At 45.1% G+C, this 72,089-nt stretch overlaps 1 protein-coding gene across 1 annotated transcript; it reads left to right on the top strand.

The window, feature by feature from the left end:
• The first annotated feature begins 24,555 nt into the window (after positions 1-24,555).
• On the top strand, positions 24,556-66,425 carry LOC135899329 (nose resistant to fluoxetine protein 6-like). The gene is made up of 15 exons (XM_065428563.2): positions 24,556-24,928; positions 33,218-33,426; positions 35,122-35,233; positions 38,732-38,816; positions 39,454-39,548; positions 42,163-42,342; positions 45,057-45,150; positions 47,147-47,233; positions 55,257-55,422; positions 57,001-57,083; positions 58,756-58,878; positions 59,117-59,237; positions 61,489-61,678; positions 62,402-62,544; positions 65,067-66,425. The coding sequence occupies exons 1-15, from the start codon at positions 24,556-24,558 to the stop codon at positions 65,310-65,312; spliced, it is 2,307 nt and encodes a 768-aa protein (XP_065284635.2). The 3' UTR covers positions 65,313-66,425.
• Positions 66,426-72,089: the final 5,664 nt, after the last annotated feature.

Genomic DNA, 72,089 nt, shown 5'->3' with positions numbered 1-72,089 from the left:
ATTATCGACCGCACTTTCAACTGAATGCTACACATTCAACTGCCCCGTTCCACAGATGGGGACAAATGCCCTTATTAATATCGACTTGTCAAGCTTTACAAGCGTAACGCTCTCGCCTGCTTCTGAGAGCCGGCCTCCGCTACAGTGCCGCTTCTATAGCTATATATGATCGCTGGGTGTAAGATAACAAATACCACAAAACACCCCTTGAATACGTACACAAGACCGGCCATTCGTTAAAAAATAACAATTATCGCACAATATGACATATGGCAAGCCTCCGCCGAAAAAAGATCAAAACAACTCAAAGGACGGTTACGAGTGTGTAAACCTAATAATTTAGCGTTAGCTGCGGTGCGGGTTGGCGTTTTCACTACCTATTTATCAACTCGCCGACTCGCTTGAGGGTCTGAAGGTCCTGCTTTCTGCGTGACATTTCAGTGTAAACGAAGAGTGTTCTCCTTTCAACTATTGCGCTCGTCTCGAATGTTCATTGTGCTGCTCCACTTTCTAAGCATACACTATAGCGTAGCCGGGCGTGCAGCAATACCTGTGCTCCCGACGCCGTGATGTGAACCATCATGTGGTTAACGCAAGCTGGCAGTGCGAGGCTGCGCCACCACAAACTCACGAAGGGAAATGTGAGGAGCAACCGCGGCGCTTCAGAATTTCCACGATACTCTGAGCCCATATGGCGGGTTTCGCCGTCCGCGATGAGCGACGCGGCGCCAAACGCCCGCTCCGCCTCACCTACGATGACCGTGAGCAAGTTTTCGAATAGCCAAAGCGCATATTACATGAGGAGTGTCCTGCAGCGTGGGCTCCCCTCTCGCGTTTAACTTTGGACACGCTGCGCCATCTAACGGCACTGTCGCGAACTGCGCGCTTACCTCGCGGCACATACGCGGTGACCCAAGTTGGCGCCAAAGAGTTTTATTGAAGGGCGGCACGTGCCCAGTTCCACATACTTAGTTGCACATGTATACCCAGTGTCACATATCCAGTGGCCCCAATTGTACATACCCGGTGGCAAATTCCCAAGTTGGCATCAAAGAAGTGCCTTAAAGAGCGGCGCCTACCAAGTGGCACGCACGCAACGGCGCTTACCCACGAGATCTGTAGACATCACTATCTTCCTGATTGACCCACCACTGTGGACGGCGCCAACCGTGCTATGCAGAGCCGGCGAACAAAGAAGAGCTAATGCTTTCACAACCTTCGCGCTCCGCGTCGAAACTGCGCAACCGTACATTAGGCAGCAGCGTATTGAGCTATGTAAAAATGTAGGGATATATCTTACCAATCTCGTAATTACATGGGCGCGTAAGACAGCGTATGGAGTCGGTACATCTCACAGGTACATCTCACAGGGCAGGTAGTGACTGCGGATCCGGATCATGAGACAGAAATAATCAGAAGAATAAGAATGGGCTGGGGTGCGTTTGGCAGGCATTATCAGATCATGAACAGCAGGTTGCCATTATCCCTCAAAAGAAAAGTGTATAATAGCTGTGTCTTACCAGTACTCACCTACGGGGCAGAAACCTGGAGGCTTACGAAAAGGGTTCTACTCAAATTGAGGACGACGCAACGAGCTATGGAAAGAAGAATGATAGATGTAACGTTAAGGGATAAGAAAAGAGCAGATTGGGTGAGGGAACAAACGCGAGTTAATGACATCTTAGTTGAAATCAAGAAAAAGAAATAGGCATGGGCAGGACCTGTAATGAGGAGGGAAGATAACCGATGGTCATTAAGGGTTACGGACTGGATCCCAAGGGAAGGGAAGCGTAGCAGGGGACGGCAGAAAGTTAGGTGGGCGGATGAGATTAAGAAATTTGCAGGGATGGCATGGCCACAATTAGTACATGACCGGGGTTGTTGGAGAAATATGGGAGAGGCCTTTGCCCTGCAGTGGGCGTAACCAGGCTCATGATGATGGTGATGATGATGATGATGATGACGATGATGATGATGATGGTGATGATGATGACATCTCACACAAGTGCTGCCGTATTTCTTAAAGGTGGTGATTGTACGCTGTGTTGCGGTCGCTATCGATGATCAAACAGGATGATGACAGTTCTGAGTCACTCACGTTCGAAAGCTGGTCGCCTTGTATACTGAGAAGCAGGCCTCTCATTTTCTTAGAGAAAGTGAGTCGAGTTGAGGTTTGTTCACAAAATTACACAGAAGCTTTAATCTTGGCCGCAGGCATAATCACCTACTTGCGGTACACCTTATTCAAACGCGATGAAGCAACATTCACCCCCACTGCATGCCTGTTCGTGCCCGCGTGTGTTGTAGGTGTATAAGGCCTCCCGTCAATGTACCTTCAACAAATTTCCGGCATTTGTTGACGCCGTTACGCTGACGACATATCCGGACACACCTACCCCATCTTGAAACATTCCGAGGGGAGCAAATGCCTCGTTTTTCCCGTTTTTATACTGGATACTCATGTTACCTTATAAAATTGTCAACAAGTGAAAGCTGACAGAATGCCCCCTCCGGTGGGTTGGCAAAACGCCTGAGCAGATGCCATTATATTTTAGGCTACTTTAATCCGGCAGGCAGTAAACTACCGTAAGCGTAGGATATAACCATTCTAAGTCACTGAGTCGCATGACTTCCATGTCTTTCTGTGGTGCGCCTAGTTTTGAAATGGCGCGCATTGATGGCAGTTTCAAAAACAGGCATTTGAAAGCGAAAGACTTGGCCACTTTCCAAAATACAGTGCTGTTATTCATTGTGAATGAATTCTCAGTAGTTTTTAATGGAATCATATGCTTAAGCATTGCCTCATTTTTTTTAATTATCAATAAATTATCAGTGTTGTCGATTAGTGGCGATAAAAACGACAACCTACGACAAATGGATATTGTTATGGTGAATTACAGCATGAAATATAGCTCACTGAAGTATAAGTCGTTTAAAATCTTATATGCCTTTTAAGAAGCCTCCTTGTAAAGCGGGAAGCCTTTCTTATTAAGATAAGTTATATCAACATGGCGACTGTAGCATGAAAGAGACAAATTACAAGGGAACAGTACAAAAAAGAAGAAACGGCACAGCACGAACATACTTAATAACAGGAACGACGAATAACAAAGGACTATTTCACAACGTCACCCACGAAGACACTGCACTTAGGCAAAGGAATATGAATTAGGTCATGACCCGCCGCGGTAACAAACTGCTATGGCGTTGCGCTGCTGAGTTCAAGGTCGCGGGTTCGGTCCCGGCCGCTTTCCGATGGGGGCGGACTGCGAAAACGCTCGTGTACCCTGCCCATTAGTTTAGTGAGGAAGGAGTCTTAAGTTTGGCTGTTCATTCATTACAGTAAAGAACTGTGGACGAGTGACGTAAGAGACGTTCTTCCGTGTTAGCAACTCCCCTTGTAGGTGACTTCATATTTGAATTCAAATACATTTGAGGATAGAATACATTGCTCACTGTTCCTTACTCCTGATTGTAGCGAAGCAACGGTGCCGCCGCAAAGCAAACATTGCGGCTGCGAGTATTAACCTTTCAAACAACGAACGCTTCCTCTCCGTGAATGCATACCTATGCTCACACTGAAGTTGCCATAGGTAACTCTCCCAAGAGTACGTGCAACTACACATTCGCCCAGAGCATGTCCTTGTGTTTTTGAGAACCGACAATTAGGGCAACGTGACGAGAGCACGACACTCATGGTAGCCTCTCTTAATTCAGTAGCATGGGCGACCTCCACTTCCACTCAAAATTAATTACCTCGCATGGTAACCGACGTCGTACTAAGCTCTGCCACTTTTCTGGTTGTTCAGCTTAAGGAAATACATATTCTCACTGATACGAGCAACCGGGGTTGCTGACATGTCTAAGCCATAGAACTGCTGTGTCGCGAAAAGCTTCAAAGGGTCTGTCACTTTGTAATATGCTGATGCACGCTCAGCAAGTAGGCCTATGTTGCGATGTGGTAAAAGAACAGAGCAGGCTATACCAATCCAATATACCGAAAGAGATGTTCCACAGTATGCCTGATTTGATACTAGCGATACAATTATTTTTCACGAAAAACAACGAGTACACAACTATCTCGATGGTGCATAAGCTCAAGCCTGTGAGCTCATAAATTAAGCAGAGAACGCTAGAAACAAGCGATGGTTCTCCGTCCCAGAAAAATTTTCTTGTTAAAAAGGCCCATTTAACCACAAATTTTGTAGACACGGCAACAATTCGCACGACCTAAAATTCATAAGCTACCGAACATGTTTTAGCCATACGCTTTGGTACTTAGGTTTAGTTCTATTCCGCTATTGCCGAAATGCTCTTTTTGGCACGTGAAATGTCCTCATTCCACGCTTTATGTGATATGCCAGTTGATGGGTTTAAATATAATACTCAGACATTTTATTCTGTCAACAAATGGAACATCACTTGAAATTGTATTACGGAAAGCTGCAAACTGCAAAGCTAAACTCTTTAATGGATTGATGGACAGCACGTGAGATAGCTCCATAGTCAGGAAGATCCAAAAAAATCACAGCCCAAGCACTCCGTAAACATGGTTAACCAGCGAAGCTGAAACGTGTGGCCCCGGTGTTTATCACTGAGTTAACCCTGACGGTTCAATAAACGACGGCTTTGTAGGCTAGCGGACCCTCACTACGCAGTTGCTGCTTGCGCTCGGCTGCACGAGCCTGTTCTTGTGCCTGAGCTGCAGCTGCGTAGACGAGCTCGTTCCCGATACTGCTCGTGGCGCTGCTGATTGAAAGCTGCGGGCTCCTAAGGAGTACCTATGACGCGTGGTCTACCCATTTCGAAGCCAGAGAGAAACGGCTGAGCGCGCACTCAGCTGCGACGGAGAGCAACGGCATCACTACTGGCGCAGCTAATCCCAAAGGGTGTACATTTTCTTAAGAGGGTAGGTAGCACAAGGCCTTTTCTATGCGCCATATTACCTGACCCGACTGCCATAGAATCTTATGGGGGTACTCTTGAGTAGGCAACAGTGATTTCGACGCCACCGCTTTCATCACGCCAGCCATGTCAATGGAAATTTTGGGCCAGGTAGCATGACGTCATGGATCGGAGTAAACAGACCTTGTGCTGTCTAGGTGTTGTTGGCTCTCTTTCTTTTTTTCGCGCACGTGCATGGGGTTCCGTCGGAGGAGTTTTCGGCGTACAGGTGACCGAAAGACGGACATATGGACGAATCGGCCAGATATAAACAGCTTCACTGTAAAGCTGTACGAAACTCTTAAAGTCACGCAGGAATGAGAATGTCTTCTGTATTGGGAAAAATGTTAATGATGTATCGTGCAGTTGGAAGAAAACCTCTTATGTTGCAACACGAGCGACCCCCCACGTAGAAGAGGGTGTTATGACAACATAAATGGGGTAGAGAAGAAGGATATCCCTGTCACACACTAAGGGTGACGTGCAATTCACATGAACTTTCAGTTTTGAAAAGCACTTCATTGTTCACTTCCTAATAAGAAAGTTTATCCCAATAATGAATTCAGCTTGGGGGCCAAGGCATTGAAAAGCAGAAAAAAAAAGTAGTCATGCTGAACACGTTCAAAAGCCTTGGATTAATTGACCGATACAAAGAGGCCATATTTAAGCACTTCACGAGAGTATAGCCAAACATATCTCGAGAGAGGGAGAGGGATGTAAATGTCATGTAAATGAAGGCATCAATGTTACCGGATTCGAGACCCTCGTATGTAATGAACAAGGGTCCACTCTCATTGCCATTAATTTATCATTTCTTTAATTCAATTAGTAAGTACACGTAATTTCCCCTACGTTGTCCTTGGTGTTTTTGTTTGCTTCTCATGATATGATTAATAAAAATCGGGTCTCTCGGTTAGCCCCCTTTTTTCTCCTTCTCTTTCGGTAGAGCCACGTTTAACGTAAGCACCAAAGGCATACAGCGCCACAGTAGGTGGCGCTGTATGGGGTGGTCGCGCAGGCTTGGAAGAAAAGCTTTATCCGCAAATGTATACCGGAATCGGTGCAGAAGCTTGAAGACGATTAGTTGGATAGCTGGAGTTCTGTATGCCCGCCTTGGTGGTTGGTTGAAAGAATGAGAGTAGGAAGTGAGGAATGGAGGCAAGCATATGGCCTTAGATCTCTTATCAAACGCCACTTCTATAAATGAGCCGGGGCAGAAGTGGAGGGGGTGATGGTGGCAGGCCGATAGCAGTCAGCCAGGACGCCTGTGTCAGATGGTGAGTTGTCAATGTCAAAGGACAGCTCTGGTAGATCGTGTCCGCTACTGAGCTGCTAAACTCAAGATATTCTTTGTTACTTCAGCTGGAGAGAACTGCACGAATAAATGTCCGCACACGCTCTAGTAGGTTTTTTGGACAAATCGGCACGATGCAAAAAATAATAAAAAGATGAAATCACATTACGTCATGCTTTCATATGGTAACAAAGATCATTATAGGGAGACAAAAACCACAGGAAAACACTATTTGGTACCGAAACGACAACTTAAATAAAGGAAAAAACAAAAGCAGGCGTAAATCGTAGATCTATGAGTAGACTGTAAAATCGACAGGGGTTACTTACGCAAAAGTCAATGAATACAGAAAAGACCACCCACTATTATCGGCAACAGCATCGGAAACCTTCGCGTATCGCTTCTATAAATAGAATTCTTGCAATCGAGCTGTCGCCTCTTCCCTTTCACGGTCGTTTTTCAGAATTAGTGGCCAGAAGTTCTTTTTTGGCTCGAACAGCTGTATGGCGTCATGAATGTAAACACTAACCGTAAGGCGGAAATGAACAAAAATAAAAAATGCCTCCCTACCTCATCATTTAATTTTAGCCATGCTGCGTGCCAAGCAAGCGTACTAATGCGAAATTACGCCAGCGGCTCAAATGATCTGCAGAAAAAAAGCATAGACGATGACATTGCCTGTGTCGTGTGAGTCCCGTTGGTGTGCTTAATGCGAAACACGTAAACACAGCAAAGCAAGACGTCATCCGGGCACTTCCCCTGCTTTCCGCACCAGTCGTTGCTTATAGATATGAATGAGGAGGGGGGGGGGGGGGCTATATAACTGCAGTCCTAAAATATCCATGGGCTTCTGCCCCTTCCCCATGACCTAAGTCTTACCATGTGTAGTAGGCAATTGAACCCCAATAAATCAAACTGGGAGGGACAAACGTTCCAGTCGTTAGGGCTGCAGCTGCAGCTGTGAATCTAGAAGCATTACGAAGGCTTACTGTTTTATATATTTGTACACCTGCAACGCACTACGATGAGGGTGAAGCGGCTGCACCGGGGCACCGGACGTGAAACCTTGTATCAGAGTTGAGATAACGCCTGGAATGGTGTTAAGGCTAAAATCCGGCGGCTTGCCGACGCGGTCTCTGGAACAACACCCGCCTTCACAGTGGCTTCATGGAAATTATTTCTCAGGTGAATGTGCCTTCAATTCTAGGCGAGTCGCATCTGCGTTAATGGATCTCAGCGAAATTTTAAAATCCGGGGAACGTAGCTTGCCGGAGTTATTGCTCTACTAGGCTCCATTATTCATGAGAAACATTACTTTATTGCATCCTTCTGCGACATAACTAAGCTGGCTCTCGTTAGATATAGAATCCTAAAATACCACGGAATGTTGTTCATGGCACCTTCTTCTTTCGTGGTACATTTCCTCGGCTACCTAACGAGTTATAACTAGGAATAAATTACTAAATCATTTTTGCGAAGAAAATATAATAAATACTATACTGAGTAAACTTTTTTTGCATAACTGATTCCAAATTTCTTTTAACGTTACCATCAAAGTGCCTGCAGCTTTGTATCGGCAAATTATTCCGCATGCCCCTATGAGATGAATACTCGCCATGGATTCGCTCGCGCGTGTAAGGCAGAAACATTGCGGGGAGCAAATCTACAATCATGTTTCACTATCATATAAACACCTTATAGGTTGCTCTGGTTGACTGGACTTGTAGCGGCTAATGCGCCACGTACTCCAGAGGTAGAAACATTTGTGTAACGGATGAAATACACCAGAGAGGAAAGACGCTGAACCTTTACCTGAGATTTGATGAAGCAAATCTGTTGCAAGTATGAAAGAAGGCAGAAGCAAAATCATTTTAAAAGACAACTAAAAAATTTGGCGAAGACATTTAATGCCGCTTACGTGTGGGAATGCGAAAGCAGTATACCATTTGTAGACCTCGGGACGCCATGAACGCGCTCATGTTATGCACTCATGATGTGGCACCACCTCCTCCCCATTGGCTACGCCATCACGTGCCCAATGACGCACGTACTACGCCACACTTTTAGTCAGTCACAACTGTGAAGCCGCCTTGCCGTCGGCAAAGCTTGCTCGCCTCGCACTCCGCAGGCCCGCTTTCGATTCCTATCAAGACCAAAATTTACCAAATTTTCCTTTCAAGGCCGTTAATTTACTTTGTTTACCCGCACCTCCCTGAGAACTTGGACGTCCATCGGAGCCTTTTTGACGTATTGTTACTCCGTCTTGTTTTACCTCGGCGGCCATTTTTGGTACCATCTTTCGGTCACGCCGCTTACTACGACTGATTTTCGCGTAATGGAGCAAATAATGCTTTTGCATTATTATACCGTGCATAAATGTGAAACCAAACTGGGGTAGAGGCAATCGGCTTCTGTCTTCAAGAAACGAATCAACGTAATATGGATGCAATTACCCCTTCCACTTGTATATGCAGAAAACGTCCTCTAAGACACCCAAATGAAGGCTATGAAACGGAAAACTGAAACCTGCTTAAACATACGGCTTTTCCTATTTCTCTTGAGCTCTAAACTAGCTGAGGACGCGTGGCGCTGTGCTTTCGCAAACTATAGTTTAGCTTGAAACATTATGCGATCTTCGATTGCTTTTTTACGAGTCTCATATCCAGCTTTTCTGGACACGTACCAACTAGCACCCGAATTGGCCCCGGCTCGAAGCTTGTGCGTTTTCAGTGGAAAGAGTGGATTTTTCACGAATAACTGAAGCTACAGGTCGATTATTGAAAAAGGCAGGTGACAAACATGTTCTGGAAGACAATACACACGAGCCAAATGCAGTGATCACGCTGTGGCAAAAAAAAAAGAATTTTGTTTCCAGAGCGATTAAACATTCAGCAATGGAAGCATATGGAAGCGACGAAAATTTGTACTCGACTTTTCAGACCGAAATGGTAGCTCTGATAAAACTACGACGTCTATCGTAATAGCCGCTGTAGCTTATGTAGTCCGGAGATTCAGCTTTCGATTAATGCATATCTCGATTCTCTACACATGGCGTAACACTGTTCCCAAAAGCGATTTTTCAATCACAGTCATGCAAGTTCACGTGGTATCTATAAAAACCCGAGCGTATTACTTGTAGGCGCGTTGGAAGCCGTGGCCGAGTCAACTAATCACCCGCACCAATCGTTCTGCGTCATGCTGGCAGCGGTTCCATGCCGTGCTGCGTGACTATTTTCAATGCCACACAAGACTGAGTTCTACAGTCTCCCACGAGATGGCCGGAACACAAAACTCAAGATTAAGTTTTTTCAGGAGGGCTCATCAAATATCATACTTTCTATTTTTACTTCCTAAAACGTAGCAATGGGTTGCCTATTTGTCAAGTCATTGCTTTTATTAACAGATTTTATTCCTTAGGCAATATAACAACAAGCATGCGCATGTCTCTGCGGTACGTTAAAAAAAATACGATCGTGCCTTATAGCACGGAGGTACTCAGGAATTCTGAACATTGCACCTTCACCCTCCTGTGGAACTAAACGGCGATGCACATGCGCAACTGAATAGGCAAAAATTTAAACAATATTATTTCTATATAATAGCCGGGTATGAACATGGTAGCATGCCGTTGGGCGTATTTGGTAAATACAGCTATAGACACACACTATGCGGAAATAAACAGACGAAAGGGTTCCAGTGAGCTGGACGAACTTTTCGAGCTCTGGCATAGTTTGAACAATGAATGCGGCGAAGTATGACACACGAACTAGTATATGCCAACCCAAACGAATCAGCGTGGTCATACTTGCGCGACACGCAGTGATGGCCTGCCACCAGGACATCACGAAGTTGCGGCGATGACAGTTTACATTGGGTTCTTGAGTATCAAAACGAGCACATCAGAGACATCCGAGGGACGTTTCTACGGTAAAAGAGCACATCCCCCTTCCCCAAAAAAAGAAAAACACACACACGCACAAAAATAAGCTTGCGAATAGGGGCATCATAAGATCGAGTACTACGGCACTTGTTGATTTTGTTCGGGATGACGTCAGCATTTCATTCAGCGTTTATTTCTGAGAAAATGAGTTCAAGTTACATGGTAGTGTGTATAAGTGCGACTGGACGAGGACGAAGAAAGAAACAGATACACAGACACATATGTGTATCTGTTTCTTTCTTCGTCCTCGTCCAGTCGCGTTTATAGACACTACCATGGATTCTAACCAACTAGCCAACGTGTTAAAACCAACGTGTTTTAATTCAAGTAACATTTATTTGCATCACAATGGCGGGCGTTCTCAGGCAAAAACCGAAAGCGTTTCATTAGAGGGTGCCTGAGTACGCTGTGTGGATTCCGCACAACAATGTTAGCAAAAATAGAACATTATTAGAGAATATAATTCAAAAACAAGTTCACTTATCAATGCAATGTAGTAAAAAGGAAGTACCTCTACTGTATAGCTGTGGAGAGCGCAAATAATGAAAAGGCTAAAAAAACAGTCTTGTAGGTCTGTAGTAAAATGGATAGACCGTTCGTGTCTTGGCAGCAAGATAAGGTTGCTCCGTAAGGCGGAAAGTCAAGAGGGCAATTAAGTCAGCCAGTTGGCTCTGACCGCTTAGAAATCCCGCAAAGGACGCGTTGACGCCATGACGACATGCTGCCGTACGCCAACAAATAAATACAACCTTTTTTTTTTTTTAAAGTGAAGCTTTCTTTGGTTCTTCATTTGCCTTTTCCACTGGTGCTGTTGCTGCCTTGCAGGCCGTGTCGGAGAGGTGATCAGAGCATGCGTATGCATGGAAGTAGCGTGGAAAAAAGGAATGACGGCGCATGAAACGCGTTTGGAGCTTTCCATCACGTCACATGTGCATAGTGCCCTCGGGAGATCCCTGGACGTCGTCACATTAACCTCTTGACATCTGTAATTATCCGCGACCACCATCACTCCGTTTCCCCATCCACTTTCTTGGGCATACCCAAAAACGTGGATGGCGAAACGGCGCCGCGGTTGTTCAATAGGTAGGGCATCTCACGTGTAATGCGAAGATGTGGGATCGAAGTGGTTTTTTATCCACTTTCATTTCCATTGATTTATAAATTGTGTAAATCATTTAGTAAGTACAAAAATAATTTCTCTTATATTGTCCTTGGTGTCAATGTTTGTTGCCTTCTTATGATAATTCCTGAAGAGAGGTAGATGGAATGGTAGAGAGGGGGCAGGGAGAAGAGGCGGAGAATGGGTAAAGCCGGGGTATTCGCGAAACGAGTGAAAAACACCTTGCCATTCTTCGCTCGCAGTTCTCATATAGGGGGGAAGGACAAGATAGCGAAAAGACGGCGTGAGAAGATAACGAAACTGTGCTACTATAGAAACGACAGCGGTTGCGGGCCAACTGAAGGCATGGTATTATACGTTTCTGCTATTTCGAAAAAATAAACACCATACAAATTTGTCAAGTGGGCAACTGACGCAGGGCGTGCAGACGCAAAGACGCAATTAATCACCGTTGGGTATACGTGACACTACTGAAGTGGTCGCACGTCAAATCAACACTTACAGGCCCGTCGCGGTAGTTTTACGGCTATGGCATTGCTCCAGGTCGCAAGTTCGATCCCCGCCACGGAAGCCGGATTTATGCGGGAGCAAAATGCAAAAATGGTCGGGCACTTTGGTTTCTGAGCATGTTAAAGAACATCAGGGTATCAAAGTTAACTCGGAGCACGCCACTACGGCGTGCCTCATAATCCGATAGTGTTTTCGCACGTGGAGCACCATAATTATGCCATGTGCCATGTGAATCAATGACAATGCTCAACCCTCTCACAGGTTACAAACAATGTCGCACAACGAATCCACACGAATCCTGTGTGACTCATGGATTTACACGTGAACGAGCGACGCTTTTATACCGCATCAGGACCGACTCCGCGTACACCCCAGCTTGGTTATTCAAGACTGGGCTTCGCGCTTCCCCACTCTGTGTTTTCTGTGGTGACATTGGCGACATCGAACATTTCATTTGGCTGTGCCCTCAGTTTGACACGGAACGAAAAGTAATGGTCGACAACCTACAAAAAAGCGGTCTCACGCACAGGACCTTTGAAGATGTTGTTTTCCCCGGAGGGCCCGCGGCATTGAGAAAGAGAGCGCAACGACTTCTGATAGCCTTCCTGCGAGACACGGGGCTCATCGACACCTGGTGACACACCACTGATTTGAACTCGAAGGAGGATCAGGCGGAACAATTGCCGGCTATGTATGCCAGGCTAACCCCGCCTGCTTCAACATCACCACCACCACCACCACCACCAACGCGTCAAGCAAACACAGCTCGCTGTATGTTGTGTACTACGCAAAGAGCAGTAGTGCATGCAAGGTAACATTTGCCATCAACTTACTGCTCTCGTATTACACTATACGCTGAAGAAATCGTACATTCGCAGTCAGCATTAGCGCTAATTAACGTCACTCAAAACAACACAGAAAGCTTCGCCTACATCGATTCGCTCATGGCGTGGGATCCGCATGACTTTCTAGACTGTTAATTTATGTGCTTAAAATGGCGCTCATTAATGCAATATTTTCATTCGCAGTGAGCCAAAGCAGCTGTCGTGTCCACGGTTGAATTGACTTAAAGGGTTCCAATTCCATGGCCATTGCACCATTACGCCATTGCCTACTTATATGGGATGGCAGTCGTCGAAATTGGATACAAGTGACAGGGAAATTAGGAGGTTGATCAACGGCAAGAAGATAGCAGCTTGCACAAGACCTCAAGAAAATAAAATCACTTTTTGAGCAGCATGGTCACGGGGCCATACTATGGTTTCAACGTCTATTAAACATCCCCCAGAATATGAACAGAGGCCGACAAATATGCGGGCATTTTGGGAAAGGTAAAAGCGCTGGAAATTTCAGGACAGCTTTAGCTTAAATATAAAGGATGACCTAAAATAGAAGAAAACATAACATTGACAGGGTGGTCATATTTTGGCACAAATATATTTGCTGTTGAAGTAGTTCAGCTGAAATGTGATGGTGCGAAATAAGGCGAGAAGTGTTGAAGAAAGGTTAAGTACGTTGGTCTTGTGGCCGACACCAGCGCCCGGCAGCTGTCGAGCGACTGCACGCATAAGCGAGATGCCTGGTCGTCAGTCGTTACAGGGTGATTCGGATCTGAAGTTTTGGACGCGGACTCCATCATATTAAATACAGTGCACTGTATGGTGTCATTTTTGGACAGATGGTACCGATTCTCCGATAATGAGGATGGGAGCAAATTGTTTCACGTGCCGAGTGTAACCTTCCTCGAACTGCCAACATTTCTTACCCGCCGTAGTTGCTTAGTTTTCATTGAGTTAGGCTGCTAATCACGAGGTCGCGGGATCGAATCTCAGCCACGGCAGCTGTATTTCGATGGGTGTGAAATGCGAAAACATTCGTGTACTTAAACTTAGGTGCATGTTAGAGAACCCCAAGTGGTCCAAAGTATTCCGAAATACCCCACTAGGGCTTTCCTGATGTTGAAATTGGCGTTTTGGCACGTAAAATGTGATAATTTATTATGTAACATTCGTTAAAGATGTCCTTGGCAGTCGCACAACGCTTGAATACAAGTAAATGTCAGGAGTTGTGCCCGAGGTCTTTGAGCATGTGGGTAGCATTTATGGCGTTCGATACCTGCTGGTCTACATTGCGGCTATACTATAAAGGCGGAATGGCAACACGGTAGACAGTATGGAGAACCGACAAATCCCGCTTACATTACTGCACAATAATTTTAAATAGCGGTCTTCCTTCACGCACGTGGATAACCGTGATAGGAGATTACTTTGGGAACTAGCTGCAAGTACTCTATATGTCACACCTAAAGGTGCACCTGGCCTGTTGGGCAATAAATGTGACGTAATATCACGAGCAGCTTCGGTCATAGCATGCTAACGGATGGTGACATAGGCAGTTTGCTCAATTCTTGCGTCGCGACTTTTGCCTCAAGGTGCAGAACCAACACATCCATGTATATATCTTAATACTTAAGCATATCTCTGTTTGCAGCTACTGCGGTAGCCCGTGAGTGCGAATGCGGATAGCAAAGTCGCTAGGAAAGTCATTGGGGGCACCTCAACAAAATCGATAGGTCAAAAGCAAAAACCGCCCATGACGGCGTCTCTCGTAGACGCTGTGCGATGTTCGGATGTTAAGAAAGTGTGCCGACTGAAGCCGCCACGGAGTGCTTCTGAAAGTTACCCTAGCTTGTTTACTTCGTAGCACCAAAAAGAGAGAGACAAATGAAAAAGGAACTGTATCAAAAGCCCCGAATCAATCATCACTCGTCGCGACTAAACGCTCTTAGGATGATAAGTCATTTTCAGGTGACGAGCGGCTACGCTTTATCAAGAACACTGATAACGCTGGTGGGACAAGCATGTTGTCGATGTTCCATGCGCAGGAATAGCTTATAATTATTTCATTTTATTTAGTGACGTCATCACCACGTCACCGCGAGTAGTTTGAAAGTTTAAGGTCAGTATGCCACGTGGTGGCACTCACGCGAACTAAACCCTCGTGTACAGAAAAGCTGGATACGATCTTTGCGATCACGCAAGAATTCACGTCTTCTCTTTGGTTTCTCATAAATTATTTATTCCTTCAAACTACTGGATAAACTGTAATAGGGAACTAACGACCGTATTAGGTGCGTCATATTATCTTTTTGATTAATGCTTTTATCGTCAAGACAAGAAAAAGGAAAAGAAAATGGAAGACAACTTGCCGCCTTAGGAAACGGCACCTACAACCTTTGCATGACGCCTGCGATACCCTGCCAATTGTGCTGTCGAGGCGTCTGTCCCCCGTTGTGCAAGGGTGCTGCCTGCTTCTGTCTGGCAAATCGTTTTCGTGGTTATGAGTCATCTTTTAGGCCACAATAACCCCAATAGTGGTGTCGCGCGAGAGGCTGCTATAAGGAGCTGCTATGAGAGGCTGCTATCGTTACATTAAATGAGTGCAATGCCGAAGAAATCACGCAAGTCTGGTGATTTTTTTCTCTCCTTTAGCAGTGTGTTGGGATGGCATGAGCGGTGGGAGGGGGTGTGCTAAATCAACGGGGGTTAAATATGTCCGACATAACAATACAGGATTGTTATATCTCAGAAGGTTGCAGCAGCGCTACCTAATAAGCACACCGTAACACATTTCATATGCTTTGCGAGCCGTGAAAGTACATGAAGCTGGACCAACAGGTAAAGAAACATTCAACTGAAAGCTGTTTTTAGCGCAGCCCTGCTTGATGGTCGGACACTACTGTTGCTTTTTATTTTACGCTTTACTAACCAGACCGAAATTCCCTTACAGGATGTATACTATCATCTACGTCTTTCTTTTGCGGAACCTTCCCGTCTTTAGAGAACGATTTTGCGATTATTGGGCTTCCAATGGTAATTAAGCTAAAGCACCTTGGTCGTGCTCGCCTACACTCGAAAAAAAGTTCAAACGCTTTGGGGCTTATCTTGTCCCCAAACAATTATCGTCATGTGCCTCGCTTGCGTTTCCTCTCTTAAAAACTCGGCGCTCACTCCTTCCTTGTCGAGAATCCACAAAGCTTTTCGTTCGTAAGCGCTCTTTTGCCACTGGCTGACTGCCTTGACTAATGGTATGCCAAGCATCAGTCTTGGCTGTAATTTGCTCTTACGAACGCTACCATGCGTACATGCTTTCTGTGAATACGGGCCTAGAAAAGCCTGTTTAGTTCCGCTCAAACAGCTGAGTCCAATAGGTCAAAACTAGATTGAACTACTTCAGACACAGGCATACAGACATCTTTATTACGCTAATCACATTACGTATTTCTTACATTGCTTTACTCGCAGGAACACAGTTATGATGACAAGTTGCTTTGCATCTTAATGTACTGTACGTATTTCCTACATTGCTTTAGTCGCAGGAACACAGTTATGTTGAGAGGTTGCTTTGCATCTTAATGTACTGGAGTTCTGTCGGCGTCGTCATTCATGCGTGCTGTGTCCCTACATTTGTTTATTTTCTTGTAGTATACTTCCATGAAAACTCATTCGACACTAGTTGCTTCATGTTGCTTCCTGCTGTGTGCTTGTCTCTTGTTGAGCTGTTAATGCGTGACAAGCAACCCCAATTAGAAATGCGGTCGAAAGCGCACCTGATTAGTTTGCAGCTTTCTATTTACACCATCATAACCATGCCTTTATGAAATCATCACATACGTCGCTCAGAAGTACACATATTGTACTTTGACAACAGCTACAAGCTCTCAACTTGGTTTGCTGCGTCCGAACGTCCGTCGTTTCCGCTACGCGGCTGACGACGGTTGTCGCACAGTGGTCATTGTTTACTCGTCATCTTTATTGTATCGTCATCAGGCCATCTCCTCGTTCTCAACTTAAACCCGAAAAAGAACATTACATATAAGTTGTTCTTCAGAAAAGATTTGCTGGTGTTCAGTCAATGCTCTGTGAAGGAGCACTCAGTATGTCTCACAATCATGCTTGCGCACCTTCATACAGCAGTGACCATGCAGCACGTGATGGAAGAAAGAAGCGGCAGTTACACGTGGAGAAGGTATATTCTACAAAGTAAAAAAAAACGGAAGTTACCACTCATCCCAATGCCACCCACTAATGATCAGCAGTTAACGTATGCGATATCTCATTGTATCTTTTTTATGTGGTATACGCAAGAATATATAACATTAGGATAGCCTTACTTGCGTTAAAAAGCGCGCAAGGAGCGCCAATCCTCAGCAAGTGAATGTGGCATCTAGGTGAACTTATTATTATTATTATTATTATTATTATTATTATTATTATTATTATTAGTAGTAGTAGTAGTAGTAGTAGTAGTAGTAGTAGTAGTAGTAGTAGTAGTAGTAGTAGTAGTAGTAGTAGTAGTAGTATTTGTTCTGGTAACGTATATACATCTGACAGGAAAGTGGAAGCGAAGGTCTAAGAACTATGAAAAGCACGCACGTAATCTGTTCGTATGCTAGTATGCGCTCAACGTATGCAATATGGCACGCCTTGCGCATTCACAACGCGAAGCACGCAGCGCTGTTGCACCTTTGAAAAGTACTATCAACGCATTTTTTATCCTGTCTTATGGAAAGGGGCATATATAACCGATGGTGAAATTCAGGTGATGGACCCATAACAAAAAAAAAAACGGTTGATATATCTATAGCAGAAAGATATTTCATTTGTCAAGAAACTTCTTTTAGTATGCCAATGATCTCCTTCTTGTAGAATATCTAGTTCAAACTTGCCACGTCCTCATTTCTGCCGGTAAAGAGCTTGAAAAATATGAGTGTCCAAGAAGGAAGACAGACACTCTTGGCGAATGGGAAACATCGGTGCGTTGAAATACTGCAAGGTGACTAATCTACTGTTTGATACCTCCAATTACGAGCCTCATCAGTGATCACGGGACCATGCGAGCCGTCACACATGCCTGCAGTGTTTGTGTGTGATAAGACTTGAACACTACTAGAAGTACCACTACAAATTGCGGCATGCGCCGCAGGTGAACATTTATCCCTGAATCAGGGTGGCAATGACGCGAGAGCTAGTTGCGACTCGAAAGTTTTCAGCACCTCCACTGAATGTATAACTAGTCAGTCGGTCCGCATGCAAGGTCACCAAACACGCCCTCGTGAAGTGTCACCAGCGCCGTGCGTGTAAGAGGCGTAGACTATGTAGCTCGCAATTAACGCATCGTTGCAGTTGATCGGCAACGCGCCTGAAACTAAACGACTACATAATGTTTTCGCGCCACTAGAAAGGGTCATTCATATAGCCGAAATTGACAGCCCATAATTCCTCTGATCTAGACGTAAGTGCTCGTTCCAGCGGTAACTTGTTTATTAAGGGAAAATTGAGTAGGAAAACTACCTTAATTGACACCACATCCATCTAGTTGGCTGAGTTACTGAGATTGCCTGTTTCGTGCATATTGCGGCGGCTTCATTTGGCACGGAAGCAGCGGCCACATGGCGTTGATGACTAAATGCAGAAACCTCAGCGTTCTCAGGTTTCTGTATTCGTTCAAGAACTATTACAAGGTCACGAACAATTCGTATCACGTTGGACACTTCTCGACAGCATTAAATAATAGCTCACGTTTAGCTCTGCGGCACTAAAAAAAAAGAAAAGAAGAAAGATCGATCAGTTTAGCAGAAACGGCAAAATCAGTTGGCACTCGTAAGGGTCCTTCCACGTGTCTGTAAATTACGCTTTTACGCCGAACAAGACGGATGTTGTGTGCGTTCGAGGGACATTACTGACAGACGTACTACAATTGTGGGACTATCAAATATTTGGAGCTGTTTAACAAAGCTGCCCACTTCTTACAAGCATGGCATGTAGCCTTGAAATGGGTGGTTACACTTACGGACAAAAGCTTGCCAATTTATCTCAGAATAAGTCTGAGTAAAGAATTCACCGACCATTACGACACTCCCTAACGAGAAATTGGAGCACAACTCTATACGCCTTTTAATTTCGCGATGTATTGGCCGGCATGGACAATCTGTCTTGTGCGGCACGTTGCGAATGGAGCGAAGCGTGGCGGGACTGCCTCGCAAATCTACACATCGCGAGAGGCAGCGCGTGGGTGACGCGCGGGCGCAATCGACAGCAGTGGCTGCACACAGACCTCTCAGACGACGTGCGCTAGTCTGGCGCCATCTCGTAGCTATAGTCGCCGCACTTCGCTTTTAGTCTCACGCATTCCCCATATCCCCCTCCACCGCTTCACTCTTCGCGCCTTTTGTCCGCCGCTATACACTCCGCGTTCGCTCTTTCATCCTTCACTGTGCTCCTTTGCTCGACCACGCCGACAACGATGCTCGCCGCGGGGACGGGTGCCTAAGACCTGCGCCCCAAAATGCGGGCATGAATAAGGGTTAGTCTCCGAAAATAACCATCCAAGATAGCCGCAGCTAAACCAACATTCTCTGTCGACAGGCGAACAAGACGCGTCTGTTGAATGGGACAAGGCAACGTCAAGACAAAGCAATAAATTTATACAAAACCTATGAGACATACTTTGCTTTCCGAACATCGGTCATCGGTACATGATTGCCACTGTAATGGTATCACACGTCTCATCATGCTTATTACAAACAACAGCAGCAACAAAAGGAAATTGACACAAGGTTAAGATGACGGTGACTTCGAGAGCGCCGCGAGACGTTGCAGGAATCGTCATTATAATAGTGTAAGTATACTCTAATCAGAACGGTGAGCTTCTGTTTCATACAGGTAAATGGGCGATCATAAGCATCCATTTTTGAAGTTTATTGTGTATCTTTACCTACGTAGGCATAAGCTCCAAATAACTGCTAATTAATCACTAGAGAAACTAAAAAACTGGTGTAATTCATGGTACAAGATTGTAATTAGCTGTCCTTGCACTACCACGAAAAAACAAAAACACCACTAGCTACACAGCTTGCCAGGGGTAAGTACACATCCTTGAACAATTTAAGGAAGTTGTAAAGGTTTACACTTTTAAAGAATTTACATCCTTAGAAATGAAAAAGGGTGTAAGGGTAGGAGTTATAGACACATTTACATTCTTTTTTTTATTTTAAAGGTTTAAATTATTTTACAGTGTATCAAGCATGCCAGAACTGTACTCGTGTTAGAGCTTACCCTAAAGGAAGGCCAAAAGAGAACTTTACTGAAATAAGAAGAAATGTAATTACACAAAAACATGCATGCACCTCTGGGCTATATCCTTTAACATGGTAATGGGGTAAAAACAGCGCCTAAAACGACTGCGACAGAATAAAAGAGAAGACACACCACGAAGCGCCGACTAACAAGTTAGAGGGTTTGTAGCAAATAATCACTAGTAGTAACAAATAGTAAACACCCAACACAGTAGTGCGAGAACCATCGTCAAATGACAAAAAGTTTAAATGATGAAACACATAACGAGTCACGAGGGCAATATAATTTGAGGCACTGTCAAAATAAGTTATTTCACTTTTAGTTAGAACTACCTATAGGGGGCTCACGCACGCGTCAACTCCTTTTTTTAATAGCCTACGCCTCGGCGATCAGGCGAGCATATGTGTTGGAGTATACGTCCTATCGCCATGCACTTTTTGAAGGCAAGAGCGCAGCCGCCGGCGCTGCAGTGAAGGACCATGTAGCTATACCTCGCTTGTGGCGACCGTTGTTGGCATGTTCGCAGAGCCGCTGGTTTAGACAGCGACCCTTCTGGCCGACGTTGACCTTTTTACAGTATAGCGGAATTTCGTACACGACGTTCACGGCGCCCGTCACCTAGGGCTTTGTGTGCCTTGTGGCACACACGGTCCTCTTGGGCTCTTTAGTGCTAACGCGCCTACGAAGATGACTCAGCTTGTTGGGCGCTGAGAATACGACGGCACCCTCTCTTTGAACCACATTTTTGATCTCATGCGAAACGCCATGAATGCAGGGAGTGACGCTCGTCCGAGCCCTTTGTTTGGTTCGCTGCTGGTGACTATTATCCCAGTGTAGCTCAGCGAGAAGTTTTTCCGCTAGGCACAAATTTTTGGGGGGACCTCCTTTTCATAGTCTTTGGAATGGAACATTGAAGCTTAACCCTACCTTGCGATGGCAGTATCATAGATTCGGCGAATGTGCCAATAACTGTCGCCAGAAGCAAGGTATCAACATGGCATTTCACTGCAGTGCCTGCGGCTGCGTTCCCGACTTCAAAAAGCGCCAGGTCATTCGACGCATCCCGTCCCATTTGCTCGCCTGATTGCCGAGGCATACGCCATAACAAATGAGGTGACGAGCGCGTGAGCACTCCATGGTTAGTTCAACCTAAAAATGCTATAACAGCTTAGTTATAACTAAAGATGCTATAAGTTACAAAACAATGCATAAAATTGTCTTGCCTCGCGGCTTCGTATGTGTTTCATCAAGCAAATGTTTCATCATTAGACGATGCTTCTCGTAGTCCTGTGTTGAGTTTTTACTACTTATTATAACACTCTTTGGAATAATTCTTCCAAATTGTTGGTCGTGGGGTCCATTCTCTTTTATTCTGTCGTCGTTGTTTTATGCTCTGTTTTTTTACGCTCATTACCCTACAAGTACATAGGGCATAAGAACGCGCCTAATAAGTCCGAGGGGAATAAGCAGGTTGTGCAACGCGGAATCGTAGTTCACGCAGACTTCATCTGTTTTATGAACGCTTACTGATTATATGATTCGTAAATCACATACGTTGGCTAAAGGTCACATGTAGTGTAGTTAATGGCTCCGTAGGGATTAATCGTTAATGACTCGTAAGACGCGTAAATCTACACAGCTGACCAAGAAAAAAGAAAAGATGTAATTCTCGTATTTTACGTGTCAAAACCCCGATCTTATTATAAGGCACGCCGTGTAGTGAGTAACTCCGGATTAATTTTGGCCACCTTGTGTTCTTTAACGTGCACCCAATGCAAGCTCGCTTTTGCATATCGCCTCAATCGAAGTGCGGCCGCCGTGTTCGGGATTCAATCCCGTGACCTCGTGCTTAGCAGCGCAACGTCAAAACCACTAAGCAAACACGGCGGGTAACACGGCTGACCAGAAGTATATGGCTCTTCCATTGCCACTTTGCACACCGATGTGTTTAGTGCGCCGATCCCGAACGCCGAGCTGGCCTGTCTCTAGGTCTGCTATATGAGGTTCCACCGACGCCGGCACAGGCATCGAAGAATATGGAGTACGTAAGGAGTCATATACAGCTGTTCGTATAAACCTTCCAATAATATAGAGGTGTGCGAGGACAGTTTTGCAATCGCATTGTGCGCATAAATGTAGAAAAAGCTTTTATAGCGAAAATGTGGCTATATCGTTGCTAAACGGCTAAAAAGTCCACTTAAAACCCGTAGCTAATTTAAGCAATAAAAGCAAACGCAATATTTAAAAAAAAAAGCCGAAAGCATTCAAAGCTTCGTAAATACAGAGGTCGCGCAAATAAATAAAAGACCAACACCATGAGCGATAGATGTGCGTTCAACGACAATCGCGAGCGAAAAAAAAAAATTAACGCAATCCTTCGTCATTGTTCTTTCTCTCCTTGGTCCTTCGCACGCTATCTGCAGAGTTCAGCAGGTGTATTTAGAATCGCATTTCCCGCTCACTTAAGTTACGTGATAAGGATTAATTAGCTCTCAGGAACATTAAAACTGCCGGACGGCATCACGCTGCTTTGTTGTTGCGAGTCACGCACTGGGACTCAAACGAACGGCTGTCAGTTTATTGCATTTCGCTTTTTGGCAATAATCATCATTCTGCCCACTTGCCATTATGCAAGACCAGGACTCAATGAGCTCCAGCGCTGCATTTTCGACACCTTATACAATTTCGTTAATCTCTGCTATCTCTCGTTTGTTTGTCCTTACTTTACTTACTAGTCAGTACGACATTGAGCACTGCTTCGTTGAGGTTTTATCACCAACGTGGTCCCGTTCATGCCACCATTTATTTAGAGTTAATTATTAGCTTGATAGCACGCCTAGCAACCTTGTTCTTTTACACTTCGTCATGGCCTGGGACAGGCACACCGTGGGAAACCGCTCTGGCAGCCACGCACCTTACTAACGTTTCTTTCATTTTCTTAGATCATAGTAATATTAGCGGAAGTTTTCCTCAATGCAGCTCTAGCAACATTAGTGATATGATATGGCTAGCACGAACAGCAAGAAAAAATATGATTTCTCTTTCTGTTTACTGGCGCTACACAAACGTGGGGATTACTTAGTGCGCACCCACCGAAGCATTAAAACCTTTATTTTTCAAGAAGCTGGTATTCTGCTGTTTTCTTCCTTGCCCCACTCCCACCCCTTCTTTTTTCGTTTTTTTTTGGTCTTAGTGTGACATTTTCTGTTCAATCCTGAATGTGATATTGTTCTGTTCTCTGGGTTAACGTAAGCACGCTCCACTCATGTTTCTACTGCAAGCCCCAACTGCTCAACCCCTTCTTTCTTTTTTTCTTGCTTTTATGCGAAACAGTGCGTGTCTTTCCCTTGACCGACGTCGTGACGCAAATGGCGAAGGCAAGCCAGCTCGGTAGCGAGCGGGGGCTTTTCTTTGTGTGTGACTCACTTCGGATAGTCCGCATCCTTTCACCGGCCCCACATCTAGCATTAGCTATTTATGAATTCCGGCCACAAACCTTTGCCGATAGCTCTAACAGTGAGAGTGACAAGCAGGTGCGTCGCCAACATCACGTACGTAATACGGGAAACCTTTTAGAAGAAGCGACCGCAAAGCAGTGACACCGCCGTTGCAAATCTCTTTTTTTTTTATGATTGCTACTTTATTAGGCTGCCTTTCACGTATGTCGTACAGATGTTGCCACATCGGCGATATACGGCTCCAGTGGCCAAACGAGAAACAAAAGGGAAAGGAAGAAAGAGAGAGAAACTGTCGGACAAAGTGAAAGGCGTGGAACGTGATGGTATGACCTTGAGCCGAGGGGAGCAACATCTTCTAAGGAAACTGGCCGTTCACTGTATACGCTCGTCGACGAGATGTCGTGGGCACCGTCAAATGCTTGCCCCGTAAAACGGCCAGCTGTGGACCACGGGCAACGCCTACACGCAGAGCACAAGCTGCTGGCTGTTTTCTCCCTCTCCTAATCCTCCTCACTCCGTTACGGATATCGGTTGCTCCCAGAGAGCGGTGCGTGGTCAGTCGCACATCTCTATCGGCTCGCGATAGACCAGGTGGCTCATTAAACGGCGCCGAGCATTGTGGCCAGAAGCTCTTTCGTTCGCCGGCACCGGAGCACTAGGTCTCGTCCGGAAGCACGCCAGCGTTCGTGCTCTTCTTCGACTTGCCTCGTCCGTGCCACAGTTTCGGGCAAAGTATTGCCTACAGAAAGTCGTGCTCTATAGCGATATTTTAGTCGCCTTGACGAGCGGTAGTGTGAAGATAGCGCGTTTTACGAAGCAGCAAGGCAACCGCTTGTCTTGTTTACTCATACCAGTGTTCGCGTTACCGAAGGCTAAAGGTTACTTGGCACCGGCCCTCATAGTTCTGGCAGCTCAACCGCACGGAGCCCAGTGACGGGCGTCGGGTTACGTGCAGCTTGTTCACCTCTACTTCCGAGCATTTGTCCGTTGAAACTCTAGCATTGTTTGCTACCGACCTAAATATTAAATGCTGGAGGAGGGGCGAAACAAATGACTCCCTAGCCCGTTGGTTTGTTGGATCGTTATAAAACGCTGAGCTCACCGTTCTGTGGGAGATCAAAACATTACAATCCTCGGAACTCCTGCGCGCGATGGCATCTCTGACCGCGAAGAGAATAATCGCCAGCGGCCCTTCATGCACGCGCCTCTTCATCTTGGCGGCATGCCTTCTGCTGCCATTTCTGACTCAAGCGTCTCTGGTAGAGAACCATACAACTACCACCGCTGACCAAGTCTTGACGAAAGCAATGAAGACGTCGTACCCACCAACAACGTCCGCCACGGTGGAAGACGATGAACCCAACTACGAACAAGCGCTGCGAAACGCCGTGGCACGCTTGTTCGCCAGCATGCCTTCGTCGATCAGAAGGAAGCTCCTCGAGGCGGACGTGACACCCGAGTGCAGCATCGGCCTCTTCCGGTTGATGCGAGGATTCCAGAACCTCGAGCCGTGGGCACTGAGATGTAAGTAGGCGGGTTGTCATATTTTTTAATGTTTTCTTTTTGTTTAGGGAGACCCAGAAACCCCTAGAAATAATTTCCTAAAGTAAGACTGAAATTCCAAGGAAATGGATATCTAATATATCTGACTAATGAACATTGCAGACGTCCTTGTAGCGAGAAAGGAACAGCAGGGATGGTGGTATCGATGGCTGGAGCGCAAGCGCTTTGGAACTTTCGCTGACCACCAAAGCTGATATAAATGATCCCATTGACGACTGCACTCAGTAATATTAGCGTAGATAAAGAAAACAGGTATTCGGGCAGAAAATATAGAGCCAAATTTAATGGTCTTGGAGCGATTACAGCAGTTCTCTTACTATGAGTTGCACATTATGCGCCAGCACATGAAGTTAACAGTGATCTTTTCAGATTCCTTAGGGGTAAAGAAAATGTTTTTAAGGCATATATAGTGAGGCAAATAGGTGCTTTATGCACATTGAAGTTTTCGAAAACATTGAATCTGTATGGCGCAGGAGTTGAAATTACAAATTTGTTGGGACCTGGCACCTTCAGACTTGCATTTCACTTACGAAAACGATGAAACAACAGAAAGTTGTGTCATCTTGCGCGTTGGAATGTTCTTTTTTTCTTTTTTGTTCATTTAGTGGTATTGGAATTTTCTTTATATATTTTACTGCCATTATGCGTTGTGCAATGACATTTGTTGTTTGTAGCGTGCGTTACTTACATACACTGCATATAAATAACCCAACGAGTGCCCTATGTTGTCATTGAATACAAGCGCGCTTTCACAATGAAGGCGCTCTTATATTCAAGACAGTGTGATTGCTGATTATATCTCTGCTTACCTTAACTCTGAGAGCAAGAACGTGGCCCTGGTAGACAGTGGTCAAGGAGTTGTACTCAATGCATACAGTGAAAGCTGAGCAAGGCCCTGTGAAGTTTACAAATGTTGCTTTGAGATGTTAGCTATTATAACTGTTCTTGTACATGAGGTCCCGGTACAGCCATTCACTATGGAACTTCCTTCTGCATAGTAAACACTTGTAATGTGGCCTAACTTCTAATAATAAATTCTGATTCTGACTCTGGGTTCACTGTTTGAAGATCAAGTTTTGAGAATGCGCCTTATTTGCCACGGCACTCTCCATGTGCCGCAGACTAGTATTAAATCGAGCAATGTGCTGTATTTTGGAAGCGGAAACCGGCATTTACTCGCAGTGACTAGTTATGCACATGACAGTCTATATAAATTGCCGTTTTTGGTAGCATCACATTCGGTTTCACGTGTGTGCGGACACAGACATATACGTGTCTTGCGAACAGATTGCCGTTAAGCTAAACAGAAAATGTGGGCTGTAACTACATTAAACTAAAATCGGCGATCTTGTGTATCTTTGATATACCTCTCTACACGCGCGGTAGTTGCATCAGCGAAATAAACATTCTCAGGGTAAATTTTTCTTTGGTACTCGTCCATGACTTGTGTTTTAGAGCGGTGTACTTAAATAGGGGCAGCAAGAAAGATGGCCATAAATGTTCACCGTTCGGAAATGCAATTTTGTTGTAGTGCATTTAGGCCTCGGCTATTAAGGAGTCGCGCGGTAGTACACAGCTGTTCACTTTTGCATTTACCAGTGCTGCCTCTTTGGTCTTAGTCTTTTTATTTGCGATTCCTCTTCGGTTCTCGTGTTCACGCTAAACACTGCATTTTCGTTGGCCTTTCTTACCAACTGCGTTGCACTCGATACGACCTGCAATCCCGTGTTTCTGACTACCCATTGGCCTATGATTTGCATGTGACCCCAAGTTTCGTGTTATTTTTACTCAAAAGTGCGCTGTGCTTGTATGTGTTTGCAACTCCAGTCCTATATTTACTTCCATTTGACAACGACAGTGCTTTCTGCAAAACAGTGCTTTCGATAACTTCATATTATATTCTGTCACCAGGAACAACGAGCCGAAGACAAAATGCTGTAAGGTAACCGTAACTATAGGTCTGCTAAGGAAGTCATGCCTCTTTAGCAGGCCTAGTAGAAGGGTTCCAGTGATCGCCGTTTAGTCCTACACTTGGAATTACCACTTAGTCCTACATTACTTTTGTCCTACACTAATTTGGAATGTACCACTTATCCTCCCGTCATATCTACATATTCGAGGTGTAGAAACTCGCCACGTGAGCTAGAATTTCTTCCTTTGTTGCAGCGACAAGAATGGATACACTACCACCTTTTGTTACATGCTGCCCCATTCCTCAATACGAACGCAAATGAAACCTATTCACTTGCTATCGCGTGTTAGCAGAATTTTCACGAGGGCTTTCATTGAAGGTAGCATGAGGCCTCGTATCTCGTCAAGAGAAACGATGATTGCTTTCCCTGCGGCATGCGACACATGGCCTGTCCGATCAGTCGGAGAAGAATGGCGTGACAAAGACAGGTGTTCTATTTTATTCTGAGAACTGTGATCAAAAGCTGCCAGCACTACGGCGGAACCTAAGTATGGCATAACTTCTCAAATATGGCCAAGGAAATGAACCTTTCATTCGGATTTTGCCAAATGGTCAATTAACCTTTCCCCCGATGTCCAACTAATGTAACCCTGACACTTAGTTAGACTGAACCTAGCTCGAGTTGCTCAAAATAGCTTTGACGCCGATTATGTTCAAGTTCCCGTTCTGCCACAGGAGAATTAAGGAGCTCATCTTTACTTTCGGCTTAAAAACCCTTGGCGGTGAATTATCGGTGCGGTGAATTATTTCTTAAGGTACTAAAATCGGTCCTCCGTGCAAATTTTATATAGAATCTTCTTACAGTGTGCGTAGAGCTGTTCAAAAAAAAATCGTTTTATGAAGTAACCATACGCATCGTGCCTAATTGCTTGCCCGATGTAGTAGTGCGTTGTTCTTGTTATTGTCTTTAGCGTCGGCATTCACTGTAGGCAAGTCTTGCAGACACCCTCAGGGACAACTTTTGCGTCACATCTCGAATGTACGATATCTCTCCTTTTTTTTTCTTGGTCTCAGCTACAAAGCGATAAGCCTGTCAATCACTCACACACTAATTGGTGTCAAGGCACGGGCAGCAGTTAAAATGTATTACCGCTTTAGAGAGAAAGCGCAAAAAAAGAAGTCCTTCGGCTCTTGATTCTTTGTCTGAGGATTCGCAACGAACAGCTGTATACATGTGCTCTTATGGTCTTTTGGCCTTCTGGTAGAGCGGCCGCCTCGGCGGCGGTAGGTCGTGGGATCAATTTCCACCACAGCCGGGCACCCACTGGTTGTTTCAAAATAGGCTCAAAACGTACCCTCGCCTGGCGCACGCCTTTCTTCAGGAGTGATACGCTCGGCAAAGAAGCCTGTGTCCTTCAAATCCCATCGAAACCATACTGCGTAGAGAAAAAGGACATATATATATATATATATATATATATATATATATATATATATATATATATATATATATATATATATATGTATATATATAAACGAGAAGAAAGGGGGTTAACCCAGGGGCACAATTTTTATTAGTCATATCATGAGAAGCCACCAAACACTGAGACCAAGAACAACATAGGGGAAATTTCTTGTGCTTAGTAAATGAAAATAAAGAAATGTTAAATTAACGGAAATTAAAGTTCATCACTTTAATTTCCATTAATTTATCGTTTCTTTTATTTCAGTTATTAAGCACAAGAAATTTCCCGCATGTTGTCCTTGGTGTCAGTGTTTGTTGGCTTCTCATGATATGACTATATATATATATATATATATATATATATATATATATATATATATATATATATATATATATATATGCATGCCTTCTTTTCTATGGTACCGAGGTATGTATAAGAAGGAAAGTTATATTATTGTTGGGCGAATTATTGAGTATTACACGCAACTATTCGAAACTAAGCAAATGTTACGCAATACTCAACGTTAAAAGTCATTTTACTCTTCTCCGTCTGCTAAACAAAGTAACGCAAATTATCAGAGTGAAACAACGAAAGCTTTTGAAACACTCACGCAACAAAATGGTTAATGCGAGCTTGCTTTTCGGTTTCGTGGTGGAAGCATACTTGACAGTTTATGAATTTGGCTTGCAGTCTCTCATTAAGTGTTTTTGGCAGCCTAGTCACGTAGCATTTTTATCTTTTACGCTACTACCACTGATGTTTGCTTGCAAAGGGCGCTTTTATACGTGTTAATGGCACACAAGCGCTTCAGCTCAATTTCTTTCCTTTCGTTTTTCAACAACTCCTGATCGTTTTTCGGCAGCCATGTATTTAGACTTTTTGTGAAGTAGCTTTGCATACCGCGGCCTAGAATTCTTGGAAAGCTTGTTTGCAACCAGGCTCTAAAGAGGTTGTTCTGGCAGTTATTTAATGCAATTAGTGATCTTGTATTTAAAGCTGGTGCTCTTTAATATTAAGCTGTGCTGTTGTAGACTTGGCAGTGCATGAGTGGAACCTAACTTGATATATATATATATATGCGTCGGTGTTTGACTATTTCATATTCGATACTAACTATGAGTATTCGATTAGTACTCGACAACTTTGATGTTCGCCCCTCTCTAATATATATTAGTGAAGCGCTGCATGCCAGAATCCGGCAATGAAATAGTTCAAAGACTAGAAGCACGTAGGCAAAATGGCGAGACTTTACTGACGTTTCGGCGGCGGGACCAACGAAGGCCGCTCCCGCGGCCGAAAAACGTCAATAAGGTCGCGTTATTTTTGCCTACGTGCTTCTATTGTTTCAACTATATATGCATATATTTAAATTCCAGATTGTGCGGAAAGCACAAGAAACTAAATCAAGGTTCCTCTCTAAGGACCCGTATATGTTTTTCCCGCCTCCCATCTAAGTGGTTTCCAAGAAGAGTAAACGCCGATAATAAATTTATCTATACGTCAAGGTGAAGCCACCCTGTATAGTTGCAACACCATCACATCAATGTCCACGTGATTGCAGCAGAATGCTTGCACCACAGAACTGACGGATAGATGGGGTTTTTACATTCCGACGCAACGCTTCTCTATGGGGATATTCTGCAATAAAATTATCCAGTTTAATTGAGACCTACTAGAAGGTTTACTTCGAAAATCGATACATGTGGTCGTTAACTGAATTTATAATCAAACGACATCTGCAGCTTCATCTTTAAATTTGAATGAAAACAAATTTGGGTGACCTAATACTTCTTCGTAGCAAAAAAGGGCAGAAAAGCACAATTGACAAGTGAGGCAAATTGGAAAGATGTCTCGTCACTATAGAAGAGGCTTATAGAATAAAGGCTCGTTTCATTTGGACAAAAAAAAAGACGGTGCAAGAAATTTGCACCAGTACATTTACCTTGCTTTACTTTTCTTTGTCTGCGATTCTGTGTGCCACTCTTCCTCATCTGAAATGCAAAAACACCCGTGTACTTGGATTTAGGTGCGCATTAAAGAACCCCAAGTGGTCTAAATTTCCGGAGTCCTCGACTACGGCATGCCTCATAATCAAATCATGGTTTTGGAACGTAAAAACCACAATTTTTGTTTTCTTCCACATGTTTAGAACGCTGTTGCCTTTAGTCAGTCTTTAGTCACCGCGGCAGGGAATCGAGGTGGTCGTTATGTAACTGGCAGCCACAATGTCTGTCCCATGACAAGACCAACTAGGTTATTAAAGCAGATAATACCAGGTGCTTCAGCGGTTACAACGGCCCTTCAGGATGATGCCCGACACCCGCGGGGAATCATTGATATTGTTGGTAATGTGTCACCGTCATTCTCATTCATCGCAATCGTGGGCGTATAATGATGACTTTTCTCGCTGATGTCATGAACGTTCCTCCATATTCGCTCTCTCCAAGAAAGAGTCGCGTGTGACGGGCTTTCAGCGGACGCCCCTTAGAGAAAGTACCTGGAATGCGCATCCGGGGCGTCTACGATGTGCGTTCAGGCGTTGCCCCCTAACGACCTCTTTCCCACAGCTTCAGACTTCATCTGAACTGAGTGACCGTGTCCCGTCGTCTATGCTGCATAGGAGTGCGTCGTTCTGTTGCTTTCTGCTCTCCTCCTTTTTCGCGGAGTTACAGCTTTCGCGGTGTACGCGCGCATAATGAGCGGACTAAAGGACGTAAGTTCGTGACCAGCCGAGTTGTATTCTTCATGGTGACGTTCAGAGTGCACCCCTGCCCTTCAGTTTCGTAATACCGCGAGCGGGAACGCGCATGCTGGTTTCAACAAAGACGTATTCGATGTCTTACGTGCAACAGCCTCTATGCTGCCGGTGCTTCATTCGTTGCGCGTCATTTCCCCTTGCTCTTGTCTTCTTTTTCGAGCCGGCGCTTCAATGTAAACTTCCTAAGAAAAATGTCGCTACCACAGGCCGCGGGCGAATGACACTTTCTTTCTCCATGCCACAACTGCCGGTTTCTTTTTCGTTTAGCGCAGCACTTGTATGTATTTGAGCAGTGATTGATGAGAGCGAGAGACGAGTGGCTGAAATGGTCGGTATTTCATAGTCGGGCGTCATGTGGCTTGTCACGCGTTGCGCCACGGTGACACGCCCTGCAGGGCACAGGATAATACACTAAGATAATACACCGCTTTCTTTCCTTTTTTTACGGGGTACATGTTACGGCTATTTACCAGCGATCGCCGCTCATCGAAATTCAAGCAGTAAAGCGATGAGGAGGTTCGGCGGCATTACCCTCTGGGTTTTCCTGGATGGTACTGATTCATGTGCCAACTGCCTCTGTGCGCAGCTGCCCGGGTTATTTAATGCTTTCATGAATCTGCACAAAGTCCGCACATTAGTAGGTTTCCCAGATCTACGCAGCTCACAACAAGATTTCAGTTCCCAAGATTTATTGCGGTAGAATCCCTTCTATGAGTGTCCACCGGTAAACATCCGGAATCCCCCACACATCCTGAACCGGAAAAATACCGAGTTAATTAATGTACGCCAATGCAGGCGGTACATGGCGTCCTGCTTTATTTAATTACACTGCGACACGTAAGAAAATTCTCTAGGATTGTAATATGACATCGTCGCCAAATACGTTGCATCGTGTGCCTTGTGTCAACACCGTAACTGATCAACTTCTCCTCCTGCCTCTGTCTTACAGTATGATTTTACATTATAGTACTTTGACTGAGCTACGAAGGTCAACTCTCGGGCTTGTTCATCAAAGAAAGGGAGAAAACGAGGGATGGTTGCAAACTCTGTGATTCAGTGTGAAAGATGCGCTTGCGTTTGAAAATATATTGTGTTACCGTTGGTAATGCCCTTTGTTCATGGATAACTTCGGCGGTAGCGGTAGTGGGCTGCGCCCCTGATAGCAACCTTAGCACAAGTGAGATGGGATGGACGGGAGCAACCGGACTGCGCGGTTCCCCTGTTAACAATATCCTTAAATCTGTGGTATTGTGAAGAAAGTTACAAGCTCATAGCTGGCCCCTGTCAAGTACTGCACCAAGCAGCGGACTTTCTAATGCCACTTACGCTCCCTGCCCCTGCATCACATCCATGTCTACCGCCCGCACATCGCGGTATACCTCAGGGACAACACAATTTCGACTATATTTTCATGTCTTTGCACACTACAATTTCGTTAATTCTCACCAGACACACCTTTCGGACAGCTTTCGATGAGGCGCAATTCTCTTCGACGCTTTCGGTACGCTCTCACCAGTTCCTTCTCAACTGCAGGCGTGCTTTGGCTTTCATAGCATTGCTAAGCCGACGTGAGGCGATTTGCGACCACGGATATCGGGCGCTATTGTGGTCTCGTTAGAATTATAATGATAAGCGCAATTGAGAACAAAGCTAGTAATTGATGCGAAAAAATGCTGCGATCCTTCACACATTGTTTGCCTTCCTTCCTTTACCATCTCAAATGGGCATCGATTCACGTATATTTGGGACGACATTTTAATTCAAGTGGCACAGGCAGTACAGGCGCATGTTTTGACACTGCAGGTTCTTTCGCACAAATCGACGCATGCCCAAAAGTGTTCTTGCAGCAACACGTAATCCTGCGCATATCGCAAACCAGCTGTTCTAATCGCCGACATGCACATGCTTTCACAAAAGCGTCGCAAGTATGCCCGGAGCAGTCACCATGTGTAAACGTATTGCGATGGACTCGTGTCTCGTGGGGAGCACCGACGTAGTTCTCTATTTATTTATTTTTTCCATACTGGTTGCATGCGAGGACAGCTGCCTGTCGAATGTTGCTCAGGCACCTCCTTCCCACGTGAGGTTGACATGTTTTCTTTGTTCCCTTCCAGTGTTCGACGCGTCCGGAAAGTACCCATCGGGGTTGCTGCAGGCCACAAAAGCTGATCTGGGAGCATTCGACGAGTGTCTGGAGACCGTGGTGCGCGGCAGCTACGGCCAGGAAGTGTCCCAGGGCCAATACTGCAGCGTGCTTTTCCATCTGAAAGAGAACCGTGCCCTGAGAGAGCGCATCAAGACACTTGACATTTTGCACCCACTGGTATGCATTTCAGCATTCGGAAGCTAGCGCTTAGTGCAATGCATTTCGCGTAGAATAGCGCCTACTTAATCCACGAACGGCGTTTGTAACATGTACAGGGCACGTGGCATTTGACGGCAACAAAAACACTGCTACGGAAGAATAAAAAGATGTGAAACAGCGTATTACATAATTGCACTCACATTGCACTAGCATATCCTCAAACTTATTTTCACATTAATCAACCATCACACTAATAATTCGGTTGCACTTAAACACAAACCAGGTTTTTCAGTTTAGCGTATAAGGTTCCACTGTTTGCAACGCCATACTTTTGACCTCCTCTAAACATTCTCGAAGTTGCGCGTCCCAAAGCCTTGCCTCTCGTGCTGCGAGCTGCGTAACGTGGTGCTAGTATTTCCCGACTTCGACAGTACAACCATAGTGCATAAAAAGAAAAGGCGCACCATATTTGTCTCATGTTTTCTGCATCGATTTCCCATCCGTTAAGACGGTATGTATTGGCTGGGGACTTGTAATTCTTGCGTACGGTGCACTCATTACAACAAGTATCACATTTGCGTGGTGTTTACCACGCGTATGTGAGGGGGCCTCGGGACAACGACGACGACGACTGCTGTCGTCGGCGAAAGGCGGGCAGACGAAGGGACACAGCAAATAAACATTCGAGTCTTTAACTGCTCTCGCAGCTGAAATAAAAGAATGAAAAGGAACAGCTGTCTTTCACGGCTGTTCTTTTATTCACATGAAAAAAAAGCATACACAACCACACGCAGCTCCGAATTCACCTGGTCCGTTCGAACCAACCCTGGAGAAAGGTTTATTTTTCTAAAAAATGAAAGGTGTTTCGATGAGACAGACAGACGCAATCACGTAAACACCCATTTCGTAGAACGGATATCGCCGCGAGGTAAAGAGAACGTTCTCATCACGATTTTTTCTAAGGCAGGAGCATAGCGTTATATACATGTGAAGGCTCAGTACACTGAATCTCAATATGCCCACGATGTACGAAGACGACGGCGTTGTAACGAAGCGCGCGGGTGCGCCAAGTCACGCCCACGGCGTCACTGCGTAGGCATGGCAATGTAAACGACGTTGCGCGTGCATTGTAAAACTGAACTTGCTCATCCTTGATGTCGCACCCTTAACGTTATCTTCGTCGGTGCAGTAGTGCCACAGGAATAGCACGCCGACACGAACATTCAAATTCTCAAGGAAAAAGCAATTAGAGGCTCGACTAAATTTGTCAGAGAAACTAAAGTGAAGAGATAGAATAAGGATATCATTTATGATGTATAGATGTTGCAAGCTCGCTCCTGTTCTCAGAGGGAGCCGAGTGTCTGTTTACTGCCACTTTTTTATCTGTTCGCTAAATGCAACAATCAGAAACATGCTTCTTTTCGAAAGAGGAAATGATATGCTTGTTTACTTGCTGCACTCCGATGTTTCTTCCGCACTTCCTTGTAACTTTGCGTCAATGTAGGCGCACAATATTCGTTTGGTAACGAACGTGGTTCTTCCGGATGACCGAAAAGGAAGTCCTAATTGTTCATAATGAATCATTTCGTCTCGCCTGTCGTAATAGAGCATTTCTCTGGCCTACCAAATGACAAGAGCTTGAATGCCTGCTGCATGCATTAATTTCTTGTCTGCAGCGCTCTGCACAACGCAGCTTTTTCTTTCTCCTTTCAGATTAAGCAGTACACGGAATACTTCTTCATTGATGAAATCCCCGTGACACGCCTAGGCATCTGCATCGTCAACGACTGCAATAAACAAGACCTGCAGGCCATCATCGACGCAGGTGAGCGGGAGTATTAATGTTGAATAAGGGACAGAAATGACGACGTATACAAAAGTTGTAGTAAGTAAAGTATTCGTTGCGAAGTCTGCAAGAGACGCTGTACAAGAAAAATAGCAACACGGGTTGAGAGAAGGACGGCAGGAGTGCTGGATGATACGAGTGGGAGAAGGGAGAGGAGGGGGAGGCGCGGAGCCTTTCGGCTGAAAAGGCAACAATGGCTCTTTCCTCAACGTAAAGAAATAAAGCCACGAGAGACGCTGACGCCTACAATGCGGAAGACATAAAGGGCGGAGTACAATTATATATATATATATATATATATATATATATATGGGGTTTTACGAGCCAAAACCACTTTCTGATTATGAGGCACGCCGTAGTGGAGGACTCCGGGGTTCATTAACGAGCACCTAAATCTAAGTACACGGGCGTTTTCGCATTTCGTTCCCATGAAAATGCGGCCGCCCTGGCCGGAATTCGATTTCGCGACGTCGTGCTCAGCAGCCCAACGCCATAGCCACGGAGCAACCACGGCGGGTAATACAACAATGCCGATTATTCAGAGAATGCAGGCCTGCAACTCAGGAAGCGTGTCATTTCCAGAATAGAGTTACGTGAGTGGAGAGGCCAACGAAGATAGATAAATTAAGGGAACGCTGGGCCGTAACCCCCAGCAGAGCATCGTTTTTAATCTACCCAAGCGTTGGTAGTCGCGGAGCCAGAGGACCGGAAGACGTGGAGAATAGAAATGAATTGCCGCACTATGGCTCAGAACAAAGGCAAGGATATTGATCGATGCGAGCTGATACAAAATCCCTCCGGAATACGACAACCTTTGGCAAATGAAGGCCTGACTAGAGAGGCAGGAAAGACCCCCATCTATATGTTCCCTATGTAACCAGACGCTCTACGAAAAATACTCCGATAGTATACCTGAAAATTTCTCCTCACTTCTGCACGATTCGAAGGAAAGTATTCTACCTGCTTGGATGCTGAATAAGAAATACACAGGACATTGATGGTACTTCAGTGAGTGTCAACAAATGCGCGAATAGAGGCATAGGCATCCATGAGTAGGCGCCGGCTATCTTCTCCTCATTTTTGGCATGAAATGAGTAAATAAGATTTTGAACCCTCGTGAAAAGCGGGACAGGCAAATACAAGAAACAATCGTTGGAGCTTGCAAATCTTTGTTGAAGACAACAACGAAGCAAACAACGCCATGTACGCATTTGCTGTGCATCGGGATGTGTTCACAGCTTTCAAACCGAATCACGTACCACTGTAAAAACAGGACGTTCATGAATTGTCAACTTATTGTTGAGCTCAAAATATCACTAAAGGCTGACAACAAATGGACGGCTTTCGAGTGGTTTTAAAATATTTCTGCAAGATATCTATTTAACCTTACCTGCTCAGAAATACAGCGTAATTCAAGCTTCTAAGAGCAATGTCGTGGTGTGACCAATTGACATATGTTCTTTCAAAGTGTTTTGCTCCAGGTCACTGGAAAAAAACACACAAGAAGTTGGAGCTATATAATCGCCAAGGCATTAAAATACTCTCCCCCCTCACGCTTCCTAAACGATGTAGCAAGCTGGAGTGATGATTTAGCGAATGACCTCAGTGAATCAGTGTATGACCCAGCTTACTCCGGCTTGCTAATAAGCTATGGAAGACGAAAGGGGGGGGGGGGAAATGGACTGATTTCAGTGGCGCAAAAAGCACATCACGTGCACACAGTAATTGCTTCCTTTCACTGAATTTATATAGAAAACTCAGGGGAGAATAGTTACAGCAAACTAGCTACTTCGCAGTGTATACACCGGGATCAGTTACAAAAACGGACAACACATATCGAGTGCACCCCTTATTGACAAATCCAAGGTAGGCCAAACTTTGGATTTCTCAAGAGAAAGTAAATGAGAAAGCTTATCGACCGGTATCGATCCGCAAAAGCACTCGTGTACCGTGCTCTTCGTGCACGTTAAAGAACCGCAGACGACCACAATTAATCCGGAACCCTCTTCCACTACGGCGTCCCTTATAACCTGCTGTGCAGTTTCTGGCCTTTAAAGCTTTCCGTTTGATTTATGCACGAGAAGCAACGTTGAAGCTCTGTGCTACTTGTGCTTAAGCCTCCTTCTTCGAATGGTCGCCCTTCGTCGTATTCATTTTTATCGCTGCTGTTTGTCGTAAGTGGGCCCCCCATGCGCTTCGCGTGAAGGATGAGCCTTGCATCGTGGATAAAGTGTTACCTTAAAATTTGCCTAATTATAGCATCCTTGTCACGTAGTATGTCAAGTGCAGAGGTTTCTAAACAGTTTTTGGCGAAATAGCGACATTCGCGTAACCAGCCGAGTATAACTTTCCTTTGAAGTTCTCATTTCTAAAGCATAGCAGGTCGAAATTTTGCTCTATGCCCACAGTGTCTATACCTGCTTAACATGGTTCGAATCAAATCAAATCAAATATCAAAACTCAAATATTGCACGGAAAGCAGGCTCACTGGTCGGCACAGCAGTTGTACAATTGATACAAATGATATGACTACGCAAATTATAGTACATAGAAGGTGAATATTTACCTCTTCCAACCTGTTATTAGCCATTCTGTCCGGCCTGCCGCCCATCCGTTGCTCTTTCCTGCATGGAGTTTCGGGCAGCGTTCACAACGAATGCTCCACTGAGGCACAATAGCGTGTCGACCCGCCGCGGTTGCTTAGTGGCTATGGTGTTGGGCTGCTAAGCACGAGGTCGCGGGATCGAATCCCGGCCACGGCGGCCGCGTTTCGATGGGGGCAAAATGCGAAAACACTCGTGTACTTAGATTTAGGTGCACGTTGAAGAACCACACGTGGTCGAAATTTCCGGAGGCCGCCACTACGGCGTGCTTCATAATTAGAAAGGAGTTTTGGCAGATAAAACCCCATAATTTATTAGCGTGTCGTTTTCTCTGGTTTAACGAAACGACCATCTAAGCACGCCGACAGAACTTCGTTTTAATCTGAAGCATGTTCTGCCCAATGTACACAGAGTCGCGTGAGTAATGTGCGTAGCTGTCTTGCTCTGCTTGTCCGTGTGAGTTTAGAAAAGCAGGAAATATTTGCCAAGTACAAAGACTATAGTACGCTTTTCGGTAAATATAGCAACTAAAGCAGAAACTGCAACCTGCGTTATCGGGAGCTTATGAGTTCATTCGCATTTATATTGTCGATACTGCCACAACAAGTAGTAAAAATGACGCACTACTCTTGAGAATTTTGTGCATAAGCATGGAGTCAGCACGAATCTCTTGCCGGCATCATATTAGCTATTCTATGAGGAGGTGAGTGAACTATCTTTACGGAATTATTGGCAATGAAGCGGCACGATAATGGTTACATGACTTGTCGCTGGTAAATGAAGAATTCAAGCTTGACTGATGCTAGAAAATCGTGAAAAATTGGTGTTGATTTCAATACTTTTATTCGAATTCTTCTCAAACGCACGGACACAGTAAAGCCGAAAGCGCTGCGAATCGAAGTAGAAAGCTGCGTGACGATCAACGATGCGGTGATGACCCCCGGCCAGACTGCGATAATGTAAGTATTTGTTATACATTTGTTATTGAATGAAGCGCTTTCGTACTTTCCCTGCATAAATCCTTTGAAGAAGGGGCGCTACATTTTTAATCAATAACATGCATCTCCTGTATAGCCATACCAGACGTGACATCACGAAGTACGCAAGCTATTCACGTTGACCTTTTCCAGAACCATTGGCCATGTTCATCATAATAATGCGCGGTGATTTTCATTAAACTGTTATAGTCCGATTAGCAGTAATATCCTAACTGTCCTTCTTGCTCACTATATTTTAAAACTAAACAACCAATTACTTCTACGTTAGAGGTGTCCATAGCCAACGTTGCTGATACTACTTATTACGCTCGAAATATTTTCTCTCTGCAATTTGAGCATGATCTTAGCGTGTATCTTCATGGAGTAATGTTTTAGCTCTGCCATATATATTTTATACGACAATAAACGGCGTCACATTGTCTCCTGTTGTTACCAAAAATTTTATTTTGTAGTGTTATGCAGGAATATGGGACTAAGAACAGCCATGGATGTAATAACATTGTCGCAGACTGTTCAATGTAGCCTAACAAGTACATTACGCAGGGAAATCTCCCGTCGGTGCATTTGAAGCTAACATATCCTCGTTTTCATTTTTAAGAGCTTTCTTGGCTGTCCTTGGCGTCTTCGTTGGAGCTGGAACTATCGTCGACATCTACTTGTCATATAGAAAAACGACCGACAAAGGTGAACAGAGTAAGTCCGCGATGAAAACATTCTTAATCAGGGCATGACTAAAGCATAAGGTACGCTTTAGAGTACATTTCTTTCACGTATAAAAAGCTTTAGAGCGAACAGCTGCATGCACGTGATGAAGATCATCATATCTGTTTGCTGTTTTCTTTTTCATTTAATTTTACCGGCGTACATAGCGAAACATATATTAAGTTACTCGGATCGTTTGAAATTCACTTTAAGGTCATGCGCTCAAACCACAATAAATTGTGTGACGGTGGCGGTCGTGTGTACGAGCGGAAGTCTGCCTACCACTATCATGCAGATGCGTTATTCTTAGTAAGAGAGAGCCAGATAAGTTGACACGTTTTTCTGCTAACAGTGCATATGGCACATGCGCTGGCCAGGGGGCACAATGGCAGTCTAACTGTACTACTAAAATATGCCGACCCGATCAGGTAGAAAGGACACAAAAACGGTACGACATTGGGAACCATAACGGACGCACACAACGTTTGCTTAAGTCCGATGCGCACAACCCAGCTGTGTCCGTTGCCATGCGCGTTGCGAGGAGCGCATGAGCACCTACGGTCTAGCACGCCATCCCCAGTTAACTTAGACGCTAGACACATGTGCCTCAAGATGAGAAGCAATTTCACGGACAGAAAAGCGAGCCTTGTTCAACAGTCACCGCTCTTCGATGGGGGCGAAATGCAAGGACGCCCGTGCATTGGGGGCACGTGTAGAGATCCCCTGCGGGTCAGAATTAATCCGGAGTCGTCCGCCACTACGGCGTGCCTCGTAATCGAATCGTAGTTTTGGAATATAAATCCCTAGAATCCAATCTTGACCTACAAAATATTCCGCCGGCTGCGATGTGTGTTGCTGCTGTCAGCACGCGAAGTTTCCGTGCATGGAGCAAAGCGTTGCTTCGGGCTAGTTGGTAATGCGTACTTAGTACTGTTTTGCGTAGAATTTACAAAAAAACACGAAGGAACAGCTCCTGTCCCGTTTTTTATTGATGTGATATGAGGAGATGTTCAAGCACAATTTAAGGCGCCGGCTAATCCTTATTTCTTGAATGGTTCCGTTATACAACATACAGGGTTCAAGATTACATAACAAATAACATTTTCACACAAGCACCAGGACTTATCACGCAACGTTTTCACAGGAAGACAATGACGTAAGAAACACATGAAACATACAATATACAAGGTAAATATCTCCACTGTTATGTCCTTCGTGGTTTTTGCAAATTCTGCTCTAAAACAGTTTTAAGTTTCAGTGCTTGTTGCCCACCCATAGACTGTGTCTCAACCAGTGGCTATAATACCGCTGTACAGACCAACGCAATCACTCGGCATCCGAGGCACGACCTTCGGAACCGAATCGTTCCCAGCACTATTTACTTACAGAGGACGCTGATTTCTTGGAACAGCCTATACCTAGCAGCAGCAATCATGCATACAGTGCTAAATCCAATGAAGATGATGGATTACAGACCGCACCCTAAACGCGTTTGAACCAGCAGATACTTTTTTCTTGCAGTTTTCTCTGCTGCATAGACGTATATTTAAATAAAAGCGTCGAGGCCCTCTTTGTGTAGAAACTGCAGTAATGGATTAGCGAACCACTGGATACGTGACAAACTGCCCATTAAAACGGTTTATTTTGCCATGAGGGAGTGAAGACAGATGTCATCCACAAGAAAGACGGCGAGGTTTACGTGGGCTAGAGCACTCTACTCTGCTACTTTTTACTGCGGAAGAGGGAAGGGGAGTAAAAATATAGGGATGGATGATGATCAGCAGAGTAGAAATGGCGAATGTTTATGTAAATTAGATGGCTTCCTGTACCATCACTGGTCTAGTTTCGTGTCATGCAGAAACTTCAACCGTGCTTTCGGCGTCCGATTTGCAGTTGTATAATCAGGCCATGGGTCGATTGTCACATCAGCTCAAGGACCGTGGGCTCATCTTTTAAGGCGAAAGCTTTAGATCTCTGTTTCGAGGTCGCGTTCTAAGGTACAGAAAATCGGAGCGCTTGTGCCACTGCTAGCGCATTCGTCGTTGTCTTCTTCCACATCACTGCCACATCGATGCCACTAATGCGCCAAAAAAGGCACATTTAATCGGAGCGCCCGCTCCATCACTGGCGCGATCGTCGTCGTTCTCTTCCACATCGCTTCCACGTAGATGCTGCTAATCATGACAAAAAATACCCAACTAATTAATATATAGTGAATTAAGACAACCGAACCTATGACCTTTGCTGTTAATTAGGGCGAAGTTGATACAGGCACATTCACTTCATTTCCAGTTAATTAAAGAACTCGAACCTGCAACCTTTAGCGGGAGTCGAATCCACGGATTTTGGAGTTAATTAGGGCGAAGTTGATTAAGGCACAATTAATTAAGGTAACCTTAATTAAGTCACTCGCACCCACGACCCTTAGTGCGAGAAAACAAGTAATAAAAGGTAACCATGCTTTCGAATGAGAATGTCAAGGCATTTATTGGATATCTCTTGAGCGCGCAGGCTTTCGCCTTCACCCTGTTTGGCGTATGCTAAAGGGACTTTTCTTTTTTGAGATAACCTTTTCCCATGGCACATTTTTTCTTCTTTTTTTCAGAAACATGGCTTAAGTGCGTCACCTCTTTCTCAGCGCTTCACAACACACGTGCTATCTTCACCATAGCACGCCCAAAACACGCTGGTGAATTTGATCTAACCTTCATTCACGGACTGCGGTTCTTCAGCTTGGTATCCATTGTTCTTGGACACAGCTATGGTGTCATGTCTGACGCATGGTGTAAGTAAGACTGTGTTAGTTCTGCTCTTGAACGCATAAGAACGCTTCGTAACGACTGGTAATTGGTCACTTGTGTACACAAAACATTCGAAAACTGGTGCCATGTGTTTTTACCTGCCAGCCCATTTTCCCTCGGTAACACAGTGAACTGAGTAGCCAGTGCTGTTGCAGAAACGCTTGACAATTCGACTCAATACATTGAGCACCGGAAGTCTATCGTTCCCAGCACGTAGGGTATACAGACTCTGCGCAAGAGGTATTTTTGTGAAGGCGTTGCCTGAGGTTACAGTAGGTGGAGCGCTGCTGAATGTTGTAACCAAAATCAGCGCATTGACTATGACGATTTATTTAGAATGAAATGACAGATGTGAAGCTTACCAATAAACTTCGGTGTCCTTGGCGTTCAAAATCTCATGTTGGAATTGTATATAAATAGTTAAATGCACAAATAACTGTATGTCCAATAAATATGTACAATATAAGCAATACGTATATATTCCTGTAGGTCCTAGTTAGCGTAGGTCCTAGTTAGCACGTTAGCGGAACCATGGCAATAACTCTTTATTTAAGACACTAAAAGGGGCGAACATTACGAAAGGAATATCAGCTTCTATGTTCCGAAAGCGGAGTAGCTAGGGGATGAAAAACTATGGGGGTGGCAACCTACCGAATATTTTGCATGGCTATAACATTTTTCCTACAATAATTTTGCACTGTAATAGTTCGCGCTACTTATCCTACTTTAAGGATGTCAACCTGTTTCTGAAAAGTTTAGCAAGCAAAAGAAACGAACTTCCTATTTCTTTACAGCGTTTGAAGCTGTTGTCGCATAGCAGAATGCAATACTGAGAGAAGGAGTGAAACAAAATCCTCACAAATATTCAGTGGCACATTGGTGTACCATGCGAGTAGTCCACAGCACAAAAATACCAAGTTGTTTAAGCACATCGACGAGCGTGAACCTACAGGAACAAATGATTAGCCCACTTCAAAGAGGCGCAAACTTAAGATTGCTGATCGTGCCATGGCATTGAGCTCACGTGCGCGCGACTCAATTTCGGAGGTGGAGCTATGCCATGGCCTCCGTTATCGCACCGGTGCGCCACTATGATCTCTAAGGTCACGGTCTTTCACTTTTACTTTCGAAACTACAACCACGTGCCGTGAGAGATATTTTTTGCCGTGCTATTGTTTATATATATATATATATATATATATATATATATATATATATATATATATATATATATATATATATATATATATATATATATATATATATATATATATATTGAGAGAAAGGGGTCGTGCTGAAACACATTAGTCTGCCTATTCGAAGAGAGTAGCCCCAACCAAAAAGCTATGAAAGTATTTTTTGCCTCAAAAATGTGAAGCATGTTGCATGCTGTTGAGACTAACACATAAATGCGTCTAAGATATCTAGCACCATTTGATATGCCACACCGGAGCGCTATCTTTTGTGATCTAGACCGCGTATCGCTGCAGGTTCCAGAGCTTCCTATTACTTTTAATGGAGCGCTATAAAAATTCCTCTCGGGGCCGTTGTACTTGATGCAAAAAAGTGAGCATTTGCCGCCCTTAAGTGAGGAAAATACTGTACACGAAAGCTTAAACACTGTGGAACTGTGGTTTTGCATTTGGCACTACTAATTTTTGTTCCCCAGTGTCATTCAGTTGCGCTAGTCACGCGGCGAACAGCTGGACTAGCCGGCGCCATTAGGCGCGTGCTCGACAAACCTTGGCTCAAAATGGTTGATGGCAGAGGTCAACGGTGCGTTTTCCGCTATACACGTGCTATCCGACCAGCTAACTGTTGAAAGGGGAAACTACTCGGCACAGAAGGAGGATAGGCGAAAAAAAAACAGCTATTGCTCTCCCTGCACCTACTAGCAACTAACTGTATACTGCTGCCACATGGATGCGCGCTAGACATAGTGATTTTTGTAAAAGACTCTGACGTTGTAACCGCACCGAGTGACACAATATGAATTTGGTATGTTTGTGACTAATAAAAAATTTAACAACGCTGATCCCTTGATTCTTCAGTTGGTCGGATGTGGCGAGTTTCTAAAGATGTTTTAAAACCACCATCACTAATCCTTAAGACAGGAGTTTAATGTGCTATAGGCTAAGCATTTTGCGAAAGACCGAGTGACTATCAGTTTAACACCAGGAAACTCTTCCAGTCCTCCATTCAGTTGTGTGATGACTTGAGCATTTCAGACTGGCGTGGTCAATACGATCTGCAAGACCGCGAGATTCATTCGCTCTAGCGCTGCACTCTTGCAATTACGTGGGTGAAACAGTTGTGCAAATGAAAGACTTGGTTCATTCAAAATATAAAAAAATAGCTCCGAACATATGAAATAATAGTCTTTCAGTTCTCCCTAGAGTACACCAAGCTTTCCGAAGATGCCGTGTCTCCGTTCTTAAGAGCGATGTGTGACGCTGCTTATGTAAACGTGAACCTGTCACTTGACTGCATTATTTTGTGATGACACTTTTTGGTAGCGTGTTATCTATAAGTCTTTGCTTTAGCTGATAATTATAAAATTGGCTTTTGTTTGTTTGATTCGTGAGTTGGGTTGTCTTTCAATTTATGTATTGACAAATTTGTCGTACTTGTCAGATTTTATTCACATTTAGTAGGAGTTAGGAACCTAAAAGTATTTTTCTTTCATGAATCCTTGCAGCTCGCGCACTCAACCTACTAATCTTGAGTGAGCAGGGGATGAGCATCTTCGTGAGGGCAGGATTCGTTCTTGTTGACACGTTCTTCTTCATGAGGTATGTAAATATTTAACAGGCACGTCCTATGTCCCCGTGCGTGGCTCTAAAGGAATGTAGATGCCACTCTTGAATGCGTTCGTACACCTCTTGGCTGCAGTGAACAAGACAGTATAAGTTGTTATTCGGCAATAATTCATTACTGGAGCAAAATGTATCAGCTGGCACCCTATGTATCAGTTGAAATGTCCGGATGTCAGTGTGTCTAGCCCTCCAGGACATCTCAATACTGCATGGGCGGCGTATAACTTCACACGAACGTTGGTGCGTGCGGATGATCGTGTACAAAGTGGGGCGTAATGACTGAAAATAGTGCTGCCGCTAATCTGAAAGTACGCACTAATTAAACAGTGTCTGCAGAATATCTGAGTTAGCTTCCATGGATAATGATTCCTGTTGCTTGCCTAATCAAGTGTCCCCACTGCACAAATACCACCTCTCAAAGTTGTCTTATCAAATTATTACACATCAAAATCAATTGGATAGGTAAAAACTATTTATTTTTTATAATTATTTATTCGTGGTAAACGACCCTTTTCCTGAGCGAAAAGTGCTCCTAGACGAGTTCCATTCGGGACGTAGGCGGTTCTACGTTGGGCTGAGCATGGTTGCAGGTCGGATGAGAAGAAAATTTCGGAAACATGAAGCGGGCATTTAATGCAGCACACTCGCTGACCAGAAGAGGCATCGAAAAACGTAGAACGGAAGCGCACGTAGATGCCGCGTCACCGCTTATAAGAACAATACGAAATAATCAGCCGCTGGAGAGATATCACCATTTTTGGTGGTGCGCGGCGGTAGACTTTCAGTCCAGCTTTCCTTCGCTTCATAGTAAAGTTAGACTCTTTGGGACTTGCGGATCGAAACCGCAACAGCGGACAGAAATGAAAAATTGTGGAGGTGGTTTCACATTGAGTTTCCCAGAAAAATTATTAGAGGGAACTCTGGCGCTGTGTCTACGACAGCTGAAAGCATGGCGGTTCGTCCAGCGTGGGAATGACGATTAGCACACGGATTTGCCGAAACTTCAGCCCTCTGGCTGCCAACGGTTTTATGAATTTGCATATCAATAATTTTCAACAAAATATTGCGTTACAACGGAAACAATTCACCGTGACTATGCATTCACGCTGAGTCCTTACTTCCTTCTGTGTTTAGAAAAGTTGGACTGCTTCGAAACACGGGCCAACAACGGCAGATACAGCGTAATAAATGAAGCCACGAAAACGTCTCAAGCCACGAGCAAATCCATCCACTAACCATCAGGCAAATCAGACAAATCTGTGTACTTACCATCATTTCCATGAAATCTGAACGATCACAGCGTGAAATCACCCTCTAGCGATTCTAATAGGAAACTATATGGCTGGATGACTTTGGCAGCAAGCACCGTACACTGCTCCCCGTCAAGCCACGCTGTGGCGCGTGAGTGCTTTACAGCAGGCGTGTTCTCAAAATCTAGCATACGACACATGGCTTAGGTAATTTATTGAAATTGGGTCAATGGTCCCCAAGGAGGTGCGGATACCTTATAGGGGCTTCGCGAGCTACTCGCTTGAGAACCTTAGCATATAACGTATCAGTTTGAATCTTTGCTAGCCCTATCTAATCATCTCTGCCTGCATACGCTTAGCAATCATGAAAGGTGTTTTTCGACACCGTACCATTACGAACGAAATCACATGGCATTGCCATAGCTGTGGCAGCTCCACCTGGAATCATAAACAGAAAAATGAAACCTCACATCACGTATACTGTGTACGTCTGATGTGAAACTAACTTTGGCATCGAAAAGGAAGTAATATATAGAGATAATGTGAACACCGTCATCTTATGTACACCAAAGGATAAAATTTACGTGGTGGGCGTTGCTCTGAAAAACGAAACTATACAAATACCTAGGCGAGTCGTTAAATAATTGTCTAAACGTCGGTCTTTTATTTTGCCTGTGTGCTTTTGAAGATATAGGCTCACCTTAATATGACTTTTGTTGCAGCGGATTCCTGGTGTGCCTAGCCCTCGAAAAACAAAACAAGAGTGGTTTGCGGGTGTTCATTTTCGCCGTCATTCGAAGGCTTGTAAGGTACGTCGGTTTCTATTTTTCTATTTCTGTTCGATTCGTGCAGAGGGTACGACCATACGTTTCATTCTTTCCCACGACATTAGGGACATGACAGAATGTATGGCGTTACGAGCGGCGTCAAAATAAAAATATTAAAACATTCGTGACTTTTCACTAGAGTCGAACGATAATCGCGGAAAGTTACCAAAAGCTTATGATTATTTTGTGCAGTGTGGTAAACGAGTGAGGACCTATAATTAAAGGGACATTAAAGATAAAAATTATTTCAACTACATCCATAAATTACTTTTCGACAAGGGTTAAAGTCCAATGTAACCGTGCGAAGAGACTTGATAAGCTAAGTAGATGCAAAAAAAAAAACGATATACGGGTGACGGCACCACCTTGAAATTCCTGCACCAACTCGCTGTGACGCCATGGATTTTGATGGTGTCTGTTCAGGCTTAGATTATTTTTTATCGGTAAAAATTGATAAGACTAAGCATGAATTTAGCAAGTTTTAAGAACGCTCACTGAGCCACAGCCTCACAAATGCGACAAACTACATTGAAATCCATGGCGTCCCAGGGACGTACCGGCGCTGGAGTTTCGGCACAAAATTTTAAAAATTGAACTGTGACCTCCGTTTTATCTTCCAGTTAACCAAGTTGTGGCCGCAAAGATCACGAATATCGAGATTACAAAGAATGCTGGATCAGACTGAACTAAATTAGTTTCTCTTTAGCGTCCTTTTAACCTTGTGATAACTTGCGCAAAACCTTGCTTAATATCACATAGGCTACTGATTTCGGTTACGTACGGCACCTACTATTTTCATACGGTGTGGGCCAACCTTGGCTTCTAATTTTAGTGATACAACCCTCACAGTTCATCACTCTACATAATTTTGAGCCAGGGAAGGTACACGGTGCAGCCAACGCTATTATGTCACTTTCGCTAATGGCAGCGTAGTATTCTAACATGGGCGGAGGAAAGGCTGCAAAGGTGCGTGATGCGATATAATTGAAGCTAGAAAAGAGTCGGCTAAACTAGTGAAGAAATCGTGGTATGTGTTAGTGTTTGCATACGCCAAAATGTTTCCCTCGTTCGAAAAGACAACAGGCGCCACAATAACATGCGGCTTCCGGACTCGCATGTTGCGACCTGGAAGCAAGGCGTACGCGTTACAAGAAGCGACGTAAGTTGTAGACGCTTATCGCAAAGGCATGTGCAGGGAACGGAAAGCGAAGAGTACCTGAATAAGTGTGCACTGGTGAAACCCTAAAGGGAATCAAAAACTCTACGCCGAGTGCACCGAGCGCAGGCAGGGTCACCGATGGGGACGACTTTAGCAGAAACGACAGAGAGACTAATGCTATGTTCACACTACGGTCGTAACGCGCGTAACAGCTCTTTTGGCGTATCGAACGTAACGGCTGTAAAAAACGTTACGGCAGTTAAGCCGGCACCTTTGTTCACATTTACTGCTGCTTAAATTACGGCTTTTACAACACGCCAATCAAATTTGGAGCTGCAGAATCGACGTCACCAGCGGTCCAATGTGGCTCCTGCCAACATGCGAGCGCTGGCCGAGATCGAAGAAATTCACGCTCAAAACAAACTTATAGTCGTGTATTCAATCGCCCAAAGACGACGAAGGTGACGCAGAAGGGTTTGGGTGCGACAAGTATTTCTCGACAGGGCCGTGGACGGCGATTTTCACAACCTTTTCGCCAAGCTCCGAGTTGGTGACGCTGCGATGTTTCATAACATCATGCGCATGTCGCCCCAGCAGTTCCGCTTCCTTGAAAACCTAATGAGACCACTCATCGAAGTTCGGAGCACGCATCTGCGGCCATCGATTTCCTCGGCGGATAAACCAGATGAACTGAAAACAGTCTCGCAAGCCGCACTGCAAAAATTTTCACGAACACAGCCAATCGTGCGCACGGACTGGCGGAATGGCACTTCCCGCGCCTGGAGCTGTCTGCAGACAGGAGGACGGAAGTGTCGTCACCGGTTGTTGAAAGCCGAAAGCTTATCGGTCATTGGCTGTGTCGCAACGGTCGTAACATAACAGTCGTAAATGTTGCCGACCCTTTAACACTCTCACCCACGATTTTTGCGAGAATTGCGCACGTTGGTACCTTTACGTTCGCAGTCTGAACTAGACGCATACGCTTGTTGCGCTTCCGCTTACGTATGTTACGAAAAATCGGCGCCTTACGAACGTAGTCTGAACATAGCATAAGCGAACGGTGTGGCTTCATGGGAAGTTAGCTTGCGAAGGCAAATCCTGCGTGACATAATGTTCTCTCCTAGCTTCTTTCCTTCCCCCATGACTGATAAAACAGCTGCAAAAGTGTACGTCAAAGAACAGGTGACTACCGAACAATAAATGAAAATCGAAGTTTATCTCTTGTGAGTGTAGAAATGCTATCACTCAGCAGGAGGTACACTTTGTCGACATTTGCTGCACGCGGTAGTTTACCGCTTGGCGCAAGTAGGCAGGCAATGCGATAACGAGACCAAGCAGTCACCCGAGCATGGCACGTCGAAATAAATTTTTATTGTTTTTAGAGCGAAGCTGTTAAGGGCTAGTTCCCCGAGGATCGTGTCCGTGGGTAGACACAATATCCCGAAATAGTGCAATGCCGAGCCGACCCGGCATGACACACACACACACACACACACACACACACACACACACACACACACACATATATATACATATATATATATATATATATATATATATATATATATATATATATATATATATATATATATATATATATATATATATATATATAGATAGATAGATAGATAGATAGTCGCGATACAGAACAGGACGTGCAGGCAAGAGACGATGGCGAAGTGTTTTTGTTGCTGGGTCACTTTGGCCCCAATATTCTCGGGTGAGCTGACACCTTCAGCATTCTCCTTTCATAAAGAACATTCCGCTTGTCTCCACCTCGCAACATTTTAGAGGAGGTGCGAGGTACCGAAATGAAGCACCGCAGTGGTCGCTGCGTGAGCTCTGACACAATGATCGACAGCCAAAGCGCCACAATGACCGACCACCCACCTCTGGTGCGTGACCTCCATCGTGTTCTCCCATCGGCGAGACCCGGGGACCTTCTATTGCATCGTGGAAACTGGATTTCCTGCTATGAGCGAGTAAGCGAAAATAATTGGTGAAACTCAACGCGAATGCTAGCGAATGTGATATTGTACCTCCGAGACACAGCGCTAGCATGGCACAAGACCCACGAACACTACATAACGAGTTAGGATTCTGCAAGCACAAGTTTCTAGACCTCTTTGGGAAGCCCTTCGGACGTCAGCTGGCAGTGAAGAAGGAGCTATCGATCCATGTTCAAACGTCGACAGACTATTACGTGGCATATATTCAAGATGTCCTCGCGCTCTGTCATAAAGTTGACAAAGACATGAACGAGACCGACAAGATTGGCCACATCCTGAAGGGCATAGCAGATGACGCATTCAACCTGCTCATCTGCAAGTACTATGACTCGGTGTACGCGATCATCAAAGAATGCCGCAATTTGGAAGTGATGAAGAGTTGCTGCATTACGCAGCAGTTCAACAGGCTACCAAATACAGCTTCGACGTCTTCATGTGAGGAACAGCCACGTGAACTTCCTCTGTCTGGAAAAGAAAATTTGACGTGGTTAATTGGTCGCGGGCTCGAGGCCATGTCTCCCGCCGTTCGTCGTCCGCAGTGCCCAGACAATGAATGTTCTGTTTCGCATATACATGCTGTTGTGAGACAAGAGATTGCAAATTTAGGCCTCCTGTCTATCTGCCCCATTCGTAATGCAGCTGTCAGACAGGACCAGCGCTTCCCAACAACTGCTTCCCCATTTTCAGCGGTTCCAACTGGCCGTCGTAACCCGGCCGACTGGAGAACACCGGACGATAGGCCGATTTGATTAAATTGCTCGCGTGTTGGCCTTATCGTTCATAATTGCCGCCGTCGTTGGTCATCGCTCCCTAGGTGGAGCTTTCTGTTCGACCATCCAAATCAAAGTACTCCCCGTTTCTCTGCACGTTCCCGTTCTTCATTTCAGAATACCGATAACGCACCTACAACCTTCCGAACCAACCGGTCACCATCGCCCCTACGTCCTCGGTCGCGTTCGCCATAGGCCCACCACTCTTCTTCCCCCGCGTTCGTGCCACAGGAAAACTAGTCGGTGCAGCTCCCGGATGTGACGCTGCATCACCGATGCGACCTGCAGATCCTCTGATGATATTGCCTACCCTTGGAAGTATATTGGACGTTGAGGTGGATGGAGTCCCAGTCAAGTCTTTCGTTGACACCATCGCGCATATGTCTGTAATGAGTGCCATCCTCCGCAGAAAATTCAGAAAGGTCCTCACACCTGCCATACCGTGCGCAGTACGCGCTTCCGACGGCACTACGCTACCGGTTGTTGGCATGTGTATAGCATGAGTAACGATTGTCGGCCATCAAACTACCGTCTTATTTATTATGCTAGAGTGCTATCCACATGACATGATTTTGGGGCTAGACTTTCTTTCGACCCATTCTGCCTTAATAGACTGTGCTACAGGTGTCGCGCAGTTCCATTTTCCGTCTGACAGCTATTTTGTTTCTGATGCACATCATCCGTCCTTGTGTTCTGCCCAATTCACCCGGTTGCCGCCTCAAGCCGCTACTTCTGAATTTTTTAACACTTGACCACATGATTCTGATGGCGTCTACATAGTCTCTCGGCTTGTCGACGTCATTCTACAGCATGGCGTCGCGCTCCCAAATACCATCGTCACCATTGTCGATAATTATACTTGATTTCCTGTTTTCAACTTTGGGTCTGCTGGACATGTTCTTCCCGGTAACATGACAGTGGTTCGTCTGACACCTGCGCACAAGTAACAGATGTCATAATTCGCGCCCACTATTTCTGCCTCTGTCAGCCCTATCCTAGCGTGTCCATGTTCGACTTCGTCGCCCTTCCCCGACATCGATAAAAGGATCTCTACCAACCTCTCTCCAGCTCAAACTGAAGACATTCAGACGCGTTCTGCTTAGTTACCACGATATTTTTTTTATTTCAATGACCACCCGCTCGGCTAGACAGCCGTAATCACTCATCGGATTCACACCGGCGATGCAACTCCCATCCATCGACACCCCTAACACATGTCTGTTGCAGAGCGCATCATCATTCAAAGAGAAGTAACGAAGATGCTGAAGAAGAACACCATCGAGCCTTCCGCTAGTCCATGGGCTTCGTCAGTTGTTCTGGTCAAGCAAAAAAACCAACACTTGAGATCATGTATTGATTATCGCTGTCTGGACAAGACTACCAAAAAAGACGTGTATGCATTGCCTCGTATCGAGGATGCACTTGACTGTCTACATGGGGCGAAATATTTTTCATCGATTGACCTCCACTCGAGTTACTGCCGGATCGCTGTTGATGAGATGGATCGCAAGAAGACAGCCTTTATTACGTCTGATGGGCTTTTTCAATTCAGAGTCATGCCCTTCGGCCTTAGCAATGCCTCAGCGACGTTCGTGACATAGATGGACACCTTTCTCTTAGGCTGGAAGTGGCCCATCTCTCTGTTATCTCGACGACGTAATCCTTTTTGTTTCAACCTTTGAAACACACATTGAGCATCTCGCGACTACCCTTGCAATGTTTCGTGCTGCGAAACTTCAGCTCAACTGGTCGAAGTATCACTTCGGTCATCGTTAAAGAAACGTTCTCGGGCACCTTGTAAACGCCAATGGAATTCAACATGATCCGGTCAAAGTTCGAGCCGAGCAAGACTTTCCTGTGCCGTGCCCAGCTAAGGATGTTCGCAGCTTCATATGCTTATTCTCGTATATTCGTGGCTTTGTCAAAATTTTGCTGACATTGCTTGCCCTTTCAGCGAGCTTTTAAAGAACGACGTTGCCTTCTCGTGGGGACAGCTACAGCCCGAAGCCTTCACAGCACTCATCAGACTCTTGACGAACTAGCTCGCCAATTTTGGCCCATTTTGACCCTTCAGCACCCACTGAAATCCGTATAGTTGCTAGGGGTCACTGCATCGGCGCTATTATTGCCCAGATTAAGCGTGGTCAAGAGTGCGTTAACGCTTACGCAAATTGTCTTCTGTCCACGGCCGACCGCAACTATTCTATCACGGTACGAGAGTATCTAGCACTGGTTTGCACCCTAGCGAAGTTTGGCCCACACTTATTTGGTCGCCATTTCCGCGTAATTACCTGCCACCACACGCTCTGCTGGCTCTCCTCGTTGAAGGACCCTACAGGGCCTCTTGAGCGTTGGACATTGGGCTTTCAAGAGTAGACTTTCTGTGTAGTGCACAAATCCGGCCGTTTAGGTCAGGGCACCGACTGCTAGTCCCGCCACCCTGTTGACCCACCGGAAGCCACAGACTTCGAATCCGACTCCAGCGTTATATACATCTCAGTCTTCCTCAACATTGGCGATGAACAGCGCCATGATTCCTTTCGGCGAACCATCATGGATCGGTTAAGCTCGCCAACTCCTGATCCTGCCGTTCGTCTCTTCTGTATTTCCGACGGAGTCTTGTACAAACGCAACTTGCGCCCTCATGGTGCTGACCTACTGCTGGCCGTACCGAAGCACCTTCAACGCACCGTGCTTCAACAGCTTCATGACGCGCCCACAGCTGGGCATATCAGTGTTACTCGCACCTTTGACTGAGTCCGGCGCCGTTTCTTCTGGTCCGACCTCTACGGCTCTGGGCGCCGGTATGTGACTGCTTGCGACCTGTGCCAACGCCGGAAGCCCACTCCCAGGCTCCAGCTGGGCTTTTACACCCCATCAATATTCCCTCAGAGCTTTTCTTTCACGTAGGACTCGACCTACTTGGCCCTTTCCCTTTCTCAACTAAGGGCTACAAATGGGTTGCGGTTGCAACCGATTGCGCGCCGCGCCGCGCCATTACGGGAGCTCGGCCTACAAGTTGTGCAACTGACGACGCGAATTTCCTCCTGCACAACGTCATCCTGCACCACGGTGCTCCACGTCAGCTCCTCACGGATCACGGACGTTACTTATATCCTCCACCTATGGTCCACCATAGTCCGCCTCCACCTATGATATCCTCCACCTATGGTCTACTGAGCATCAAGTAGCCACTGCTCAGCATCCACAGACTAACGGTCTCAGAGAGCGACTGAACAGAACGCTTACCGACATGCTAGCTATATACCTTTCTCCAGACAACCAGGACTGGAACGTCGCTCTGCCATATGTCACATTCGCGTACAATTCGTCCCGCCATGACACTGCAGGTTACTCACCGTTTTATCTACTGTTTGGCCATGATCCAGTTTTGCCCTTGGACACTGTGCTTCCACAAGTCAAACAGTCGCACACCGCTTATGCCCGCGATGCAATTTCTGTGGCAGCACAGGCACGTGAAATTGCCCGCGCTCGCCTCACTGATTCCCAGGCTTACCAGAAAACCCATTACGATACGGTCCATAGGGAAGTACGGCATTTACCTGGCTCCCCTGTGCTCCTGTGGTCACCATCTCATCGTGTGGGCCTATAGGAAAAACTTCTGTCGCGATATTCAGGTCCCTACCGAATCCTGCAGCAGCTTTCGGATGTGACGTATGAGATTGCTGCCGAAGAGCTAGGTCCGTCGTCCGTACAGCCAAGAACCGGTGCTGTTCATATCTCCCGTTTAAAGACCTATGGGCGTGCCTTTGCCGGACCATAATCGTTTGCGCCGTGTCGGCGCTCGAACCCCCGCGGCGTAGTGTGGAGAAGCAGAACAGGACGTGCAGACAAGAGATGATGATGAAGTGTTGTTGCTGGGGTGCTTCGGCCACCAACGTTCTAGTGCGAGCTGGTGCCTTCAGTGTTCGCCTTACATAAACATCTGTGCTTGCCTCCGCCTCGCAGCAATATATATATATATATATATATATATATATATATATATATATATATATATATATAAAGAGTGCCGTTTAAATCACATATTTTTATTTCTTCAACAGGATCACTATTCCCCTTTTCTTCATCGTTATGTGCATATCTGTGCTTCCGCTGATACTCACGGGCCCCGGAACCAAGAACTTCTTTGAAAAAATGGACGAAGAAGTACGCAACCACTGGTGGCATTGGCTGCTCCAAATCAGAAACTTTTACTACGTGGGACTGAAGGTAAATAGCTGCGGATGCTGTGTTGACCATCTTCTGTTAAGATTTAGAACTATTAAGGGAATTTCTATGAAATTCGCATTCTTTAAGGCATATGCAGTTCAATAAAGCCCTTTGAGACTACCTAATAAAGGCACAAATTGGCTGCGCACCACAGGGCACGTCTAGTAAATGGAGTATGCTGTGGTAATGTCAGTTTTGAACAGTCTTATGCAGTGACCAAGCAGTGCACAACGCATGTTCAGGTTTGGTACTGCGCAGGAGGAGGAATGCTAGCATGAGGCGAATATGCACGTGCGCGTCACTGCAATTAGCAAAAAAGCTATCGGTTCCTTCTTGCCACCGAGCTGGCGGTTCTTTTTAACAGTATGCTAATCAAATTGCTACTGAATGTCCTGTGGAGGCTTTGGTTTTTTTATCATGACCTATTTTCGACATACCATAGTAAAAATAATGGAAGCTACATAAAAGTAGGCACATCAATTTTACGGTGACTCCTCGTTTACTATATAGTGCGGGAATCATTGGTCCGGTGTTTTTCACGAAACGGAGCCCACAGGGGAATAACATTTGCGCGTCGCTCAAGTTTTGGTGTTCAGGTGTGCGAACGTAGGAGTGCAGAAGTTTGGCGCCGTTTTTCCTCCAGCATAAGGCACTGTGCTGGACACGCGCTATAGCGCCGTCTTTCCGCTTCCACCTTGCCACCAGACTAAGGACTCTAATAAAATTTATCACAAAAACGCTTTACTTAGAGACTTCTTTCAAGCGTGGTTCCAAAGTTCTACACCTGCAGATGGGACATACTTTGCTTAATTTTTCAGCGTGAATCGTTCGTCAAATTTGAAGTGCGCTCAATAAACCAGGCAGATAAAAAGAAATTCAGCATTCTTGTGGCTTTCAAGTCCAAAATAACCATATGGCCTATGTAAAAGATCCCGCGCAAAATTCTGAGACCTAAGGCTGTTGCTCCTACCAGAAACGAGCAACACAGTTTTTGATGTTAATATCGTTCTTTATATTCAACGCATACCAGATGTAATATATAAATTAATATAACATATAAACCAGATATAAAGCTTCAACGTAAGAGCTACCTGTTTTACGAGCATGAAAACAGGGTACCATCTTGAGTGATACCTGACTAGCTCTTTTTTCTGTCATAGACAATGTTGTGCGCTTAACGGAAGCATAGCACAAACGTTAGAGGCGTAGTCAGGTTAGGGGTTAGATAATTACCAATAACCTCATTTCCAGTTTCCATACGAAGGCGATCCTAAGAACGGCGAACGATTTAGTCGCGAGCATGTCTTCCAAAATTAACTTCAACGATATCGGACCAAAATGGCCTTTTATGTTTGTTGCCTCCAACGAATGTATGCGTGAGCATGAAATGGTACGCTTGCGTTTACAACTACAAATTCCGCCTAGTAGAGGCATTGAGCTAGTAGCTTCTTTAGAACTATGATCTCCTGCCACAATCTCGTACCTTGAGGGAAAAAAATCGCAGTCAAGAAATTATGCATATGTGTAGTTAAGCGCAGTATATTTACCAAAATATTTCCTTCTATATTTCCATTGCAGACGGTCCTGCCACACGTGTGGTACCTGTCCATGGACTTTCAGTTCTTCGTTGTAACCGTTCCTCTGTTTATGATGCTAAAGAAGTAAGTATGTCTTAACGAGTTCTTTGAAGTGTAGCCTGCCTCTGATCCATCCGTAGGATAAAAGCAATGGAGCATGTTACACTCCTGTAACAAGTGAAGGCAAAACCTACTGCCCCCATGGTGTTGCATAAAGTTATTCGATCGGAGGTGTCAGACTTCTTGCCGCAATGTCAAGTAAACGCATGGCGATGTAGGTCGACCTCCACAACGACACATGCGAGCACCTAATGTACTACCTAAAGGTTCTTTCTTTCTTTCTTTCTTTCTTACTTTCTTTCTTTCTTTCTTTCTTTCTTTCTTTCTTTCTTTCTTACATTATTTCTATCTTTCATTCTTTCTTTTGTTCTTTCCTTCTTTGTTCGTTTTTTCTTCGTTCTTTCGTTCCTCTTTCGTTCCTTCTTTCACCTTTTCTTTCTTTCCTCCGCTCTTTCTTTTCTTCAATCATAATCGGGCTTTGCATCTTTGCTTGCTTACGCAAGTATGCGCCATTCCTGATGAAGATATTTTTTGCATCACTGATTTTTTGCATCACCGGACTAGACGCTGCTTATTTCGGGTACGAACCACTGCAACACGCCACTTAAGGCTTTCACCTTAATGAATGTTGCGGCTGTAATGTTTTGGGGCCAAACGTGACCCCGCCCCCCTCCGTTTTACTTTTTAAAAGCATTTACTTGCTAGCAAGTTGTTTTCTTTTCACAATGCAGCAAATTACGTTTAAGATAGTACGTAAGATATGTTGTGATGAATATTGTGTATAATGAAATATACTCCTTAGAAAAGGTTGAGTTTGCTGCATGTGTCTTCTTGCGCGCGTGTACAGGTATGTAGTTGGGGTTAACTGGGGTGTAGCTCGAGAAGCTGGATGCAGCATACTTCCGGCTACTCCCCTATTTCGCTTGTCGGTCAAAATTTAGTTTAAAAATGAGAAGGAACAATAAAAGTAAAACTAATATAAAGATACAAAAGCAGCACACTCATGCACGAACAAGCCCTAAAACATATTGCAGTAGAGAGAGGAGATGAGAAATAAAGGCGAGTTGGCTGTACCTAAAATGTTTCCTGATATTTTGAGCACATATCTATAGTAATAAAGCAGTGTTGCATTACAGTGAAAGATGTCATTTCAAAGCCAGTAAATTACCGTGGTCTAAGTAAGCGTCTGACGTAACCTCAACCAGAATTTATGAAAGGAAGAGCCGTGCACAGTAGGTTGATGTTACCGACAACATATTGTTGGAAGTCGTTATCAGTTACTCAGAATGTTGCTGTGTATATAGTTAACTAATTAAAAGAGTTAAAGGTGCAAGATTTAGGTGGTCCTTCTAGGAAAATTTATCTGGAAAAGTTGCAGAGTATGCTCAAAAGCACATTATAAAGTATAATACCGTATATTATGCATAATGGTATTTTCTTGTTATTTTTTTTCGCATTGTGAAAATTGCGGGAAGATATAAAAAATTGCTGTCACTACAAGCTTACGCACGTAGAATACTTAGAATAGACGTCACTCGAAAGTGACGTCTATGCGCTTGTTTCATCATGCATTATCAAGTGCATAGCCAACTGCAGCCTCTGACAGGCTGAAGTGTAAATTATATCAACCATGTCGCAAGCTATACACGATGTATTTATGCAACACACACATATGTAATTTGGACTCATTTTCCAGCCGCAAGCCCGTGGCAATTGGAGTCTTCGCCTTCATCTCGCTGTTTGGGTGCTGTGTTGCTGCCTGGCAAGTCATTCGATGGGACACTGCCCCGTTCATGGTGTTCCTTGCGCCTCGGCTGGCGTGAGTACCTTGCATGGCGAGATGTGCTTAAATTGCCCGTCTCTTTATGATTTTCAATTGTACATCGTTCTTGCTCTTACGCGAGCAATTAATATTATGTCAGAGTTGTAACTGTATATATGCAGGGAACGTGGCGCCATTTGCAGGGGCATACTTTTTTTCAATAGTCATGGCCTGTCCAGATTTCTCTGAGATTTAAAATACTCATTCTTTTTGCTTTCCTTCTTTTTCTCTGCAGCACTGTTGGTGACACCGTGAACAAGTATTATATCCTTCCACCCTACCACGCGGTCTGCTATTTCACCGGTTGCATTGTATACCTTGCTGCTGACAACTTCAGGCAGCGTAAAGTGTCCAAGGTGAGCGAAACCTCATTCATCACCCTAACATGATTCTGTCTATACATTTCGCGCTGTTGCCCATCCTGGCTTTATTGCCCCGGCCTCCGGTAGGCGAGCGTGGAACACCTACTGTTGACCTCCCCACAGTCATCAGATCTGCCCACAGCGCTAATTCCTCTCCAATGCACTAGCGGGCGCATCTGGCTTCGATGGCTCACGCACAACAGTTTGCTATGGCCCGCCTAGTGAAGGAGTATCTTTAGGTTCTTAATCTGACATTGAATTAAGTCGTTTCTTTCTCTCTACTGTCTATGGCGCTTAACACACCTCATTAGTCCAACCTGCGGCTTTTTTACAAGAACTCGCTGACTTCCTCAATGAGCCCGTTTAGCCTAAACGTCACATCGTGATTGGCTAAGCCCCGCTATACAAGCTGAAGTTCATGATTGAGAATAACAAATATTTTTACGGCGTACCTCAGCTATAATAAAGTAATGGCCTGGTCATTGTCGTTAACTTGTTAACGACTATTAGGCTTTAAGCTCTCGTTTTGCTCATAGTTTTGATTTTCTATCTCCCGCCTTCCCCATGTTTTCCCTTTAATGATTACTGTTATATATACCGATAGTTTGCATAAGAAACTAGAAATTGCTTACATTGGTAAATTGTCTTCCCGCATAAAAAAATGTCCCCAATTAACAAAATTAAGTATCGTGAAATTCGTTTCCTGTACACTTTAGCGAAGTGACAAGCGTGTATACGTGGCGTCTGGTATATGTGAAGAATTGCATGGGATATATCGTAGGTTTGAACAATTACTCGGCTATGAAAAGAAGAGTGTGTAGAAAGATCGTTTGAAAAAAATTACCGACGATTACGTTACTTCCTAACGCGAAATTTGAGCGCAGCAAATAAGCTGTTTCACCTTTTCGATAGATTGAGGCAAAGAAATCGAGCAACACATGTATGCGCTATCACAGAATTTTTTTTTTATTTTTCACACGTATTCCTTTAACAAAGACTCCACTAACAGTTCTTGACAGTCATGAAGGAAGCTTTGTGGTCGGAGAAATAGGCTGATATATGTTCGACTTGGTACACCAATGCTTGATTCTCAAAGACGAGATCTATACAAGTGCCTCGCGAGGTTGTCACAGCCGTGGGACACGTTACGAGCGAGAGGAACGGGATGTTCTCCCGCATTCTCCCACAACCCGAGACTCGCAGGAAGAGGGGGGAGGGGGGCGGCGTGTACACCCAGCGGCAAACGATGGGGGCAGAAGCGCGCGCAGCAAGCGGACAACACGATAAAAGGAGGAGGGAAGAGATAACAGCGACTGACTGATGCCGCTGACGCCGATAGTGACTCAACCCCTATCCGCCACACAAGAACAGGGGGGGGGGGGGGGGGACCCTTTCGTCCTCTTTCTGCATGGCGGCGACGGTGTTCTATGCAGTCACGTTATCTTGAATCTCTAGCGGCGTCAGCGGCATCCAGCGGTATCAGTCGGTCGCTGCTAGCGCTGGGGGGATGAAAGGGGGGCGGAGCTGGTTACGAGGCCGACGACAACGCCGACGCGAAACCCAGGAACGGACGCCAAAGAGCTGCGCTCTAAAAGACTCGAGTACAATGGTGTGGCTCAATAGGGACATCAAACACCCGAGAGCGCCCGAGAGCTCTTCGCAAACGCCGATGCTAAGGTGTGTGTTGTGGTGGGAATCAAGTTTTTTTTGGGGGGGTGGGGGGGTGGGGGGGGGCAGCGCGACGTGTGTCATCGTTGGGGTAGATCTCGAGGTGTATTTAACTTCTCTGAGCTTATGTAAGAATTGGAGGCTCATCACTATACTGCCCGCCGAAACTGAATCAAAGGAACAGAAGTGACGCAAGGTCGCGAGTGTTTTTTTTTATTTCTTCATATTGTACCTGGCATGCACTGTTTTCAAAACCGCTGGGTGGAGTGAGTGAGTGAGTGAAAAAAATTTATTTCGAATCAGAACGATTCGCGTCCGGCGAGTTAGTGGGCTGGGGCACCCGCCGAGGTTACGGCCAAGAGTTCTTGCCTCTCGGTGGCTTCCTTGGCCCGCTGGACTGCACAGAGTTGGTCTTCCAGGTGCAGCACCTGAAAAAATATATTTAAAAAGCGTTCACTATAGAGAGAGTGCTTAGACATGCAAATGTACTCATTTCCGTAGACAACGACATCTGAGACAGCCTTGCCATTTTCTAATCTGTTTACTAAAATTAGGTCTCTTCGTCTTTTGTGCACAGGTGGTTCAAATCACATGCTGGGTTGTATCCTTCGGTGCCGGCATATGCTGCATGTTCATAAAGTGCGTATGGTACACTGGTGATACGCCGACCTCAGCCCTTGGCAAAATGGCCACAGCATTCTTCGACCGCATCATGTGGTCGATGTTTATTGGATGGATCACGTTGGCCTGCATTTCGGGACGTGGAGGTGCGTTGTTCTGCATTTTCGTTGTTCTAGCAAACGAGTAACCGTCAGGATCCTGGACTGGGATTGACGGGTGCTAGAATATCATCGCTATTTTTCGCAGTGTATTCTCTTGCTCCTTCCCACATAAAAGAAGGGAAAAAAACTGAGGCAGTCATTGTGATAATATAAATTTAGGCCTTGCTCCTTCCCACTCAAAAGAAGGGAAAAAAACTGAGACATTCATTGTGATAATATAAATTTAGGCCTGTTGGGCGGCAATTACAAACCACTGAATTCAAGCGCCGAAGCTACAGGGCCGTGTCGCATGATCGCTACGTGCGTGACTGTACCGATATTTCATTCCGTGTCACTGCCCACCAACTATAGCGCGGGACTTTATTGCAGCTTGAAAGAGTAAATAAATTTGCTGCAGAAAGCTGTGTATACAATTCACTCCACAAGCGGTGAAGGAGACGATGAATCCTTGTAAGCCCAACAATACATTTTCTATAGGTCTCACGTGCGGCACGGGACATAATTCGTGCGCCCCTTAGTTATGCTTGTACATCGCATTTTTCGAATTTCGACCTTCAGTATGTCTTTTTTTTGTCGTAATTATGAAAAAAAAAAGATCCTGTGCACAGGCTGCACGTTCTCTTGTGTCATAATGCGAGCATTTGAAAGCACATCACTGAATGTGCAGCGTACTTCTTTTTTTTTTATATGTCAACTCACTGGTCGCAGGCTTTGTGTCCAAGTTCCTGTCGTGGCCTCCCTTCGTACCGTTGAGTCGCCTATCCTTTGCTGTTTACCTCATACACTTCCCTTTCATCGACATCATGCTTCATGCATCGAGGGAGCGCCTCTACTACTCCAACTTCAATCAGGTAAACAGCTCGCGTGACCACTCATCTCGCCTTTGCTTGAAACCCTTATTCGAGATGTTGGTACATTGAGGACAGAAAAAGAAGTTTCCAACACCAAAAAATTCCTATTACCCAGAGCCCAGATAGCCTTCACCGATATCGCCGGTAGGCTTCAAGAAAAAATAACATTCTATTCGAAACTACAGAAAGACCTACTCTTTTCAACACAATGATGTTGTTCTAAACAAAAAAAAAAGAAAATGATCTCTAACATGAACCTTCAGCAACAATAAAGCGCTCCTATAGTTCTTTATTAAGGGAATCGGATGTCTGAACAATGCTTTCAAAGTAAATATGTGTGTACGTTAGAACCAAAATGGAATAAAACATTTAATATATTGAAAGGTGCTCATCAACTTACTCATATATTTATTATATTGTATATTCTATTGTATTTATTGGTGATGTCTTTAATATTGGGTTTTTTGACCTTCGTGTGTACTCTTGATAGCATCTGTATTGCGCTATTGCGCTATTGCGTAGTCCTACATTACGCCACAGCGCTCGTCTGCCTTCCGGTCGTCGCTTTAGAGCAAGCGAGAAAGATAATTTTTCTACTGACACATTTGTCGTTGAAATCGGAAGCTAGTTTTGTTTGAAATGTTAGGTTTAACTGAATCTCTTGCTGTTTTTAGTGATGCTTCATACTTCATGCTGCGGGAATTAAGGATATCAATGCTACACAGTACGTCATCGTACAGCCGTGAATACTAGCAAAGCTCACCTCTCTATTCAAAATGGACTATCGTGAAACTAACAGTAAAGGAACGCATTTATAGATTCATGAGAACGCTTCTGAAATGTAAGGAAAAATACTGCCTTCCCGCGTTGAACAGCAGCATAACATGCAAATGTTTATTGTTTTTTTACATAACTATTGAGTTCTACAGGAATGATAGCTGTTCTAAGTTGCATTGCATTTTGTTTCCTGCACACACTCCTACGTCTACACTTCTGCCATTGTGCAGCCGGAGGCCTTTCTCGCTTTTAAATTTTCCTAGTCATGAACTGTGATTCATGCGGTGACTGTTTGGAAAATTATAGAGTCACGGCGCGAATACCGGCAACTGATAAAGAAGCATGAAGTATACGACAGCAACGCTGGGCATAAATAGGTTGTGTTCAACAGATGGGAATAACACTTGTAATGGCGTACGTACTGAGAAAAGTTGCTTAAAAGAACTTGAAGATTTTAAAGTTATTTTAGTGTAGCTTTCTTGTTCCCTGGACATCTTCCACGCATTATCGCTATTTATTGAACGCCACAGGCTCAAGCCCAGCGTTGTCCTCATCCGCTTCATGCATCTTTGTCTCTCTTTGCAGTCTACTTGCCATACATTCAGGATCATGAGCAAGTAGACCACTTTCAAGCTTTTGTCTGGAAAGGGTTCCTTATGTATCCAGAATGGGTAGCACCTGTTATCAGGTTCGAGTACTCAACCAAATAGGTCATTTAATTTGCTGATTTTGGTCAATAGTATAGGCATGTCCCTATTAATTAACATGCTTAGGACTTTCATATTTATTTATTAGATACGTGTACTGCAGGAAGAAAAGACTTAAGCTTGTTTCGACATCTAGACACATAGATTGCAACAATTATTCTAGTTATATCACGAAGTTATTTGTGGTGTTTAGTTCACGTAATATATTCTGGTGAGGATTGCACACAGGGGAGCGTCGCGTTCAAGGCTTGCCTTTCAGCGTTCATAACTGGCAGTCATAACCAACGAACAGTTCTGTGGGCTAGCATAAAACATTTTATGCAAGAACAAATATTTTTCTGAAGTGGCAATGATATATAAATAGTCATTCTGGGTTTCCCCTTTTCGCGCAGATAAATTTAACATGATCGCTCCCTTGCACGGAAGGAAGGCAAAAGAAAAACATATTTGAAGATATTTGCCAGCGAAGTCAACATGATACGGAAAACAAAACGAGCGTCGTGCAAGCTGAAACTGATAAGCACTAATGTAAATGTGCATATAAACAGAAAATAATGGAGTACCCAGGAAAAAAAGCTCTTTAAAAGAATTGTTAACCTGAGGGATTCGGAACATACCTATAGAAGCAACGCGCAAAGAACATGACACAAAAGACAGGGGTCAAAGGTGCATCATGTCACATTTGACGTCTGGGAACTGACAAGCCAGCCGTCAATTGTCAGCCAACGCTTGTGTTTTATTTCGTATCCTGGCATGTCAGTCTTCAGATGTGAGTTGTCAGACAGCACTCACCTTGTATTCCTTGCCTTTGTGTCATGTTCCTCGTTCTCTGCATCAATGCACTAATGTCCTCATATCGATGCAGCGTGATATTTCAAATATGATGCATTTTTCATATAATGCAGCGAGACATTTCACATAATGTCAGCGATTTTTTGAAGACTGCAGCGTCGGGCTTGTGATGCTCAACGTGTGAGTGTGAACTTCTAATCGACCTATCTGCTCTTTCTGCCTCTCCCCATTTCTGTGCATGAGCAGGTGACGCTGTTCTTCGCGGTATTCCTGTGGAGCTACATTCTCGCCTACATCATGTATCTGGTGTGTGAGGGCCCCACGGCTAATCTGGACAAGCTGGCCTTTAGTTCCGTCGCCCGACCACGAAACGAGAACGAGGCATCCACGACGGTCCAGAAGGCCAGCAACGGGACACGGGAAGTGGGCTTCGAAATTCCGCACATCGTGTTAGACGACGACGGGAAGAAAGTTGGCAACGGCACACACTGACACGCCGACGCCGCGAAGCTCAGAGTTGGATGCCGTGAACTTCAATTTGTGAACATTGCGTTGGTGGTCACGGATTCCGGAACTATTGTGGTGGCGTGTTTGTGTTGGATAGTTTGGTGGTGCAAAGGACCGTGCAAAACGTACCATCCAGCGTGAAAACATCGGATAACTCCAATGAAAAGGTTCTTCTGCGAAGCGTCCTTTCAGCAGCAGAGCAACACCCATCTCGTGGAGCGCCCACCCGGAACCTCCTTCTCGCTCTACGAAGGCCATTTGTCTTTGGGACGGGAGGGCTACGTGAAGTCGTAACTAGCTTACATGCAGACAGCAGTTGCCAAAAAAAAATAAAGGCTTACAGATGGCGTTGTCAAGAATGGCAACGCCTTTGATTCGACAGGGGCTCCGACGGTGCAGGACTAGCTGCGTTGCTGCCCACCCACTATACGGCACTACTGCTTATGGTTCTAGTGAATGTGAACAGTGTGCTCTCGATGTGTGAACTGGCTGTGTGAACTCGGTGCGCGAATTCGAGTTGTCTGAACGAATATTTCGTGTAGTGCTGAGCGCACCGCAGTCTGCAGTCATGGGCGAACTTTTTTTCGCCTGTAAAGCCTAGATTATTACTCAGATACACTGTCCTGTGGCTTCGTACGCCAAGCACACCCAGGAACAATTCCAGCAGTTACTCAACACACTTTGACGGTGTTCTTGTGTTAAGAGATGTCCTACGCCTGTTTTGTGAACCTTCAGTAACCCAGGGATTTTTCTTTTCCAATAATGAATGTCTATATTCTTCATACATGCATTGTGACAATGCAGCGTCCTTTGCCTACAACGCGGCTATAGCCGCCGAATTGAGGTGTCATTAAGCTGGTGGTAGAGAAACGCACTGGCTTGCTGTGCCTTTTCCAGAGAGCGATATGGTAGTAAAAATGCAATTGCTGATTCGTTTTCGAAGTGAATGTGTTTATAGGTCAGAAACATTCTGTCTATTCCTTATGCCAGAATCGCGTGTGTCAATTGTTTGTGGCAGACAACACCAAAGCCATTTCTAAAACACCCTTGATATTAAACCGTTCATCATTTTGTGTCAATTTTAGCCATCTTTCTCTTTTCCCTTAAACATCTCATCATTCTTAGCACAGTTCTACCTCGATTTTTCCAATTTTTCTGAGCATAGGTAGAGTATTGAAATATTAGACTAAGTCCTGAACAATATCCTTTGCTGGTTTCCTCAATTTTTCTGTAAAACATGTATATTTAAGACATTACATTAGACACCACAATATTAAGATCTGCCTTTCCTTCCCATGGCTAATTTAGAACTGAGCATTTAACTTTATTCGTGATCTTAATGGCCAAAAAATGTTTTCTTTTTGTTGCACTGTATATATGGCATGTTGAACAAATAAATTGCGAGAAAGATTTACTGCTTTCACAACCGCGTGCTTATTTGTAATCTGTATATGAAAGCAAGAAGAATGAGCGCTAAAAGGACGCAGAAGGTGTATAATAATTGATCTATACCAGTAAATTATGCTTTAATATTAGCAAAAGGCTCGCTTTTGAGCAGAGGTTTGGTGAGCCAGAAAAGGAGAAAGACGGCTGGCGACACCACCTTAAAGTTGTGGCACCGGCTCCCCTTGGTGCCATAGATATTCAGAGCATGCACTCTGGTCTTGCTAAATTAACGGATCACACTCCATTCTAAGGGGAACAGGAAGTCGACCTGTTCTCTCACGTATGAATGGTAGCGATGCTGCTGCAGCTTGTTCGCAATTTTTTTTTTTCAGCAAAGAAAGTCTTGCCTTCATTTTCTCAGCAAATCATCGACCCTTACTCTATAGACAAACCACCGGCTATCTTACGCTGAGAAATAACAACAAGGATAAACATGAAATAGAAAGTGAAAGGGAGAACTCCTAACAACAGAACTACCCCAAGGTTTTATGGCTTATAATCCGTCAAGTGTTCCTTATTCGGCGCATTCCGATCAAATAATGACAGTGTGTACGAGACGGTGACTTCGCCGCACACAGATTCCCACCTTGACGCTGGTTATGAAAGCTATTCTTTTTCGTTTTCCTTTCCTTTTTGTTCGTTGCGAGCATCAACAGCTTCCCTTTGAATCTGATTGCGCAAACAGCGGAACTTAGCGTGTTCTGCTTTTTTTGCTTCTTGTAATGTGAGGGATTGTTTGGATCAAACCAGGCACTTAGCTGTAGGCTACCGTATGGCATTGTTTCATGCCTCTTTATTTTAAAAAAAATTGTCCGATGACCGAATCTGACCATGCCCCAGCTACGCCACAAAATCTGTCTTTTTGTTTATTGTCTGATTTGCGCATACACGCATAATCAAAACATGAGTTTACACCGAACTATGTAAGCCAAAAGATATGGATAACAAGTGCGAGTTAGTGGTCTCATAATCATAATAATATTATCTTGCTGTTGTCAAGGGTTCAAACCTCTGCAGCCAATCCGGAGCACGATCTCGCGCTTTTTTCGCCTACTGGTAGGCGTTTATGCTTTCTCGCTATAGAACCCCACGGCATCTCGTATCTAAATATCGGAAATGAAGATGGGTTTTCGTCTAATTTATTATTGCTCGTGGGCCTTCACAGCCCCGCACGCTCCCGAATAACTGAATGCTACTGCGTTCCCGACACCCGCCGCATTTGCTTAGTGGCGATGGTGTTGGGCTGCTAAGCATGAGGTCGCGGGATAAATCCCTGCTACGACGGCAGCATTTCGATGGGTGAGAAAACACTCGTGTACTTAGATTCAAGTGCACGTTAAAGGGCCCCTCACTAGGTCTGGCCATTTTGAGCTGACAAGCGCAGAGCATACATTGCAGGATAGCGATCGTGTCTGCAAAGTATTACATTGCTATGCACCGCGGAAAGATCTGAAATTTTAAACCGAACGCCGTTTTTCCTTCTCCTCATGGCCACCGCGCTCCAAGTGGGAGGATGACGTACTTGTGTGCCTGCGCCTACGCATTCGTTTTCGCATTGTGACGTCACTCGTTGTGACACGTGACTTCGAGAATTATTCAGAACAGCATGTGTTATATGTGCGATCTGTTGCTTGAATTGAAATTTACAGAAATAATGAAACACACAAACGAAATGTCTGCGTGTTTTTTGTTCTACTTCGCACCGATGCAAGAGAGATGTATTTCCGTTCGTCTACTTGTTCCCACGGTCATGCAGTTACATAGATACCAAAAATATGCCATTTTCTACCGTGCTCCAGCGCCGTGATCATGCTCTGCGATCCGCTTGTTCTGCCTCAGTATTCGTGTAGCACTAAATTATATCGCTAGTCATGTTTCCTTGCGCACAGCGCGCAAAATCTTGCGCTGCGCGAACGAGACAAGAGCTCGCGTGCGATGCCGTCAGCGGAAATGCGTAGCGCTGAAAAAAAAAGCAAGGAGAAAAAAAATGAAGGTGGGGCCCGTGACGTATGCATCATGCGATCCTCCAGGTCTGGTATGAGAGAACGCAGGGAAGGAATTTCAATTGCATAGGCTAGACGGGGCAAGTGGAGAGAGCGTCTTGCTTGGCATTGAAGCCAACACCACCTAGGCAAGAAATCTTTAGAGGGTGTTGTTGGAGCCCGCCAGCTGAAATCATGGGTTCGCGGCACTGAAATATTTCTATCTCGGTTATTATTGAGCCGATTTCAAAAATGTTTGCGGCAGAACGTCTCTCTAGAGGTCACGTAACAACTCCCAACGTATCTATTATAAGGATAGCCATCGCCGGTACCCAGCCCCAGCTAAGGGACTGGAGAAAGCGAACGAACGCGTTCTCCTTCGCTTATACACCAACACAATGCTGTGCCCGGCAGTAATGAAACATTTTGATCCTGCGATCACTGGCAGGTGCCAACACTGTGGCGAGGTGGCTGACACTTATCACATGGTGTGGGCCTGCCAGCAAAATTCGGCTCTCACCCCCCACCCCAACCCTACCCGAGAGGACTGGGAGGCAACCCTGCTTGGTTGCTCAGACCTTCAGGCCCAAAAGGCCTTGGTCAAGAGGGCCAGGCTGGCGGCTTCGACCAATGGGGTCCCGGACTAGGGACTCCACCTAGTATGTAGGGCTCCTGCGTGAGTCCACACCTCTCTTTCTTAATAAATGCTTTCCACCACCACCACCCAACGTATAACCGAAATTCCCATGGGGCTTGGTGAGGGGCGCTTTAAGGAACCCCGGGTCGTCCAAATTTCTGGAGTCCCCCACAACGGCGTGCCTCATAATCAAATCAAGGTTTTCGTAAGAAAAAAAAACCACAATTTTTTTTTACTTCCCGACGCACGACCATTAGGCCGCGATCGTTCACATGCTTTCCTCGTGCCAACGCAAGCCAGGTCTCTCAGGCGTCTGGCGCGTGCGGCACATCACATAGCACAGATGAGAGCACGTGCCAGTTTCCATTTGGCCACACTCTCGGAATGACTTCCTTTCTCGTGCATCACGTCGCATATGAATAAGTTGCTCATATACGCGACAGGGTGCGGGCTTTTTCCTTTCGTTTTTTGTGGTTGCCAGCGGGGCTTTGAGATGCCGTGTCAAACTGCACCGCCTTCTGGATCGGCCCGAGTCCTAACGAAACAGATTGTAATGTTTCTTTATCAGAGTATAAAAATACGTCATGATGGCAATGCCCGATCATTCGTCGTCGCCATCATCGTCTTCTTGCTGCTGCCATGACGCACCCACTCGGATCACAGATGCAAAATTCTTTGATATACTACACAAAAATGTTGGTTCATCTGGTAACGCTTTGCAGAACCCAAAACGATGCTGGATAGCGAATTACTTGCAAAATGCTATGCATAACATTGATTACCACCGTGCGTGGGTTCCGTATAATTTTTTCTTCACTTGACTCCTCACGCAGGTTCGCGAAGGCAATTTTACTGCTTCAATGCGTTTTCTTTACTTTGTGTTATTATTCTTTAATGATTGAATAATATGCATATTGTGGAGAACTAAGCCAGTGACAAAACAGTTGCCAACCATTTAAAACCATATCTATATTTATCATTAAGAGTTCGTCTGCATATATTAGCTGTCAAAGATTGGTCAGTGCCCAAAAGACAATTTATAATTTGAACGGTTCTTACAGGCGCTTGTAAAGACAAGTAGAGACGAACGAAAGGAGAAAAAAAAGGATGCTAACAAGAACATAAAATGCAGTTTACTAGCCTACACTAGCCGACGAGGGGGGGACGTAGAAAGATAAGAAAATAGATAGAGAGATGAAGCAAAGACACACGCACGATCACAGCCAGTCACCATCAGCACATACTATCACAGCACAGGATCATGTGCTCCATAACGAAAACCAATTAGGTGTCTAGCCGTTTGTGCAGGTTTGTCGTCCTTAGGAACTGTACCAGTGCCTTCGTCATCCTCTGCTGCGATGTCTTACAACGTTGACGTTTCAAAATTGTGACTACAAGCCATGACCTCGTACCCCTAGGAAGGTTTTATATTGTGGCGACGATCGACCACGTAGAGCGGTAAAGTCTCGGGCTCTCGCGGGAGAGGAAAAACCGACACTCGATCTCTTGGCTTAGCATTTTTTAATTCCTTTCGGAACGCTAGCCCGTACCGGAGCGTGCCAGCTGCTCGTGCCTCGTGTAGAGGCGAGCGTCTACGTAATTCTCATGCGACGCCGATGCTGCTGCCGCTACAGAGGGCTCCCCCCCTAGAGAGGAGGAAAATTCGACAAACGATGGAAAGTCCATCTAACGCGGCGTGTCTTGGCTTTCGTCTTGGGTGCCACGTACGGAGGCGGCGTCGAAGGATGCAGCAGGGTTTCGTCGCACATTGGTGGGGCCGATGGCGCGGGTGCTTCAATGTAGGCGGGTTTGTGACGTTCCAGGGCAGTTGTGTATGATCGGCCGTTGACATTCACGACAAAAGTCGTCGGACGACGCTCGAGAACACAATATGGCCCGGAGTAGTGTGGCTGCAAAGGCTTCCGCACTGCACAGTTATGCACGAAAACGTGGGTAACAGAGATGAGTGCGGGATAAACGTACGGAGACCTTGCGTCTTGCGAACGTGTAGGCACGGGGCGTATCTGGCGGAAGATGCTTGCAGTTTGGCAACGTAGTCGGCAGGTAATGGCATAGGCGTTTTGGTGGTGGCGACAAAATATCGCACGGAAGGCGTAGGTGAGTGCCGTAGACTATCTCAGCACAGGAGCAACCTAGGTCGCTCTTGACTGCGGCTCTGATGCCAAATAATCGAGCGGCAAATGTAGAACCCACTTCTCCGGCGATGTATGTGCCATAAGGGAGGCCTTGAGATGCCGGTGGTAAGACTGCGGACTGCGGGTGGTAAACAGTAGTGCGAAAACGTGTCGTTCCGAGTAGTTGAGTAGCTCGTTGAAGAGTGCTGAGTCAAACTGCCGACCTCACGGTCGGCAGTTTGGTGACTATTGTAGATGGGCAGCCGAACCTTGCTATCCATGTAGACACGAAAGCGGCTGCAGCAGTGGGCGCTGAGATGTCAGATATAGGTGTAGCTACTGGCCACGGTGTATAGCGGTCGATGCATGTCAGTATGTAGCAGTAACCTTTCGAAGGTGCGATGGGGCCGGCGAGGTCCAGGTGTACGGTGTCAAAACGAGCATCCGGTGGAAAAAAAGACTTGGAAGGCGGAATGGGGTGACGCTCGACCTCAGAGCATTTACACGACAAACAGGAATGAATCCAATCCCGAACTTGCGCGTTTAGCAAAGGCCAAACGAA

The sequence above is a fragment of the Dermacentor albipictus genome, chromosome 1, assembly GCF_038994185.2.
Source record: "Dermacentor albipictus isolate Rhodes 1998 colony chromosome 1, USDA_Dalb.pri_finalv2, whole genome shotgun sequence".
NCBI classification, from domain to species: domain Eukaryota; kingdom Metazoa; phylum Arthropoda; class Arachnida; order Ixodida; family Ixodidae; genus Dermacentor; species Dermacentor albipictus.
Note: the sequence above shows the minus strand (reverse complement) of the source record. Positions and strands in the feature narration are given on the sequence as shown.

Coding starts and splice junctions, on each gene's coding strand:
- LOC135899329 (XM_065428563.2), top strand. CDS start 24,556: ATGGCATCTCTGACCGCGAAGAGAATAATCGCCAGCGGCCCTTCATGC. Junction 47,234..55,256: donor GTCATTCGAAGGCTTGTAAG/GTACGTCGGTTT, acceptor TTTCTTCAACAG/GATCACTATTCCCCTTTTCT. Junction 55,423..57,000: donor TTTACTACGTGGGACTGAAG/GTAAATAGCTGC, acceptor TTTCCATTGCAG/ACGGTCCTGCCACACGTGTG.